The following is a 72089-nucleotide window of genomic DNA, read 5'->3' on the forward strand; positions in this document are numbered from 1 at the left end:
CCTAGTGCTAAGGAGATTGGGACAAACCTATCGCCCACCCATGCAGCAGCAGCAGCGAATGAGGAGTGTACTACCTACAAGTCCTCATCTTTGTGGATTATGTGGCAGTAACCATAAAACCGAAGAATGTAATACCTTTTCTCCTCTAGTCACAAACCAACCCACAAAGAAGTGGTGCCAGGCCTCTGCTTGGAATTATACCCACACCACACAACAGGAATGTACTCACATTGCAAGAATGAGACAAGAGCGTGAGCAGCAAAGGGGTGCAGTGGCTCCACAAATGCATCAACAGTATACTAATTTTGAACGTAAGCCACCGATGGCACAAGAGCAAGCACGACCTGTACTTGGAGCTCAACCTCCTGCTCCTGGGACTGCTCCTGTGAGGTTTGTTGACTACGACAATTCAAATATGTGTAGAGACTTGGTAAACCCAAGCTATGTGGAGGAGGAATATGCATCATATTCATCCAAGGAAAATCTCTTTGAAAGTCCCACATATCGAAGCCAAGCAGCACTGGAGCCGGGGGAACAAAATTCTTTGATGTTGCTAGGTGGCTACCAACCTAGGACTCCAGGCCCCTCAGGTCAATGTGGCAGCAAAGGAAAGTAGAAGCCAAACTAATGGACCCCTGTTGCCCATTGTCCACATCACCAAAGGCAAGCAGCTCGATCCAATACAACAGTACCACAGTTTCCACCAATTGAAAGATATTGTCTAGGGTGTTGTGTAGAACACTTTCCAAAGGATTGTTTGCTGAAACCACATGAGGAAGGTACCTCTCAACCAAAGGTCTCACTCAACTTTGTAGAGGCAGTTCCATCGCCACCTTCATCAGAGAATGAGGATGTCATGCCACTTAGAGTCATGACTAGATCACAGACACGAAATGCTGAAATGCAGACTGATGAGACACCTCGAACTAGGGATGCAAAGGCAAATCTAGTGGACAAGACCCTACATTCCAATAGAAAAAGGACCACTAGGAGGAAAAAGAACCGCAACAAGCAAACTAAGAGTGCATCCACTAGTTCTCAAGAAGTCTCTAAACAAAACATGAAGGATCAAGCTTTTACATCCCAAGAAATGCATGAGGAGCATCAACCTCAACCTGGGCCTAGTGCTAAACAAGATGAGGCTATTACAACTGAGGATAGTTCAGGGGGTTCTGTTTTTGTGAATAAGGTGAACGAGACTCTAGATGCCATCATTGATGGCAGATGCTCATAGAAGTCGCATTGCAGCTTTACCTGAGCTAACCAAGAAGCTTCAAGAATACCCAAACCCTCATGAGGAGAAGATCAATCTAGCTGTACATCAGCAACTCATTAGGGAAGCTCAATCAATACTTGAGGGTCGGGGCCCCACTTCTCTTAAGCTAGCATTAGAAACCATACCAAAAGTGTCATCAAGTTGGTAAAAATGAAAAGCGAGCTGATCTCACATAGCGAGAAGTCTGCACCAATTGACGCCCATTGAAAGATGGCATTCTGCCACCACCTAGTCTTGCCTTCCCATGCAATGATGAAGTTATTGATGCTAACGAGGACATGGCAAATGAGATGTGGGCAGCAGTTCATGAGAAAGTTAATGAGAATATGTCCTCTATTATTTCACCTCCATTCTCAGAAGTGGATTTTACCAGGGGATTTTACTAGGGGCACAGAAAACAACTTAAGATGCCCAAGCATCCAGGAGGAAGTTCAAACAATTGTTTCTCCTAGAAGTAAGCATACAATGAAAACCTTACCATCTTATTTGGGAGAATATGAGAGTTGTTCTCAAACCTTGAGGATACCCTCCATGCATAGAAGGTTGACAAAAGAGATGGATATGGGTATCGTGCAAGCTATTTTGTCAGCACCAGCGGCTTGTACCTTACCTTTGCTTGATTTGATAAAGCTTCGACCGGAGTTGTGGAATGATATTGCCACATGTTTGTCAGTGCAGGTATTGCTACAAAAGGGTCACCATCAATGTACTATACACCCTGAGACAAAGCATGTTATGCCAGTTCCTATCCAACAAAGTAGGAAAATTTTGTGAGGACGATCTGGGAAATGCTTCCCTCCCATTAGAAGTGCGAAAAGTAGCTTCAACTGCAATACTTGATAGTGGTGCAGGAGTGGGCATTGTGACAAGGTCCATTTGGGAAAAGTGGGGCAAACCAGCTAGGAGTACAAGGATGCGCTTGCAGCTAGCAGATGGAAGCTTAGAACATCCCATTAGGCTGTTAGAGAACATATTGGTCACCACATGTGGGATTGAATATGACCACACATTTGCAGTAGTGGATTTTGGAAAGTATCCAAACTATGAAGTGATATTGGGTAGATCATTCATGCGACAATTTCAAATGATTCAAGATTGGGGATACAATTATTTGTACCTTCGACATGATTCTGTCATCACAAGGGTCAACCTAAAGAATCACTCATATCGTGATGTAACGGGGTCTCCAATAGATGAGTTTGATTCGGCTTCATCTGAGGGCTCAAGAGTTACATTGTCAGATGGGCGAGAAGATCTGTGGATGTGTGGAGCCTCATTTAAGGATTTCAACACTGATAGACTTAAAAATCAAAGTGTATCAGATGAGGTATACATTCCACAACCCTTCCTTGAGCACTTAATTGATCCCCTAGAATGGAGTCATGTCCTTGCAACATTATCGACATGTGCTTTACCTAAGCCAATTCAATTTTGTGACTCAAATGGATATGACATTATTCCTATACGAATGGTACAACCACATGACCTTCTAGATGATTTGTACTATGGGGATGCATCCACAACAGCACTGCATGTAGAGGAAGTCTCAGTGGAGGATTTAACACTCAAATCTGCTAATGATGCTGATAAGGAAGATGGATGGGACTCTCATTTTGATGATGATGTGATAATCCCTGAGGAAGAGTTAGGAAAGGCACGTCTACTCTTGAGAGGAAGGGAGGTTCAAGTAGAGATCCCTCGAAGCCGACCTAAACGTAAATGATGTAAGAGCCATAAGAGAATCTGTAAACAAGATGAGAGGGAACGACGTGAGAGAATACAAAAAGAAAACGAGGAGTTTAAGAATGAACACTCTCGACCACCACCTCACTTCTCAGGAAAGAATGGATATCTATACTATGTCCAAGCACAAGATAGTATCAAAGACCAAGTAAAACAATCAGATGGATTCCAACCAGGAGAAAAGCTAAAAACTGTTAGCAAAAATTGCAAAAAAATAAAGAGACCAAAACAAAAACTCAAGTCTCAAACAGATTCAAAAGAGAGTGTCGGAAGTGCAAAGATAAAGGTTGAATGAAAAACTCTGATGCAAGATTGCAAAAGAGAGCTCAAAACCGCATGGTCTTCAATTAGTGATGACTCAAGTGGACAAGAACAAGGTCTCAATGTTCCCCCCAACTTCACACAGTACACTCTTCAAGATCGGAAGATTGTTCTTCAACAGCCCATGCAACAAAAGCCAAGCATGCTAGGGGTTTCATATGATGGTCCAGAAGATGCAAAAAAAATTGATATTGCTGAGCCAGGAAAAGAGCCTCGCTATGTGTGGATTGCCACAGACTTGTCCTTAGATGAGGAGAAGTTATTAATTCAAACAATAAAGGAGTATCGCTGCTTGGAGTTATAAATACCTCAAAGGAGTTGATCCAAACATATGTTAGCATACAATTCCATTGCGAGAGAACGCAAAGCCTTCCAAGCAATATCCTTATACTTACAATGAGAATTTTGCACGAAAGATAAAAGAAGAAATAGACAAGCTCTTAGAGGCAAAATTTATCTATGAGATTGAACACACTGAATGGGTCTCCCCTATTGTAGTGGTGCCCAAGAAAAATGGGAAAACTTCAAGTATGTGTAAACCTCAAGAAGGTAAATGCAGCTACTGTACGTGATCATTACCACTTCCAATCACGGATCATGTTTTGGAACGTATTGCAGGGAAAAAGGCATATAGTTTCTTGGATGGATTCTCCGGTTACAATCAAGTGTCAATTGATCCGAAGGATCAACACAAGACAGCCTTTGCTACTGAAGATGGCATCTTTGCCTATCGTGTTATGCCATTTGGTCTAACAAATGCACCTGCAACCTTTCAGCGGTTAATGAGTCATGTATTCAAGGAGTACCTTAGGCTATTTCTGGAGATCTTCATGGATGATTTATGTGTTCACTCACAAGATTGTGATGATCATATAAAACACCTCAGACTTGTGTTTCAAAAGTGTCAAGTTTATCGTATATGCTTGAATCCTGACAAGTGTAAATTCATGGTAAGACAAGGGAAGATTTTGGGCCATATTGTTTCTCGCAATGGTAACATATATGGATAAAATTGATGTCATTGTCTCATTACCTCGGCCTATCAACCCTGAAGGGGTACAAATATTCATGGGACATTGTGGCTATTATCGTCGATTCATCTACATGTACGCTATCCTAGCCAGACCATTATATGCTCTTCTTGTAAAGTTTAATTGGACTGATGAGTGTGAGGAATCCTTTGAAAAGTTGAAGCAAGCATTAGTGTCTGCACCCATCTTACGGGCACCAGATTGGAACCAAATCTTTCATGTCCATATTGATGCTTCAAACTTTGCAATTGGATGTATTTTGGCTCAATCGAGAGAACATAATAAGGATTTCCTAATCTCATATGCTAGTCGACAGTTGAACAATGCTGAGAAGAATTATACCACAACAGAAAGAGAAGGTTTGTCCATGATATATGCAGTGAAAAAGTTTCGCCATTACCTTTGGGCAAACAAATTTATAATTTTTGTGGACCATCAAGCACTGCTATATTTGGTGAATAAGCCTTGTGCAACTGGAAGGATTGTGAGGTTGTTTGTCATCCTTCTTGAGTTTGATTTTGAAGTGGCAGTCCGAAAAGGAACAACTCATCTTAGGGCAGATCATTTGTCTCGAATCACCTCTGGAGAAGCTCCTCTGGGTGTGGATGATGATATGTTAGATTCAATACTTTTCCTTGTAGAGACAGCTCCTAAATGGTCTGAACCCATCTTAGAAATTTTGACAAGTGGGTCCTAATGTGGACCTATGGCGACCATTCAAGTTAATCTCAAGGAGATTATATCGTCAGGGTAATGATGGAGTGTTGTGGCTTATACCTAACCCTGACCAATATGAGGAGATCTTGGAATGGGCACATGAGGGTATTGGTGGAATCCATGCATCAGCTACTACTTATGTGCGACGTATAACTCAGGATGGGAAATGGTGGCCTACCATGCATGCGGATGCTGAAAACTTTGTTCGTAACTATGCTTCATGTCATATTCAACAACCAATTCATAATGTCACATTATTCCAAATTTCAACTACACCAAGTTGGAGTAAGTATATTGTGGACTATCTTCAGCATGGTCATACTGATCGAACAATTCCTAAATATCAAAAGCATGCTATTGAAGTTGAAGCGGCCAACTATATGCTGATAGAGGGCCAACTCTACAAGAGGGGAAAGGATGGCAACTTGCACATGTGTGTATGTGAAGCTGACTACTTGAAAATCTTGACTCATGCACATGCAGGTGTTGGGGATGGACACTTTTCGGGCAATACCACAGCTAAGTTGATTAGGTGGTCTGGGCTTTGGTGGATAACCTTACAAATAGATGCCGAAGAATATGTAAAACGTTGTGACGATTGTCAAAGGGCCAAAGAATATCACAAAGGACAATATGCCATTGCGGCCTATGTTAAGCACACGTGCTTTTGCCAAATGGGGTATTGATTTTGTCGGTCCCATTAAACCTCCAGCTCGTCACACGCATGCCGAATATATTATAGTCGCAAACTGACTATTTGACCAAATGGGTAGTCTGAGGCAAAGGCTACATTCAAAAATGATGCCAAAACCACAGCCAGGTTCTTGTATGAGTACGTGTTTACACGTTATGGCTTACCTATTGAAATCGTTAGTGATCAAGGTGTGCACTTTGTGAATGAGGTCATAGAGTTTTTACTTCAAGAATTTATGGTAATTCACAAGCGTTCTGCACCCTATCATCCCCAGACCAATGGTCAAGCTGAGAGTACTAACAAGATTCTCTGCACAGCACTCACAAAGATTGTTGAGGGACATAGGACTGATTGGGAGCAAAAGCTGCACTCGGTTCTTTGGGCATATAGAACAGCCTATAAAACATCTGTGGTGGGCGCAACCCCATTTGAGCTTGCTTTTGGGCTAGATGCAATTCTTCCCATTGAATTTCTTGTACCTACCCTACGAGTTGCTAAACAATTGGACTGGACTGGTCATGAGCTTTCTCAACACATTGATGAATTGGAAAAGCTTGATGAGACCCGCTTATTGGCGGTAATGGGGATGTATGCCGAAGAGGAGACAAAAGCAATGGTATGATCGAAATGTAACAACTAGGTGGCCGACTCAAAAAAGGGGACCTTGTGCTCTTGTACACACTTAAGAAGCATAAGTGAAAGCTTAAGAAACGTGGCCTAGGACCGTTTGTGATTAATGAGCTTACTCCTAGTGGTGCAGTGCGTTTAGAGACACTAGAAATGCCTAACTTCATTAATGGAAGTCATCTCAAGAAATACAATGAACCATTAACTAAAGCCATGCTTCAACAAATGCATGCTGCCTACACATGGAAAGAAGCACATGACCTACTTAAACGTCAGGCTCAAGAAGAAGCTAAAGCTAGAGTTGCAAAAGCCAAGGAGCGTTGTAAGGCTTCTCTGTTGACCTTACAGTTGGCTACTGATGAACAATATGTCGATCCTTTCAATATTCACGTGTGTCTTCATCTTCATGAGACTATCTACTTTGTCTCTACCTTAATTGACTCTGGTGCAGATTATAATGTTCTCTCATTTGACACATGGGTAGCCTTGGGACAACCAACACTTGTGCACATTCCTATTGACTTACGAAGCTTCTCAGGTGAAGATAACCCTATAGAGAAAAAATGTGTCATTATGATGTCCATTCAGGATCACCAGATGTCAGTTCCCTTTTATGTGGCTAGTAAGTCCAAGGCAGTGGTAGAGGTTGTTCTTGGTCGATCATGGTTAAGTGCTACCAATTGTTCATTAGATTGGAAGAATAGACAATACAAATTGCAAATTGATTCTGATTGCATCTTGGGATCTACTGCTCCACGAGTTTTATCATGTCAAAAGGGTGGTAGTTCTACCTTACACAACCCACTTTCAACATCTACTCTTTAAGCTCCAAGACAAATGATGTGGATAATCGATGGGTCCTCAAGTGAGGGCCATGGCTGGCATGTTCCAACTACTCTAGTCACTACTCAAAGAAGGCCAGGCAAGAAGGAATTGTCAATTTGGTTACCCAAAGATGCGTACAAACTTGTACCATCTAGCCTAGTTACTAAACCTCCTAAAAAGCATATCTTTTCCAAGCCTAAGCCTCAGATTGTTACTCATTGGGTCCCAAAGCATGTTCTTAAAGCACAAGGCTATTATGAGGGTGCAACAGCACTTTGGCTTCCCAAATGCCATGGTTTACTAGAGCCAGAAGAGTGTATCAATAAGATTCCAAAAGCCACTCTTGGTTTTTAATTTCAGTGGGTGCAGAGGAAATCAACACAACCTCTTCAAGATAGGATAGGTGGTTGTAATAGCACCTACAAATCTACTTGTGTTGACCTTCCCCCAACATGTATTGAATCACCAGTTGTCCCAACTTCTCCTTGTTACACACTTCCACCATCAACTTGTGTACCTAAGACAAATCCAACTTTACATAAGTCTCCTTTGAGCATAGATTCTAGCACTTCACTGCCTAAATCCTCTTATCTTGCTCAAATTCCTCGACAATTGCTATCCTTCCCACCTCTTAAAGAAGGACATACCCAAAACCAAAGGTAATGCATTAACACTACAATTGAAGCTCTTTGCGAGATACATGTCCACCATGCATTGACCCTGATAGTACTCAACAACCTGAACATCATAGGGGTTACAGTGCTCCTCCTTTTCAAACTCATTCTAGATACATTTATGCTCCCTTAGGTGAAATTTGCTGTGGGCATCACTTTGTCACTTTATTCTATCAACAGCATCATCCATTTCCACATTGTCATTAATGTGCACGACTCGTATCAGGGGAAGCTTCACACATTTGTTGGCTATGCCGCTCTTACTTTCGACGATATGGCACGGGCTTAATGAAACAAATTGTGGGAATTACACCCCAACGCCATAACCTTCTTGATGTGAGAGTACCAGATCGAGGACCAAATCAACGTAGATTACCTGACCTGAGGAGGTTCAAGCACAACAATGGAGGGATACATGCATAACTGACTTGCAACCACCTATCTTGCAAGTCCTTCTTCCCCCAGCCTCAACATGTCAATTTTGGATCACTATGAGCACCTATATTGAGCAATTCCAAAATCGAAATTGTCTACTTAACCTTCCCATAGAACCAATGCCATATTTTAGCGAGAAAGCACTCCTTCCTCTACCACCTTCTCCAGAGGCCGGCTTTTGTACAGGGTTGTCCTTGCATCCTGAAGTGATTGATACCATCTTTCAAGTAGAAGTGGACACAGATCCACTGCCAGTGCAAGGGTAAGCTCATCAACTCCACAATAAGATCAACAAGCCACAGGGCACTTTTCTCACACTGGGTTTTTTCCCTCGGCTATATTCAGTGATTGGCACCAATAACAAATTTTATTCTTTTCTTTTCTTGTTTGTTAATAAGACATTTTGCAGAGATCTCAGAGCTAAACAAGAGCATACAAACACGCCCCAATAGTCCACCTACCGTGCACACAAATTAGGAAGGGGGAGACATGCAATGCCTACAAAGAGCAAAGAGAAGCAATCTGAACATCAGCAATGCATCAAGACAAACGCACAACATCAACGAGCACTACAACAGGTGTATTCAAATCATAATCTTTTGTTCTTTATGTGCTTTTCACTTTTGCATATATTGTTTGCATGTTCACACATAATTGGCTGGTTTAAGTTTTAAATTAGTTGTTACTATGTGATGAGTGATTTCTAGATTCTTAGAGGACTTAGTAGAAGGTATTTCTATTTGAAGACGGTGTAAGATATATGCCAACGGAGTATGCCAAGTTCTTATGCTCTCGAAGTATATTAGTTATCCCTAGTGGTAGCTACCTCTTAGGTATGGGCTAGGTGCTACGATTAATAAAAAATTTACGAAACACATGTCCTAAAAAATATATAGAAGTCACTTGAGACATGACGTGTCTACGGCCATGTGGAATGCTTGGTAGGACCTTGGGTTGTTTTAGCACCTTGGGGCCGATGCCTTGGTTTCATGGGGTGAACACTGACATCTAAAAGATTAAGAAGAAGACCTACAAGGACTCTATCGCCTTGATAGATGCTGGTAGGACTCTAGGGTACATTATGGGCCCTCCAGACCGATGCCCTCATCTTCATGGGGTACTCCTTATGTCAAAAAGAAAGAAAAGGGTTTGTCGCCCTTGAGATACTTAGCGGCCTTTAGATTCTCTTGGCAGAGGTCTCTTGGCCATTGCTTGGGTCTCATTGTGGGATGGAACCTTCTTCTTTATCAAGCTAAAAGTAATAATTCTCTTTAATCTTCTACTCTTTACAACCAAAAAAAAAACAACAACAAAAAACAAAGAAAGAAAGAAAGAAAGAAAGATCCAACCACCATGGCTTATATTTAGAAGTAGGGTTGCCACTTAGGAATAACTTAAACACTTGTAAGACATTGGGACTACGGTCATAACCTGCGGTGTACAAGCACACTTGCCTTTGCATAGCACTATCTACCACTTAGTCTCACTTTGACTAGTCTTTACTCGCTTCTTTTATCACTCTTTAAAACTCTAATCGGCCTTTCACTTGCATGCTCACGTGTGAGATAGTCATTGCTGTTTTTTTTCAATAAAAGACTTTACTTGTCTGCCATTGTTTTTTGCAGCTTTTGTTTCTACCGCACCCGAGGACGTGCGTGATTTAGGAAGGGGAGAATGTTCACTCACACAGGAACACGGATTATGGAAAGAGGCCGGAAGCAATTAATGCGAGAGAGCGGGATTGTAGCCATGGGTTCATAAAGACGCACATAATTTTTCCATATTTTTGTGCCGAAGTGCAATGTAAATCGTTTTAGGCCAATGTGGGTTCTAAATGAGAGTTCTAAGTGTATTAAGCAAGGCTCACTTATGGGGTTGTCCGCCCATGTGTGAAAGAGGTCTAGGGTTAGTGACATCTCTATAAAAGAGATGTTAGCTAAAGAAAGAGGATGTTTTTGGCCATTCTCATAAGCTATTGAGTGAAGCTCTTGAGCTCTCAAGCTATGGCAACTCTCTAACTCTCTCTATTGTACTCTAATGAGCATCCAGCTCCAATGAGTATAGCTCCACTTCTTTCTCTTAATCTGTTTTAGCATCATTGAAGTAGATTAATCTATGATTAGTTGAATGCTTCTTTCTTTCTCTTGTGTATGCATGCTTGTAGTGTGTGTGTATGTAGTCTCCATTGATGCAAGCTCTTGCCCACTTCATTGGCAATGAGTTATTCATGGATAGACTCTCTCTATGAGCTTGTGGGTTTGTGAATGTTACATTCTATGCTTGCTTAAGCTTGTGGGATAGTAGATGCACGCTTATGGGTTTGCTGGCATTAGGGAAAGCTAAGATTTAATCAATGTTTGAATGGGATTAAGAGACTGCCATGCATTGCTTGTTCTCTTGATTAGTGTAGTGGGTTTAAGGGATTGAGAGATTGATCGAGGTGTTGAATGGTTGAATGGTCAAGTGGTGGTTCATGTATGTGAACTCTCCCCGCAAGGGATAAGCCTTCATGCACTAATCGGGTCGAGTCCTCGGATTGACATTGTGTTTTTCAACACATTTGTTGATTGGTAGTACTCTATGAGCACTATATTGCACGGTAGAGAGAACCGCTCTTCACAAAACTTTGGACGTGCCTCGTAAGGTTCTGCGACATTTTCCCATAATCCCTCCTCGCATCCAACATATGTTCAAGTGCAAATCTATTGCAGAGCTCATGTCATGGCATTCCTCCCATCGATCAACCGATGGCAAGTGGAGAACTCCCGCAGACACTCTTGCATGGAAGCATATTGAAGACACATGGCCAAGCTTTAAGGAAGAACCTAGGAGCTTGAGACTTGGATTGGGTATGGACGGTGTGAACCCATTTGGTCTCAAAAGCACCTCTTACAGTGTATGGCCAATGATATTGGTGAATTATAATCTTCCACCCTCTATGGCGATTAAGAAAGGACATGTTATGTTATCCCTTCTAATTCCAGGGAAACATAAAGTCAAAAATCCTGATGTTTATTTGGAGCCTTTGATTGACGAGCTAGAGATACTTTGGAGAGGTATCGAGGTGCATGATGTGAGCAGGCCTCCCTCGTCATTGTCCCTTCAACTGCAAAGCAATCTTGATGTGGACGATGCATGACTTCCCAGGCTATGGTGGCGAGTGTTCAGGTAAGCATTGCACTTCTAATTATGAGTAGGCAAAGGATGTGGCACCCTAAACCCACCTTCAACTCTTAATTGTGTCTATTGTTCAGGTCTCACTACATCGGGTTACCATGCATGTCCTGTTTGTGGTCCTTCGCTTGTTGCCTCACGGGCAGACGCATTGAATAAGGTCATCTATGAGAATCACCATCGATTTCTCCCACCTGATCATCCTAGATATGTTGCCCCTTGGAATGAAGTCCTCCCACAATCACTCACAGCGGGAGATTCGATGAGAATTTGGGACGGTTCCACGACTCCTCCACCACTTGGCATAAGCCGGTAAGGGTTTGTAACTATTGTGTGCTATATTGGCTGGAAATAAAGATTGCCCGCTAACACTAGCTTTTGTTTAGATACTCCATCTTTTATCGTTTACCATATTGGTCCCACCTCAAGATCAATCACCTGCTTGATCCCATGCATATCTTCAAGAATGTGGCAACATTTGAATGGGACACGAGATTCCGTAGGCATAAGGGAGGATCTACGTACCACAAACAGGGAGGATGCATGAAGCTTGGCCACAAGAGAGACCAAATGGGTGTGTTTTTTTACCTCGTGCACCGTATATTATTAAGCTTGACTTTCGACGCTTCTTTGTGTATGTTTTGGATGTAAAGTGGTTTAAGGACGTGGTGAAAAGAGGCCCTAATGCAATAATCAAACGCCATGCAAGTGGCTTTGTAACTATTGACTCCACAAAGTTTTGGCAAAGTAAGAAGAACACATTAGTACTACAGCAACAATGTGAACAGGTATTGTACACACATATAAAAGTACTCACTTTTATATATTTGATACCTTCGATGCAAGGAAAATAACATGATTGTATTTGTGTTTGAATTAGGTTGTCTATCAACCAATGGTGGATAATAACAGATGGTGGCATGTCAAACCTATTATGCCACGTTCCAAAGTGATGTATAGTACATTTATGAATATGGAGCTGGAGGATGATCATGGCCATGGAGGTGATGATGACCGTGATACGAGAGAGGAGGATGATCATGAGATAGGAGATACAGATATTGAGGCCATTACCCATGAGGACGAGCCTGCCATTGGTGATGCTGATTTCGATGAGCACATGAGTAGCACAAGTAGTAGTGGGTTGAATGTATTTGTAGATCTAAACACTTGTTTGGATTTTGAAGTAGATAATTTGGCAAGGATTGATCTCATTGAGGATGAGATTGAACCATAGCTCATCATTGATATTGGCTAAACTATTTTACATATTGTCTCATTCTCCTCACCTCACTTATTTTTTGTATATGTGGGTTTGTAAAAAAGCATTGATGTTTTTGTTAAAATTATGTGCTTTGGTAATCATCATGGGTAATTTTTGGAAAGCAGTGATGTACATTTACCAGCCTACACCAAAATCTCACTTTTTGTACTCTCTGTTTTGCGTCTAAATACGCGTCTAATTCTCAGTGTAGACGCACTAATAGATGCCCTAATACACGCATAAATAGACACGCTAATACACACGTAAATAGACGCGCTATTAGATGTAGTGTTAGATTCTCAGTGTAGACGCCCTAATAGACGCGTCAATACACACGCAAATACACGCGCTATTAGACGCGCTGTTAGATGCGCCTATAATTTCTCTATTCAAGCAACGCCTATAGATGCGCCCGTTATTTTGCACGTCTATCAAGCGCGTCTATAGTTGCTTTATGTTGTTGTGAGCCACACAACTAAAAAACAAGAAACAAGAACTCGATAAAGTATACGAAGCAAGGAAACAAGGAAAATGGGCAGTCTACCGTACAGGTAGAGCTGTTATTTAGGACAACCAAACATGGTAGTAATGAAGAGTAGCTGCTAGAGAAATCCTTCATGTTATCTAGGATTCTCCTACGTTCATGTAGGGAATTTAAACTATTTTTAGTTTTATCTCTATTTTCATTTTGTTGCCCCCCCGAAGTGGAATGTAATCACATGGATGTATCTGATTAGTCCTATAGGTTAGATGTGGCCTCTAAAGGACGTTAATATAGTTTTCTTTCTTTCTTCTCTCTCTCTCTCTCTCTCTCTCTCTCTCTCTCTCTCTCTCTCTCTCTCTCTCTCTATATATATATATATATATATATATATATATATATACGAACGCTCTCTCTCTCTCTCTCTCTCTCTCTCTCTCTCTCTCTCTCTCTCTCTCTCTCTCTCTCTCTCTCTATATATATATATATATATATATATATATATATATATATAGAGAGAGAGAGAGAGACGCACGCTCTCAGTTGTACTACACACACACACATACATACATACAAACACACACATACATACATACCTCTCCGTGCTCTCTCGCCGCGCACAAATGCGTTCTCTCTCTCTTGTCGCACAGTCGAACAGAAATGAGATTCTCGGTGAGCGCGGGAGTATTAAAATGGGTGACGTCGCTTATGCGACACTAATCAATCTGCAAGCATCGCAACAGACGTCGTTCTAGAGCATCGCTTACGCGATAGCAAAAAAAAAAGCATCGCATAAGCGAGGGTTTTTTTTTTTAAATTATAACGTCGCTTATGCGACGCTAGTGAGTTTGCAAGCATCGTAACAAACGTCATTCAAGAGCATCGCTTACGCGATAGAAAAAAAGAGCATTGCTTATGCGACGCTAGTGAGTCTGCAAGCATCGCAACAAACGTCGTTCAAGAGCATCGCTTACGCGATAGAAAAAAAACATCGCATAAGCGATAAATTTTTTTTTAAAAAATTTAACTTCGCTTAAGCGACACATTCGTCATCGTTTAAGCGACGGTGTATATTTTTAACACCCTCGCTATAGCCCCCAATGGCTAGTAATGCATCCATTTCATATGGATTCAGCTATGGATTCAGCTAGTAGAGGTAAGCCCTCTTTGTTTATGCTTCTTCTATTTGTATTTTTGCACCCTTGGGTGCCGAGGATTAGGTTTAGGGTTTAGGTATACATAGGCCGTATGCCATATGCATAAGCCGTATGCATAGGCCTTATGCATATACGGCATATGGCTTATGCATAGGCCTTATTTATGCATACAGCATACGATCTATGCATAGAGCCTATTCATACAGCATAGGACCTATGCATATGGCCTATGCATACGGCCTATGCATAGGCCTTATGCATACGGCCTATTCATAGGCTTATACATACGGCCCATGCATACGGCTTATGCATACATCTTATGCATACGGCCTATGCATAGAGATATGGGGCATTGTTATATGCCATCTAGAATGTTGCTTATGTCAGATTAGGAGTGGTTATCTGCGAGTAGGTGGTTATAGTGGAGGGGGACCGCTCGATCTTCTCACTATCCTTCTCTTGCAAAAAAAAGGATTTGCCTTTAGCTGTAATAGTGGGAATCATGTGGAAAGTCCTCAAAATCTATCATCCGAAAGAGGCACTGTCCACCTTGCTTGTCTAAGCAATATTGTAGGAGGTCATAACAATGTCCTAATATCACAAGTTGTATTTTTTGTCTAAGCTTGTGTTATTGTTTTCTCTTGGTTGGCTTGACATATACGAGGTAAGTGGCCTTATTCATTCTCTTGGTTTAGGAAATGGACTTATGCATAGAGATATGGGACATTGTTATATGCCACCATCTAGAATGCTGCTTATGTTAGGTTAGGAGTGGTTATCCGTGAGTAGGTGATTATAGTGCAGGGGGAGCCCTCGATCTTCTCACTATCCTTCTCTTGCAAAAGAGGAGTTGCCTTTGGCTTTAATAGTGGGAAGCATGTGGAAAGTCCTCAAAAGCTATTATCTGAAAGGGGCACTATCCACCCTGCCTGTCTAAGCAGTATTGTAGGAGGTCTTAACAATGTTGTAATATCACATGTTGTATTCTTTGTCTAAGCTATAAATGAGCGATATGGGCAACAAGCTTGGTCTCAATTTACACATACACAGATATGCTAACCATCAAACCTTTTCACATATACAAAGTTAATCTTTTATGCATTCTATTTGTCTTATATTTTAATCTTATATGCAAGCGGGCCAGTCGATGCCATGGGGGGACAGACTACCCCACTTGGCCAGTCGACGCCGTAGGGGAGCAATCTATCCCACTTGCACAGTCGGGGCAGCAGACCACGCCTTTGATAGGCGCGGGGCCGAGTGGTGCAGACCCATCACGGTATGGGTGTGATGAGCCTACACCACCTTCCTCTACTAGAGCCACCCCTGCTCCCTCACGTCCGTCTTCACCACCACGAGACAACGACGTAGTAGGGATTCTGGGGGGGATAGTAGACGTGCTAGCGGGGGGGGAGCTGACAAAAGCAACACTAGGTCTCCCGATGCGTCTCCCCAAGAGGGGGGCTCATCATCTACACATTATGAGTCAGCCCAGGAGACCCATTCCACCGTTCGATCCATGCCTCCTACCATACACCGTGAATGCGGATGGTGCCCTCGTGATGGATGCATGAGGAAAGCAAGTCATGAATCATATGCATGTACTTGCGAACTTGGAGTTCGTGAACTCCTTCAAAAAGTGGAAAGTACAAGATGAAATTTCTAAGCAATATGTTATCGATGTGCTTAAGTCGGAGTTCCCCGTGCCACATGCGGGTCTATGCTTCTCCAAGGAGTGGATGAAGCGACGCATTAAGCTTTTTCTCTCTAATAGAAGAGCAACTATTAAGAGAGCAGCGAAAAATAATTTAGAGAAGCCTAGCGTGTGCACGACGGAGGAGTGAAGGCACGCACGTAATTTTGTGAGAAAGCACCTGGGTGCTTTTCAACAACAAGCGGCGGCGAGTGCTTCCTGACTAAGGAAGCGAGGGAAAATTCTCCTTTCTTTCTCATTTCGTATCATTTCTTCTCTATTTTCATTTTGTTTTGTACTAAATTGTTTTCTAGAAATAATTGTATATTTTCTTAATTGTTTTTTGTAGAGAGAGGTTGTTGGGCATGACCCAACAAAGGAGGAATATGATTATGGGTATAAAGCCCCCCTGTCCGCAATTGTGGGCGTGGATGCGTATCCGAGGTGTACACTTGGATGAGTCCATTTTGGGGACTCAAGCTGATGAGGTAATATGTTGCCTAAACCATTCTCTTTTCTACATCTAATTGTATTTCCATGCTTTCCTTACCTTAATTCTTGATGGCATGTATGCAGGATAAAGGGGAAGAAGAAGAGGAGGATCCAGATTATCAGCACGAAGCAAGTGAAGAGGACGAGGAATCGGATGATGAAGATCACTCAGAATCCAATGAGGATTCCAGTTAGACACCCACCTCTTCATACCTCTTTTGTAAAAACTTTATGTATATATGGCCAAAGGCCCAACCATTTTTGAAATACAATAACTTTTTGGGCTCAATTGCATTCTCCACAATGTATGTGTTTCTTTTATTTGTGTTTGTGTTACAAATCTAAATCTATGACTCTATTTTAATTTTTTTTTAAAGAGCTGCAGAGCAGAGCAGACTGGGGAGTCCTCTTCTACAGAGCGTTCGCTGCTCAGCAATATAAGTCACTGTTGAGCAACGAACCCGTTGAAGCGAAAATAGCAGTGTTTCTAGTAGTGAAAATGGCCCAACACCTAGTCGCGCTTTTAGTTATAAAAACACTACTATTTTGGCTGCTAGACCCTCATTCTATTGTAGTGAATGAAACCCTCTTATTAATTTGAGTCTCTTAAAAACGCCTTGCTAGGCCCTAGAGTGACAATAATCCTTTTCCTAATACTCACTATAACCCTTTATTGTAAGGGATATTAACCTACAAGACATACTATGAGGGTCGAATTTTTCGCTCCAAATTTTTAACTCATTTTTGAGAAGGCCTTGCAATGCACCCTCGCAACTACGATTGTAGTGTTGGAACGTGGTACTCTTAAATGAGCTAAAGGAGTTTTTTAGCTATGACCCTGAGATGAAAACCTTTTCCCAATACCATAGATGCCACCCATGTGATTGTAGAAACTCTTTTTCCCTATTGTAAATGCAAGTGACCAAATGGTCAAAGCCTACCAAAGCAAGCCTCGTGGATTATAACAAAAAACATGATGGACTCATCTAATGTTTTGAAGTTTTGTGTGAGTGAGTGTGTGTGTGTGTGTGTGTGTGTGTGTGAGAGAGAGAGAGAGAGAGAGAGAGAGAGAGAGAGAGAGGAGAGAGAGAGAGAGAGAGAGAGAACTTCAAAACTACTAATTTTGAGGAAGAAATCTATGGGAGAAGGTTGAGTCTAGACATGGAAACTTCTTTGTATAATAGGCGAGATCCCAAGCCTGAGGCAAGGAAACATGATGTAAAGGCTTCATCTTCGGATGTGAATGATTTTTGTAGGGCCAACTAAGATGATAATTAACTAATCACTAATATTGTGAGATGAACAAATGATGGAGAACGTGGGGGCGAGTGAGTCCGCCCATCATGCGCAATCACGTATTACCACGGCGTTGGCTTATGCTTTGCACGTCTCGATGTGGTGAGCGGTGAAAAATGCGGTGCATCAAAAGTAAACGATCGTGCAAACGTTCGTTGCTTTGCTCTTCCGGCCAATTCCGACAAAGCTGCAGCAGCTGCGGAGTCAAAGAGAAGCCGGATCCGGCACTCGACGACCATGGGCTCTGTATATAAATGCATGTGCGTGTAGCACTCTTATTAACGTCGTCATATCCCCCCTCTCGGCCCCTCTCTCTGTTCCTCTGTCTCTGCGCCTGCGCATCGAATGCCATAGTCTCTACTCAGAAGCTCCGGATGCTTCTTTGTTTTCAACTGGTTGGGATTGATCATCATCAATATCAGCAGCATGACATTAATCAGAAAGCAATTTGGTTATGCTTCTCCTAAACTTATCATTGTCGTAGTAGCGATTATTGGCATATTAGATGTAGTTCTTTCCGGCCAGCCTACTGCAGCTAGTCCTAAGCCAGAAAAGGTACAATCTCTCTCAAACACAGAGGTATAATTTGTGGGTAGCGCTATAAAGCACTTAATCCTTGCCATATAGCAGTCACCTGCTGTTAAGCACTCTGATAATTAGGTTTAGGGTTCAAAGGGCTTATGATAGATATCGGCAGGTACAGGTTGGTGGATGTTCAGTGGGCATTTGCTCAGAAATAATGGACAATTGTTCAGTAAATGTAGAGAATATCCTCTTTTTTCCCATTTAAATATAACATAATAAATAGTTTTGAGGCGCACCCTGATATTCTTTCAAAATATTGAAACTGGTAATTATTCCTGATTGTGCAGACAGCGTTGGACCCGTTGAAGCTGCATGCATGGCTGATGTATGCTTCCACCGGATTTCTGCTGCCCCTAGGGATCCTCATGGCGCGCTTTATGAAGAGCGCAAGGAAGCACCGCTCCTCTAAGACCCTGCAAGTGCTCTACTACCTGCACCTTGCTCTCCAGGTCCCATGCTTAATCCTATCTAATTACTGCAACTAACCTTTCGTCTGTCGACAGCTTATAATAATTAGTAGGCGGATCAATATACTCACGTTTTGATCGCAAAAGCTAGTGCAGACGGCCGGCGTCGCAGTGTTGACGGGAGGTGCCGTCTACTCCTTCAAGACCTTTGGGTATAATTTCGAGCACACACATCAAAAGCTGGGGATGAGCTTGTGGATCATCATGTGGGCTCAACCCATCATCGGATTCCTGAAACCAAACCAGTAAACGCGAATTAAAACCTGAGTATATAATGATTAAGCCATTAATTAATGACTTGGATCTGTCGACTGATCAATGCAATCTGTGTGTTGAATGATGAGCGCAGTGGCGTGAGGGCGAGGCCAGTATGGTACGCTGTGCACTGGCTGCTCGGGACGGGGTCGGCCATCCTATGCATTTTGAACTTGTACATTGGCATCAAGTTATGGGAGCTGATCACCATGGAGAGCATCCGGAGCCTCAACATCGCCTTCTCTGTGCAGGTGGCTCTCATGGCGCTGGTGTACCTGGCGCAGGACCGGTGGGGGTACCTGGTGGAGCAAGGCCGCGGACTCACCAAACCCATCGCCCCGCCGCCCTCCGCCACCCTCTCCCCCATCTCCTACTCCATGGTGCCCACCTCCATGGAGTACCAAATGCGCCATTACTTGCCCGCCTAACTGTGCTAAACTGTGTAGTAACCTTTGCCCTCTTAATTTCCTTTCAATAAGGATTAAGAAGGAGCAGCGCTCACGCTCATTTTTTTCTCTTGTATTTAAAAAAAATGTAACCAATAATCCTTTCCCTTTAACTTTTAAGGCCCGCATTGCCCAAAGAGCTCCCATTAGCGTCTACTCAACCTTTATATATGGATACTTCTGGTGTTTTATATGAAAGCTCCACTCTTGTAGCCACTATTGTATGTTGTGTAGATGCTCTAATAATGTATGTTGCCTAGAGAGTTAAAACAGATGCTCTAATGCTACAATAGCTTATAGTCTAGCTTGTGGTCACTATCATTGTATTAGCATTGCTTTAACATATGATTATTTACAGGTCCTTTATTGCTTTAACATATGATTATTTATAGGTCCCTTGTTTGGTACTCGTTTGGTATTAGCATTGCTTTAACATATGATTATTTATAGGTCCTTTGTTTGGTACTCGTTTGGTATTAGCATTGCTTTGACAAATGATTGTTTATACATGTGGTTGGTGCCTTATCTTGGCTTATCATGTGTTGGCCATGGGTTGATTCTTCTCAATCCCTCCTTTCTCCGATCAATCCCTCTTAGCATGTTTTTTTCCATCCCTCCTTCAATCTACTTCTCCCAAGTTAGTAGGGTTTTCATTATTCGACCATCAAACACCATATTAGATAAATTGGGAAAAATCCCATTCCCATTTGAAAAATGGGATCATGGTGAACCTATCCAAGCTTTTGTCAAAACCCCATCATGTGACATATCATTAGAAAGATCTTGAAGAGCAGGATCTAAATCTATAATGTCCGACAAATTTGGAGTTAATATGCTCAAGATATGGCCAAAACTATGTTTAAAAGGTAATTCCCAAAGTATGAGATTTTTCCCAAATTATCTAATATTGTCTTATCACATAATTGTGCACATTATTGCATGGAGATTCTCTCCTTGGTTTTTCTACTTCATTGTGGGTATTTCTCCCCTCATGTTGTTGAATGACCTCTACATCACTATTAACTTGGCCTTACTGGTGGGCAAACAAACATCCCTCTCACGGTTTATTGTCACTACATATATGAGTAGCTACACCCTTGTGATGGGGCTTGACAAGGCCTAAGGTGGCTTACTAGGTGCTGGGTGGTTGCAAGATCAGGGTGCTCAGTTTTGTCCACTCAGGCACCCTATAAATAGTAAAAAAACAGGCATTTGTTTACCTTTAGTGGCTAATCTCTCCTAGTAAATGAAGGAATTTCGTTTCAAGTTCTTTTGTTGGAACATCATATTCAAAGTTAGAAATATAGTTGCATAATTTGATTAAGCATTAGATAGTCAAAAGTCCTTATTTTCTTAGGTACAAAGTCAATGTATACACCCTGTCCCAAATTTGAACTGATTCCATAAAATGCTAATATCTTTTACATATAAACTCATATGAGATTCCCACTTTGTACCTTAGATCTTCACATAATATAGAGCTTAACTTGATTTTTCAAGAAAATTTTAAGATATTTGTCTATTTTTTTAAAAATATTTCAAGGTCTTTAAAGTGTTATAATATACGCCACTTTTTGTACCCACAATAACTACCACTTAAAATCCTCAATCTTGTAGATCAAAAGAGTGGGTAGATACTGAGACATTAGTAGAATGTGGTGGTTAGTAAAAATTACAAATCTAATGGTTGGATTTTTAATGATCTCTATTTCAAAATTCTTCCAGACTATCAGAAGGCCTGCAAATATTAATAATCTAATTAGTAAAATTATATTTTTGATGTGAATCATCTAAAACCTATAGGGACTAGTGTACTTGTAATGGTGCATCTATGGAAAAATAAATTGGATCACTCTAAGTGTGGAAAGATCATTTGTTTATCATTTCATCATATTTTTGACTAATTTTGATTAATTAGACTAATTTATATTAATTTAAGTTATATTGGTGGGTTAATTTAAGGGCAAGCGTATTTTCTATTAGTTGCTTGATTTCATTCTAAGTACCTTGTGCCCCAAAATTTACTCTCCAAGCATTGTCCCAGTCCAGCATAAACTGGATAAAACTAGACACCCTGATCTTGCAACAACCCTGCTAGGCCCACCTCTCCCTCGTTCTCGTGGATGTAACCTAGAAAAGCTAGCACTTGACTAGGGATGGGTTAGTGAGGAATGCCATGAAACTAAGTTTACTCCTCCTTCTACTTTTGCATGTGCTTTCACTCCTTCCCACCTACCTATTATATTTGCTCTATATTTGATGACCAATCCCTCCATGAAGTCTTTCTAACAAAGGCCACATACAAAGGTAAGGGTTAAAGCACACTAACAAAGGTCACATACAAAGGTAAGGGTTAAAGCACGCTAATAAAGCATGCTAAGGTGGGCTGAAAAGCATTATCATGGACATGTGTGCTTAATAGCACGCTAAGGTGGACTGAAAAGTTGGGCTAGAAACGAAATGGTGAGTCGAGGGAGCTTCCACACAAAGAGACTATGCAAGATGAAAGATATCCATCACACGTGTATATATATATATATATATATAGATATAGATATAGATAGATAGATAGATAGAGAGAGAGAGAGAGAGAGAGAGAGAGAGAGAGAGAACGAAGCTCAAGAGAGAGACAATGAAAGCATGACTCAATAAAGCTTGATTAGATGTTGTAAAGTAAGCTTACACCAAGTACATGCCTTTTGTAGTCTTAGAACCTTATCTTTTGACTAACTCCCACACACTAAAACAATGACACATGGCATTACTGCTTACTACATACACACAATATCTAGCCTTAAGAGGCTAGTATTCATATATACAAATACACTCACACCCATAAGAGTGTTCACACGTACATGTACATGGGCACATAAATTGGGGTTTACACACAAGGCGGACATGGACACATAAAGCTTCGAATACCCAAACAACCCCCCTTTGGAGCAAAGGTGGAGATGCTTTAAGATTATTTGCCTCTATGAAAAAAATTTCCTAAACCAAAAACTCATGAGACCTATGTGACAAGTATGATGCCAAGACTAACATACAGGTATGATGCCAAGACTAACATAAGCTCAAGTGACAAGTATGATGCCAAGACTAACATACAGGTATGATGCCAAGACTAACATAAGCTCATTACATATCTTTTTCGAGGGACTACCTTGGTACAAGGCCCTACTACTGAAACTCAAAATAAGAAATTGCAAATTTCAAAAAAATATCGGTGTAATCCCCCCTCGATGCCATGGTATCTCATTTTTTGGTGTCTCTTCCATGACTCCAAGACTTGGATCTCGTGCATGGGATTCAATGTTGATGAAGACTTGTTTGATGATGATGAATTTGTTTAATGATGATGACTCAATTGATGTCGATGAAGATTCCTTTGATGATGATGATAACTCGTGCGTGGGAGTCAATGTCGATGAAGATTCCTTTAATGATTATGACTCTATGTGATGAAGTAGTCGATGTGATCTTATGTGCTAATGGAGAAGGCATTAGTGATGCATGTCAATGCATATGTCAATTTAAAGGTACCAAACATTATTCCTATCAAAGCCATGTGAACCAGCTCTTAATGATTAATGTTTAAAGATTTAAAGGATTTTTAAAAGATACATTATCCCTTTTAACATTGTAGGCACTAGAGATGGCAAAGTTTCATGGATGCGCAGGGTGATGGAGTAGCATTGTGCAAGTGGCAGCACTCAAGGTCAAGAACTACCACAGTGTCTGGAGGAGTCATGAAGGAGATGGTTCAGGGCTATAGAATTCAAACCACTAGAGTAGCAATATGCATCAGAGATTATGGCATGCATAGAGTGTCAGGTTAGGAAACAACCTGCCTTAGTTTTATTGTTATTTTTGCCTCATCTTAGGGGTAGCTTAGGAATAAGATCTCAACAGGCATGTCAGGTGACACTTTGTTTCTTGATCCATATGGTTTTTTATGTGCATAAAGCGCTCATGTATAAGCATATACAGAAGAAGGAATACACAAAGTCACTTATAAATTTTTGTCTTGAAATTCTATATGTATAGTACAATGTTTTGTAATCTGTGTAATGATCATCTGAATGTTCTTTTATGTCGTAACTTATGCTTAATGTTAAATTCATAAATGCTATGTTGGTTAATCCACCAACACTTTCAATGATCTTGATGCAATCGATTCCTTGCACATGATTTAACTTTTTGCTTAATGTTAAATTCATAAATGCTATGTTGGTTGATCCACCAACACTTTCGATGATCCTGATGCAATCGATTCCCCGCACATGATTTAGCTTATGATATGAGGAGCATCATGCAAATTTTGCATGGATCTCACATTGGTGGATTTTATGCCCTTGCCCGTTAGGTTGTGGATCATTCATCGTTGTCTCTTAGGACATTCTTCAATTCATCTTTTTTGTTGTGTCACTCAGACTATGATGGCTTTCATCATTCCGTCTTACATATTGGTGTGTTCTCCTTATGTGTGTGAAGAGGTTATATCTATTCTGCATATCTCTATTTTGTTAACTTGTTTGTGGTGTATGGTTGATCAATCAGAGTGCTTATATTTCACAAGTATTTCTCTCTAGGTCTGTTAGAACATCTTCCATTTTCCACATTCCTCTCTAGGTCTGTTAGAACATCTTATCCTCTTTGAACTCTTCCCAAGTAGTGATGTTGCCCTCTTGGGATTGCAAATGCCTCCACCATGTATGTGCATTATTAGGCTATTATACATTACCGGATCATTCATTTATGATGGATTGAGATCGGCATTATGATGCTCTCGCCCCAGGAGTGTCGCCACCATGTGGCACTGGATAGTCTACGGGAAGATGCACCTATAGATGACAAATATGAGGCTGCTAAAGATGATGAGGTACACTTGCTAAAGAGGACGATGAGCCTGCAACACGTTAGGGTTGTGGAAGATAGTTATTGTGAGAATTTGGAGGACAGATGGACACAAAGATAATTACAACCCGGTTGACTCATCGGTACTTGTGTGCTAAGGGCGGCTCGAAACTTGTTGATTTTTGGACTACTGCCTGCTGTGCTGGATTAGGTGTGGATCTATCCTTGACACATTATCCAAAGGCTCCAACTCTAGATTCCCTTAGGGTAGTTCCCTAGCCCACTCAGTCTTGCACATGCATCATTACCTCCACCATTGCCCCTCATGGTTCAACAGGTATTCTCAAATATCCAAAGTTCCATGGCAAGAAGGAGGAGAATCCAAATTCACATGTGGCAAATTTTGAGAACACTTGGTTGGCCAATGGCATGCCACTTATAATTACAGCTGCTCAGACTCGCGTAATACATTCAATGGCACTTTTGGCTTCATGATGCATTTCCATCATATGAGGAACTACGTGATGTGTTTTGCACCAATTTCAGTAGGATAAGACATCCTCATAGGTGCTGGAGAAACTACACCATTTGGAGTAGGAAACCTTGCTAGTAGAAGATTATGTGGCTGAATTTTGCACTCTATGGAGTCGAGTGGACCTGATGGATCAGCCAACTAAGACGGTTATGGGAGAATGGGAGAATGGTTTGTTCGGGCTTTACAGAAGAAGTTAAAGCCTAGTGCTCGCCTAGTGTAACATCTGTTGATCTCTGCATCAACGGATGTGATGGGTTGGTGGAAGCTACTCAAAGATTAGAGTGTAGTTTAGGGGAAAGCTTTACTTCAAAGAAGGGGAAGAAAAAGCAGGAAGTAGATTCCTCAAAGGATGAGTAAGAGGACAACACAGATGGTGATTCGGGGATGTGGAGTCAAACTCAAGACCAAGTCACCAAGATGGTGTAGGAAGCACAAGGCGAGGTCCGAAATGATCAGCCGAACATGCCACATCATCACCAATTTGGGGACTTCTTGAATATTCAAAATTGCTTATCATGTTATATATCATTGGAAAGGTCTCGAAGAGTAGATTCCAAATGTCCAAACTCCGCTCACTTTTGAGTTGATTTGCAAAAAAATTCACCACCATGAGCTCATTTTTCTAGAGAGAGGAAGTGTGGAAATCCTTAAGGGGTAAAAATGAGAGTCCATATTTTGGTTAATGAAAGTTCCCTTGACAAGAACAATGGTAGCAGATAGTCTGAAGGCCATTCAATCACAAAAAGGAATTAGTTAAAAAGAACTAGAAAGGATCCAAGGTCCATTGTAGAGCCAGAAAGTTCCAAACACATCAAGATCAAGTAGCAATAAAGTATCTGACACAATAAAGTATAATGTTGAAGTTCAAAAGAAAGAAGAAAAGAACGCTATTGAAATTTAGAAGAAAGAAGGAAAGAACTCTGTTGAAGTTCACAAGAAAGGAGGAAACCAAAAAGTTAGCTCAATTAAAGATAGTGGAATTTAAGAGCAATTCTTGGCCAAGAGAAGAGCAAGGTTCTAAAGGTTGGATGGATATGCTTGGTCTCTCTCTTGTTTATCTACCTTCTACTAAAATCTTTATGAGCCACTTTTGTTTCCATTTATTCTTACTCTCATCTATTTAATTGCATTTGCCCAAATTATGGACACACTTTGAAAACCTCTACTTGGAGCAACTTATCTATCCTACTTTTTATTTTTGGCAATCTCCCTTATCAAACTTCATGTCATCCTCATTATTTCAAGTTGTGTTGTTCAAGGATCCATTCAAGCTAGAACATTAGACTTGTAAACTAAAGACACTCAAACTAGACAATCTTCAGCTCTACAATGGCCTTGCTCTTTGCCTAACAAATACTTTAAGGGTTTTCATGAACCTCTTAAGATAAACATCCATATTTAATGAACTATTTTAGCTTGAGCTACTTGATCAACTACCTGAATAATAACGAGCACTTTGGTGCTTAAATTACTAGTGAGAAGTGCTTCTCAAAAAAACACACCATTTTTTGGAATAAATGTTTTGTTTTCTAAAGAAAAATAAATGGTGTGTTTGCTTAAATAGGCCACATAATAAATTGGATGGTGTTGGGGGAATAATGTGTTCATAGTGAGCCCAAAAACCTATTCATGAATCTTAGTTGATGTCCTTATAACCAAAGGTTATCTGGTTTAGAGTCTCATCGATTGGGTCTCTAATCATGGGTGCTATTACATGTCCATCCAAAATGTTCCTTAGTGTGGCTCTTTAGCTATTAGAATTCATCTCCTATATGTACCATACTATACTATAGGGAGTGAGGGCATGTGATGTGGGTGTGCCCGCCCACGGGAGGAGTCCCCGATTATGTCCATTTTTCCCAGTTTTATAGGCGTGTTCTGGGGGGGCTGGTTTCTTTCTCTGGTCGGCGTGTAGGACGGCGATTGGCCATGTGGGCCTATTTATACAAGGCCCCTGTAGGGGCTGGTGGCATGTTTATACAAGGCCGACTGACTACCCCTTGTCCATATATATAGGGGCACCTTGCCCCCCACCCCCAATGTGTACATATCAGAGTTTCAGAGCACATCGCTTCTCTAGTACTTTTGCATATTCTACCCTCAGTTTTTAGTCTCATTTCCGTTGCACATTCCGACATGGTACCAGAGCTCAAGGTTGCTTGCAGCTTTGGAGATGGAAAGAGCTTGTGGGGCTGCTGTGTTTGGTGCTAATTGGAGAGTGTTTGGGCTGTACAAGACATGGAGAAGCGAGTAGAAGGTGGGCATCACTACCAGATAGCCACCTTGCAAGAAAGTGCAGCCTCTTCTTCAATTGTTTTTCCCACACACCCTCCCTTCACAAGACCACGTGAACCCCTACGATGGCAGATTTGCTCGAGATGGCGGCGGAGAAACCTGTGAAGATCCCCACCCTCCTGACGTTCCCGGTGGACCGACAATTGGATGGAAACAACTATGGCATTTGGAAGGTGATGATGGAGTCTGTTTTGGAATCTTATGATTTGGCTGAGTTCATCACAGTTGGAGTTCTGAGGCCAAATCTGGAGGAGGAGTAAATTTCACTGTCAGTCAAGAAAGAGCAGGAGGCCCAGGCACAATTGTGGGATCATGTCCATGCCCGTGTGTGCTCTTTCGTCTTCCTCAACTGCACACCCCAGGTGATCAATCATATCAAACACATGATGCTAGCTCGAGGGATTCGGCAACACCTGGCTTGTCTGTATAATTGAATCCTGCAAAGTCTTCGATGATGCAAGAGCACATCAACAAACTCCAAGCTCTTTAGAAGGAGGTTCTTCAGGCTGGAAAGGAGATATCATCCAAGGACATGGCCATCACCTTGTTTTCTCATCTGTCCTTTCAGTACTCAGCTTTCTATTCCTCTTTAATCACCAACAGGAGGCTTAGCACCATTACTTGGGAGGAGCTTGTGCCGATGGTCTTGGACCAGGAGGAGCAGTTTGTGAACCCTCCATAGGGCAAAGGTTCTGAGGCTTTGATTGGCCACAACGTTGAAAGACCGCAACAACAACAACAAGGGCAAAGGGAAGTCTTCACAGTTGATTCTTCTGAGAAGAAGCCCGACTTAGATCGTGATGCCTTGAAGGCCGAGCGGACCTGTAAACCATTGTGGCCAAAAGGGTCACTACTACTAAAGGAAATGTCCTCAGCGGGGCACTGAGAAAGGTGAAAATTCCTCAGCTTGCAACCATAGACTCCAGCTTTTGGGCACTTGGAGATTATGGACATTGGAGCTTCATCTTCTTCAAGTAGGGAGGCGATTAGTCTCATCGTTGGGGATACTCGGAGTGGATTATGGACAGCAGAGCTTCCAGGCACATGACTCCTTCTTGAGAGTTCTTATAGGACCTTTGGAGCCAAATAGGCCACATCTTTATCGGTGACAAGTCCACTATCCCGATTCACACTGAGGGGGCAGGTTGGAGATCGTTCCCAATGGCAGGAGGGAAGCATTCCTCCTGGGTTCTTTATGTCCCATCTCTTCGTTTTTTTTTTTCAGTGCATGAGGTTTGCAAGACTGGCATGCATGTGGAGTTTGATTAGCATTCAATTACAGGTACTCAGCTCGAGGATTTGTGGCATTCTCCTTTTGGCCACTTGAATGTGGACGCACTGCGACGGGCTTTCCGGGGACGAAATGGTGGATGGCTTACCAAATGTTGTGCGGTTTTGTGCAGAGAATGGCATCAAGTGGGAGCTAGCCAATACTGGGTCTCCTTCAGAGAATGGAGTGGTTGAGTGAAAGAACGGGACTGTGGTGGAGATGGTGAGGACGATTTTGGAGCATCGCGACCTTCCTCGTCCACTTTGGGGAGAGGCTATGGCTACGGATGTCCATATCCTCAACCGATCTCCGACAATTGCAGTTCCTAAGGTGACTCCATTTGCGGCTTATTTTGCCAAGAAACTAGATGTGTCCCATTTTCGTGTTTTTGGGGGTGATGCCTATGTTCACATTCCAAAGAAGCAGAGGGGGAAGCTTGAGTCCAAGTCCCAAAATCTTGTTTTTGTGGGATATAACTCTCTTTCCAAAGGCTACATGCTATATGACCTGGAGCATAATGAAGTTGTTGTTGTCAGCAGAGATGTCTTTGATAAGCATGTTCTAGATTCCACCGTTGAGGATCCACCGCTTCTTGGAGAGCTAGATGAGTATGAGGATGAGTCTCAGGCTATTGTTCCAGCTAGCCAACCTCAGCAGTCAGTAGGAGAGGTTGATCCCGAGGTTGGAGATTTGCCACAGCAGAGCAGCAGGCTCCGCATTCTGTTCAGGTACCAAAGTGGTTGTTGGATACCCTTCAGGAGTTTCGTGTGATGGAGTGCTCCTTTGAGTGGACCACGACAGATGGACCTCAAAGATCGCACAAAGTTCGTGGAAAAAGTCAGTCAAAGGAGCATTTACAGGTAGATTATGCCTTGATGTCTCATATCATTCAAGACAAAGAGCCTACTTCAGTTAAGGAAGCTCTTTTCCAAGAGACTTGGAGGAAAGCCATGCAAGTGGAACTTGAGGCCATAGAGAAGAATGGGACTTGGGTGTTGCCGTCGAAACGGTCAGTCATTGGTATCAAGTGGGTCTACAAAACCAAGTATACGTCTAATGGGTCCGTGGACAAGCACAAGGCCAAACTTGTGGCTAAGGACTATGCTCAACATGGCCAGGCATTGACTATGATGACACTTGCACCGACAGCTAGGATGGCCACGATTCTCGGATTGTTCTTGCCGTTGCCTCTCTTCAATAGTGGCTCGTGTATCAGATGGATGTTAAATCTATGTTCCTAACTAGTGAGTTGCAAGAGGATGTGTATGTTGAGCAACCTCCAGGCTTTGAGGTTCCGGGCTCCAAAGGTATGGTTTACAGGTTTGCAGAAGGCCTTGTATAGTCTTAAACAAGCTCCTAGGGCTTGGAACCAAAAGATTGATGCTTTCTTTCAAAGACAAGGTTTCCAAAGATCAATTTTGCAGATCCAAAATTGTATCTCTTTCAGGAACGTGGTATGGTCACATTGATTATTCTCTATGTGGATGATCTTATCCTCACTGACGATCATGTGGATCACATAGCCGTGAGATGAAGACTGCCTTGTCAAAGGAATTTGAGATGATAGATTTAGGCTTACTCCATTTCTTTTTGGGATTGGAGATTTGGCAGACCCAGGGGGGGTTCTTTGTTTCTCAGCAGCGGTATGTTCATGAGTTGCTGGAGGCCTTTGGGATGGAGAACTACAAGCCTATTTCATCTCCGATGGACCCGAATACCAAGCTTACTGTACATGATTCTTATGAGCGGTTGATGCCTCTTTATATCGAAAACTTGTCGGTTCGTTGATTTGGTTGTTGAATACCAGATTGGACTTGATTTTTCTAGTGGGACTATTCAGCTCATTTATGCAAACACGTTTGAAGACTCATTGGGACGCAAGATTGCTGATCTTACGGTATCTACAAGGTACAAAGAATCTTGGACTCTTTTATGAGACTCGAGGGGGATCAAAAGACCGAGTCAATCTCCGAGGCCAGAGTGACTCTAATTGGGAAAGAGATCCAGACACAAGGAGATCTTGGCTCAGGAACGATTTCTTGGAGCAACAAGAAGCAGGCAAATGTTGCCTTGTCTTCCACTAAGGCTGGGTATTGGGATACTTGTGCTGCTGCTTGCAAGGTGGTGTGGCTAAGAAGGTTACTTGGCGAGATCGGGGTTCCACAGAAGGAACCCACAATCATCCAATGCAACAACCAGAGTTATATAGCTTTTGCTCAAAACCCGATCTTCCATGCCCGAACCAAGCATATAGAGATACAATATCACTTTATTCGAGAGAAGATTTTGGATGGCGACATCTTGCTAGTCTTTTGTCCGACAGAGGACAATGCAGTGGACCTCTTCGCGAAGCCTCTTCCTCAGCAAATGCTCCATCAGCACTCCAGCTCTCACTGAGATTGGTTGCACATCTAAGGTGTGTTAGCATTCATCTCTTGTCTGTACCATATTGTATTGTAGGGAGTGTGGGCTTGTGATGTGGGTGCACCCACCCGCAAGGGGAGTTCCCGATTATGTCCTGGTTTCTTTCTCTAGCCGACCTGCAAGAGGCGGCTGGCCATGGGGGCCGCCTAGAGGCTGACCGACCAGGCCAACCCTGAACATGGACCAACCACCCAAGTTATGTTGGTCATGGGGCCCTTGTAGGGGGCTGTCGGCCTATTTATACAGGCAGACTGGTTGCCCCTTGTCCATATATATACCCCCCCCCCCCCCCCTATCGTACTAGATATAGTGTGTATATATCAAAGTTTCAGAGCACATCTCTTCTCTAGCACTTCTACATATTCTGCTCTCAATTTTCAGTCTCGTGTCCGCTGCTCATTCCAACATTAGCATCCCCTAAGCTTAGTTCTAAGGCAATTTCAGCGTCCCTTGAAATTGCATCTTCCCACCTGGTTTTCCCTCTCGAAAAGGATCCTCTGCAGTTGGGCTCATCCCCAAATAACTCATGGCTTCCTATATTAAGCTATTTGATGTTCTAGTATAGGTGAAGATGAAATTGTCAGATCTTTTGTTACTAAATGGGGATTTACATGTCAAATTTAGCATCTACAGTGCCATTGCTTTTCAATATTGCACTCATCAGTACACTTTCAAAGACTGTGCACCATTCATCTTCAGCTTCAACTAGTGCAAGTTTTTTTGCCACCAACATGATTCAACACACATGTACACCACATGTTCAAAATTCTACTACCAAAATGCTCGTTTTCACGCTGGTGTATAATAACTTATCTGTTTTATTTCATAAATACTTTGCACATGAGGCGTGCCTTGAGAAGACTATTTTGATTTTGCAACTTGTAGCCTTAGCCTTTTTGGCATTAAGGAAGATTAGTTCCTTTTGAGAAGGATTCTCCTCCAGATGGACAACTCACTACTTTTGAAGTGATTCATGATTGAGAACATTGGAGCATGAAATTAAATATTACACAGGACTGCTTGTCATGCCACCACCTATAGAGTCAATTTACTATCTTGAATATACCTCCCTTAAACTGCACATATATCTCCCATACATAGGACTGCTTGTCATGCCACCACCTATAGAGTCAATTTACTATCTTGAATATATCTCCCTTAAACTGCACATATGTATGAGACTATAAAAACCCTTCCTTTGACAGGAACAAAGAAATTGCTGCTTCCTTCAATCACAGAAAACTTTGCTATTTCTCATGGTGATGTGCCAGCCCACACCAAAACTCGATAAGGAGAAACTGTGCACAATGATCTGAGCCCGAGATAGATACCAAACACAAGCCTGGCTGCAAAAAGAATTTACAGAATCTAAAGGAAAAGAGGCGCCATAACTAGAGTTATGGTTGCCAACATCTTTATGAGCACGTGAATTGATGGTCCTGCAGTATCTTTGAATGGATCTCCCACCCTGCACAACGTACCAAAAACAGGTACTAGCAAGTCTGAGAATATACTTCAAAGAGCTTCCCAGGTATGTATGAATCATGATATGAAAACAACGTATCCAAAAAGCTTTCAAACGGAAAAACACTCACGTGTCTCCAGTGACTGCAGCTTTGTGAGCATCACTTCCTTTCCCACCAAGGGCACCACTTTCAATGTATTTTTTGGCATTGTCCCAAGCCCCACCGGCTGTATTGAGAAAAAGTGCCATCAAAATGCCTGAGACAGTGGCAAACATGAGCATTGCAGCAACTGCTTTGGCTCCTAGCAGAGGCTGCTCCGTGTATTGCCCGATTATTTTGAACACAATACCTGCAGCACGAATTTTTATCTGACCTTAGCAATAAACATATGGATAAAACAAAGAAACTACAAAACCATTCAATCAAAGAAAGAATTCTTTCACCACAAATCAGCATGGGTAGCATTGCTCTAGGATAATATTTCTAGGTCTTTTATCCACCATTTACACCAATCTTATGGATCCAGGTCGGACCAACTTTCTGCACATTCCAAAATTTGAACTGTCAAATTAGCACTGTGCAAGGGTATACTTAACCAATAACTATCGGAGATATGACGGCCAGGGCTCCAGGCTTGACCATCTCCCGCAGGGCTGAAGAAGCCACTATGGATACACATCTACCATAGTCAGGCTTGTCTTGATAAGTCTGCAGGTTTCTCCTCACAGAAAAGGACACATGAGAGGCATTTCTTTGAAAACAAAGCTATACTTCCAGCTTCCTCCAACTCAAAAAAGGGACTGCTGAGTTTTACCATGATACCCGGGCGCTCCATTAACTGTCTGCGGACTTCGTTTACAACCTCCTGTGCCGTTCGGCCAACAGCAACACATGCCCACGCGCTAAAAAGGTATATCAACATTGAGCCCAGTAGACCTCCAATAAAGACTTCAGGAATGGCAATATCAACCTGCACAATGGGTTTGAAAAGCTGAGTCTCATTCTAAGAGCAGAGGTTCAAAAAGGTATTTGAGAGCAACATTTTTACAAACAGATACTTCTCATTATGTATTCTGGCATAGATATGTAGGATGTGCCGCAGCCTGCAAGGGGTGACATGGATAATTGCAAATCCATCCCAGGATTTTGATGAAAATTGTAGACTTCGGAGGTTCGAAAAGGTATTTGAGAGCAACATTTTTACAAATAGGTACTTCTCATTATGTATTATGGCATAGATATGTTCTAGCAGCTGATAACCAAAGATATAAGGCCCCGCCTGCAGGATACTGAACGAAGCTCACAGGGTTGAACATACCAGTAAGTTGAAAAAATCAGGTACTATGCCACTCAAAGAAATTGAACCAAGGGGTATGTGCATGGTCAGCGCATCAAAGAGGGGTGAGAGTTCACACGGGATGTGCCCAGCCTGCAAGGGTTGACACATGGATAATTGCAGATCCATCCAAGGATTTTGCTGAAAATTGTTGACTTTGGAGCTCAAAATTTTGATTTTTTGTGCATCATAGCAAGGTGCATACAATATATAAAGTATTCTTTACTCTTCTGGTATCAAAAAGCCTCTCCTATACTTGCATCCAACAATGGGACTGGACCTTAGGAAGAAGAAAATGTTGGTACTTACAACGGCTCAAGGAAACAGCCAAGGGGTTCTCTTCACCCTGTCCGTTTGACCAGATCCAACCATGCATTCTGCATCCCTGTTCGACTAGACCATGCAGGGTTCACAACAAAGAAGTACCTTGAAGTTGCACAAGACAATTACCTGATTGAAGTTGACTCCAGCAAAGAGGGTCACCTCATCCATATAAGCACTGAAGAGTAAAAATGATGCCAAAGCAGCGGAACCAATGGCAAAACCCTTGGTGGTAGCTTTGGTTGTGTTGCCCACTGCATCAAGAAGATCGGTAATCTCCCTCACATTGTCTGGCTGTAGTGGCATGCAAAAGGTTCAAGTTTAGCACAAACAAGAGCACTTTATGTAAACAACTTGTCATGGAAGCTTTGCAAATTAGTACCTACCTGTTGACTCATCTCTGCAATGCCACCTGCATTATCAGCTATAGGACCAAACATGTCCATAGTAAGAACATATGCTGCTGTGCTCAGCATTCCCATGGTGGCGACAGCAGTCCCAAAAAGGCCGCCAGTTGGTAATCCATCTGAGTCAACCAAACCAGAGGTTTTGCCTAACCAAAACGTTGAGACTATGGCAACACTGATCACTAGAACGGGCATGGCTGTTGACTCGAGACCAAGGCCAACCCCTGCTATTACATTAGTTCCATGGCCAGTACAGCTTGCCAATGCTACTGCACGCACAGGTTCATATTTGTAATCGGTGTAGTATTGAGAGATCCATACAAAAATGTAAGCCGTTATGATTCCAACCAGCCCACACAAGGCAAAGTGCAACCAAGCTGCCGGTGCCTGCTCTGTGTATAGTAGCCACCTTGTTGACTGTCAAATCAAACAAAGTTTTAAGAGCTCATGCCAAACAAAGCTAAACTCCAACCACAATAAAAGATGAATGATTGAAGCCTGTATTTGATAGGTATACTAAGATACATGAGTTAAAATGTGAAACATCTTACTCCACAAAAAGCAAGAACTGCCAGGACGAGAGTCACTGAATAACCCTTCTGCAAGATGGCCATTGGATCTTCAACCATTGCTTTAGAACTTGGATCACGAGTACCTCTGATTGAAAGTATTCCAATTGCAGAGACCACCAGATCAAAAGAGTGTATGACCAGGGGGAAGAGGATAAAGCCCGAAGCATCTGCAAATGCATGCCAGTCTCATCGATGTCCCTCCAACCAGGATAAATTATCAATTTAATCTCTTGAAGCTTTTAACTACCTTCAAGTCTACAACGCTTTGCCATACTTCCACCAAGTATCATTGCACTTATGATTTCAGCAGCTATGCTTTCAAATAGATCTGCCCCACGTGCAGCACAATCACCGACATTATCACCAACCTAGAGAGAGAGAGCACCAACAACCACTGGCAATCAATTCATGTTCAAGTCCTAGTCTTTGAGAAGAAAAAAAACTTGTTATCTGATTGTGGAAAAATACGTGACATGGAGCAAAGAATGAAATCTCTTCATAATGCTTCAGCAGGAATTTACACACCAGGTCTGCAATTACTGCAGGATTTCTTGGATCATCTTCAGGAATTCCTTGCTCAACCTTCCCAACCAAGTCAGCACCAACGTCCGCTGCTTTTGTGTATATTCCACCACCAAGCTGAGCAAAAAGGGCCACAAATGATGCTCCAAAACCATAACCAACCAGTAGAAGAGGTACTGCATAGGCATCAAAAAAAAAAAGTTTACCAAGGTCTTTCACCTACTTAGAAAAAACAGTTTATGATGATCCAAAACCTTAACCAACCAGTAGAAGAGGTATTGCATCAACATCAGAAAAACAATTGCATTGCCCACCACATTTGCCCGATAAAATTTGATGACCAAGTCTATCACTGAGTTGTATTATTTGGCTCAAATAATTTATTTATGACAGAGATTTGGTAAAGTAAAAAGAATTTCACCACACTTCAACTCTAGAGGTGCACAATCAACAATACAACGTAACTGTGGACTAGAAAATCATGGACATCGAATAATCCTATATTGCAAAGAGAAAGGCTCATATTAGGGCTTACATTCAGTCATATGCATTGAATCATTGTCATCCACCTTCAGATAAACATAGAACGAAGCATACAACACAGCCACTCCCAGCACCGTCATGCCCACCACTATGAGAGCTGAAAGTCCACCGGCCCTTAATGCAACCTATGACACATGGTTTAGTGCCATTTAATCAGCATCATATGATATGTCGATAAGCTTGATGGGTTAAAGCAATACATATGATATGATGGCCTCAGATAAGATAGCCATCTTAAATATGCGCACAAAAGCTAGGCTGCTAGTGCTGTGGATGCCAAAAACGAGATATGTACAACAATTTCACCTGCAAAGACTCACGTGCTGAGCGTCGTGCTGCACTTGTTACCCTAACATTTGCTCGAACTGATACCCACATGCCAATATAACCAGCAATGCCTGAGCAGATGGCTCCGAACAAAAAGGCAAGTACAGTTACGTAGGCTGAAGTTGATCTGCAACATGGCACAAAAATTTAGCTATGGGGCTATAAGTTATACACAGAAAAAGCACCAAGGCTCTACTAACTAGCTAAGAAATGTCTGAGCTTTTGCAGTAGTTGGTCACAGAATATCTCAGTGCCTCTCTAAGCCAGAAGCCTCCTGTTGAGGACTGGAGTTGCGAATAAGATAAATCCCAAGGATTGCGAAGGCTAGTAGTACTGCCATTTTGGAGATTGTGCCATACTGTGTACGAAAAAACCCCTCTGCACCATCTCGAATTGCATCTGAGATCTGGAATACCACAAACATAATTTTAGGAGACTACACAGCAACACTAGTTGATTTGAAACTGACTATGCAACAGCTACTGATAGTCATTAGCAGTACATAATCTAAGACTCTGAAGTGGTTCTCTTCCTTAAGTAACAGGCAACTAATCAGAGCTGCCAAAATCATGCTTAAATGAAGTATGAAATGAAGAGATGCATGTAACATAGCAAATGTCAGAAATTTGGAGCGCTAGTGCATTTTGGCTAGGTGCTGGTCTGCTAAGAGTGCAACCTCACTCTGTCAAGACTCAAAACCATGGAGTTAGTAGTTACATAGGTGCTGAAAATCTGATCTCTCAAGGGTCTAAATGGTGAAACCTCCACATGCCCACTGAACGTATCGATGATCTAGTATTGACCCTTGGGTGCCTCCTATGTGCTCTCTATGATCTCCTCTACGTAGTGACTGGTTCCAAGAAATTCATCTGAGAGATGGTCCTCTATGGGTGGGCCTCCATTACAGCTCTTACTCGGCTAGTGTGATACCTGCACTATGAACTTTCCAATAGCCGGAAAGAAGAAAGTAAAAGGCATGTAACTGATGTCTCCCATCTGCAATTATGCAGCTATAGGAGTCTCTCTCTATACCTAACTAAAAAGCCACACATTTTGGGTCCTCTTTCTCATGACTTTGCACAGAGAACTGAGCCCCTCTCTGAACAGACAATAGTAGCACCCTAAAATCTCATGGTATACTGAAAGATGGTGTAAAGAATGTTCCTAAATCTCCACCTTTTATGTTGTTCTAAACTTATTTTACATGGCAAGCATACCCTGCACTTTGTTGTTAAATCCACAATTTGGTTTGTCTTTCTATGCAACTTGTGTGATAAGAACTTGTTACAAGAACGTTTTGTCATTTCATTGATTTGAAGGTTTCGTCTCATTTTGTTTTGTTATTTTAATGCCTCCAAGCTCAATGTGAAAAAGTGATCTCTACATATGCTATAGACTCATTCTACATAAAAGTTTGTCAGGTTGGACCCAGGCCCTATGGATGTAGAACTACCACCAGTCATCTCTAATAATTATGTTTTGCTCCTGTTTGGTCAATCCGATTGCCTTTAATCTTGCATATTAAAAAGGCAGTGATATCTCCACAGAAATCCCATGAAATGCTATGATCCATGCATGCCAACATCAGTATCTACTATCACGCTGATCAGCTAAAAGAACATAGAAGGAAAACCATGGTAGTTTCTGTCTTCCTCTCCCATGTGATGGACTCTCTGAATGTATGTTATGGATCTCATTATCTGCAGCCTCTCTATCTGGCTCTAGCTATACAACACGGCTGGGCCTACACGGGATTCCAAAAAGAAGGGTTAGAGAGAGAGAGAGAGAGAGAGAGAGACGACGTTTATGGAGTCGATTTAGCCACAAAATATAATGCCTTTGTAAGATGGATTTGCGCAACATCAACTACTTGCTACACAAAAAATGAACCATAAAAGTACCTGACTCATTTCTGGAGGACCCTCATCCTTGGCAAGAACCCAACTTGTGAGGTATGCTGCAAAGAGCATGCTGACTGTGCAGACTACCAGCACAAAGATGATGATCGGCGAAGTGCATAGGGCAACATAGAATATTGCTCCAAATATCAAAAGAGCAAGCAAGTAATAAACCCGCTTATCCAGACCACACAGCACTTTCACAAGCTGCATTCGATCAAAGAATAACAGCACTTCATGAGTTGAAATCCCAAACAAAAAATACTGCATTAGACACTTGTGGTCTCTGGAGATTAGTAAGACATTAGTAAACAATCTCTCTCTCTCTCTCTCTCTCTCTCTCTCTCTCTCTCTCTCTCTCTGCAGATCAGTCCCCATGATCGTTCCCAGGAGGTCTTGGCAGTCATCAGAGATAGGGCAACCTCCCTTTAGAGAGGCAGACATCCTTGCCCTCAGAGGTTTAGACCTTCCAGCCATCAACTCCAGATTCGAAACATCCTACGACACCGTAGGGATGTAGTCAACGTTAACAAAACCTCTCTCTCTCTCTCTCTCTCTCTCTCTCTCTCTCTCTCTCTCTCGTAGATGCCTGAGCTTGCAGTGTGCACTGCTCTGTCCTCCCGAGCTGCATGCACACAAGTAGCTCTCTTCACGGCACCCTAGCCCCATCCACCTGTGCCCAATCTAGCTCACAGGCCCTCCACCCGATGCTCAGCCTTGTCCCTGTCTGTGCATCCCCTAGCTCAGCTTCGCCATCTGTCCCAGCTAATAAGCTATGCACTGCACCACCTGTGCACAATCTACCCCACACTCGCCATTTCCCACACCTATATCAAAAGAATTATTATCTGCATAAACACCACCCCCCCCCCCAAAAAAAAAACACGCATTAATAGGAAAAATGGACTGTGGCAAGTTGAAAGGGCTCATACAGGGGTTGGAAAACCAAGTGGCAGAGAACCCAAAGCACATGTTGGCTCCAATTATGTAGGACAGCCTTATGGCAACCATAGACAAACAAGAAGAGGAAATTGCAGGTCTAAAAAGGACCTTTTAACGACAGGTGGAAGAAATTACAGAATCATGTAAGGCCGCATGGACACTGGAGCTAGGGAACCTCTGGAAAAAGTTTTCCATGCTGCGACGTGTGCAGACATAGTAAGAGAGAGATGATAAAGCTCAAGAGTGTTGCACGTCTCAATGATGATTAGATTAATGATGTGTAAATCCTTCACCAAGTACAGTGCTATTATAGGCTTAGACCCTTAACTTTTGACTAAGTCTCACACACATAGGCAATGACACATGGCATGGGTTATGACATCATTGCTTACATACATACACATAGATTCTAGCCTTAAGAGGCTGTTCACACACAAGCACACTTACACACTAACACACACACACGGCTGTTTCATACACATTCCCATCACATTCAAGACTTCACCACCCCTCCAATTCAACCATGACCTAGATGATGTGTATCATGATAACACCTACAGCCAACTCTGTGAACTTGATCCCTCAATCCCACTCCCTACACTCACATCCCAGCTCACCACCATCCTGCACAACTCTGCCACAATCTAAGCCCTAGCACAAAACGCTCCCTTGCTAAACCCTCACGTGCCTCAAAACAGTTGGTATGACAACGAATGTCAAGCCATCCATTTTCACCTCTTGCAAGAGCAAGTGACCATGCAGATCACAAAGTGTGAAGTGCAACGGATTTTTCGGCGCCTTGCTCAATGCAAGAAGCGAGCCTTTCTAGTTAGATGCATGAATGAACTATACAAACTGCAATATGCACGGAGGCTCTGTGTCTTCTTTCAGCCCTAAACACCTTTCATAGGAACATCTTGATGCAAAACGCAAAGAAGAGATGGAGAGAAGAGAGAGAGAGCTGTATTTTCAGTATATTCATATAGTACAAAAAGGTACATGTTCTTGGCAGCCATAGGCATGCCCAAAAAGGTATTCTTGACTCCAAAAAGTCCTAGTCTATAATCCAATCCCAACAAGGAATGAGATGAATCAAAGGTTCTTGGTAAGCCTTTATATAGGCCCATGAGGAATTTCCCAACTGGCCGACCTGCTGTCTGCCCAACAGAAAAACATACCAAAAATATCCAGACACAGTCGACAACCCTTGTAGCCCTTTGAGTATCCTACCGACTTGTTCTTGCATCCACAGGACGCCTTCTGAGATCCTCCTATGCCCTGCTCATGCCCTAAGTCGTCTGTTTATCTGTTGCCTTTCAGAGATTAGCCCTGGGATGAACATGTCCATGTGCATGCACATGCCATCCCCTTCTACTAAACTTGATGACGGGATTCCAACTTCTGACCCTGGATGATTGTCATCATCCCTTGTCTCCACATATAGTCTCCCATACCTGGCAACCTTTTCACTAAAAAGTTAAAACCTTGCCTTGTCTCCAATTCCACTCCAAATCAAATGAAGATCTATGCATCTGTTCCACTTGTCCTTTGACCCTTTATGCCCTATCCTTGAACACTTTCTTTCGTCTTCTTTTCCTAAGTATTGAGTCTGGCATCCTCACTCCACCCCTTGGATGATGATCATCCCTTGGAACCATTTTCCTAAAAGCCTTTCTTGGTATGTGTAACACGCGGAAGCTCTGGGGGTCTTCTTTCAGCCCTAAACACTACTGGAAACATGCTAATGCAAAATGCAGACATAAAGAGAGAGTAGAGAGAGAGAGATATGCTAGAAAATCAGTATATTCATATAGTACAAAAAGGTACTCCTAATCTACAGCCCTTGGCTGCCTTCATAAAAGGGTGAACATCACCAAAATCTGGTCCTACAGCTGGACCCTAAGGACCCAACTCCTAGAGAGTTGAATGACTAACACAATGAGCATCTTGTGCTATTTATAGGCTCTTGACTAAAGGAGGAGCTGGCCGACTGTTGTCAGACCAGCCGACTCAAAACACTGGTCGGGCTGCGCCTCTCCATGGACTGAAGCGCCTGCTGTGCAGCCGACCTCATCTGGTACAACCGACTAAAGGAGGAGCTGGCCGACTGCTGTCGGACCAGCCAACTTGGCCTAAATTCAACAAAACACTGGTCGGCGGGCTGCGCCTCTCCATGGACTGAAGCGCCTGCTCTGCAGCCGACCTCATCTGGTACAGCCGATTCCATATTCCTTGTAGCCGCCGACTGAGCCCTCTAAGTCCTCCAAGTCCTGCTCCAAGTCCATCCTACTGCCTCATCTGCACCTTGTGCTCCAAATCCTAGCTTTAACCTGTTTTCCTTGGCTGCCCCTTCTGGATGAGCCCTAGGAATATACATGAGCATGTCAGGCACATGACATCCCCCTCTGCTAAACTTTATGACGGGAATCCAACCTGTTCTTAGATGACTATCATCATCACAATCTTTTTCCTAAAGTCCCTGTATCATCCATCCATCCCTGACAACCCTTTTCTCTGAAATCCCGGTCCGGTCTCAAAAACCACTCCGTCACAGAATAAGATGTATGCATTTGTTCCATCTAGTCCACAATCCATACCTTCCCTAACTCTGAACACTGTCTTGGTCTTCATTCCTGAGAAATGAGTCTGGCACTCTCACATCACCCCTCGGAGGATAATCCTCCCTTCGGACCCTTGCCCGAGAACCTATCTGGCTCACAAGACTGCCATCCCCTCTGGCTTTGTGGAACACCACCAACAAACCTCCTTGGAGCTCTTCCCGATTTTGTGTTCCTTGCCTTGGGCTTCGTATCCGTGTACTTTCTTGTACCTTGGACCTGTACACCATCATATGGGACTCAATCAGTGTTTAGCTTTGCTGAGCCAGATGCTCTAATACCAATGTAACATGCGGAAGCTCTGGGGGTCTTCTTTCAGCCCTAAACACTACTAGAAACATGCTAATGCAAAACGCAGACATGAAGAGAGAGTAGAGAGAGAGAAATGCTGGAAAATCAGTATATTCATATAGTACAAAAAGATACTCCTAATCTACAGCCCTTGGCTGCCTTCATAAAAGGTGAACATCACCAAAATCTCGTCCTAAAGCTGGAACCTAAGGACCCAACTCCTAGAGAGTTGAATGGCTAACACAATGAGCATCTTGTGCTATTTATAGGCTCTTGACTAAAGGAGGAGCTGGCCGACTGCTGTCGGACCAGCCGACTTGGCCTGAGTTCAACAAAACACTGGTCGGGCTACGCCTCTCCATGGACTAAAGTGCCTGCTGCAGCCGACATCATCTGGTACAGCCGACTCCATATTCCTTGTAACTGACTGAGCACTCTATGTCCTCCAAGTCTATCCTACTTCCTCATCTGCACCTTGTGCTCCAAATCCTAGCTTTAACCTGTTTTTCTTGGCTACCCTTTCTGGATTAGCCTTGGGATTATACATGAGCATGTCATGCACATGACATCCCCCTCTGCTAAACTTGATGACAGGAATCCAACCTGTTCTTGGATGACTATCATCATCCCAATCTTTTTCCCGAAGTCCCTCTGTCATCCATCCATCCCTGGCAACCCTTTTCTCTGAAATCCCGGCCCGGTCTCCAAAACCACTCCGTCACAGAATAAGATCTATGCATCTGTTCCATCTAGTCCACAATCCATTCCTGCCTTGACTCTGAACACTGTCTTGGTCTTCATTCTTGAGAAATGAGTCTGGCACTCACATCACCCCTTGGAGGATAATCCTCCCTTGGGACCGTTGCCCGAGAACCTATCTGGCTCACAGGACTGCCATCCCCTCTGGCTTTGTGGAACACCACCAACAAACCTCCTGGGAGCTCTTCCCGATTTCGTGTTCCTTGCCTTGGGCTTCGTATCCGTGTACTTTCCTGTACCTTGGACCTGTACACCATCATATGGGACTGAATCAGTGTCTAGCTTTGCTGAGCCTGATGCTCTAATACCAATGTAACACGCGGAAGCTCTAGGGGCGCAGACATGAAGAGAGAGTAGAGAGAGAGAGATGCTGGAAAATCAGTATATTCATATAGTACAAAAAGGTACCCCTAATCTACAGCCCTTGGCTGCCTTCATAAAAGGTGAACATCACCAAAATCTGGTCCTCAAGCTGGACCCTAAGGACCCAACTCCTAGAGAGTTGAATGGCTAACACAATGAGCATCTTGTGCTATTTAAAGGCTCTTGATTAAAGGAGGAGCTGGCCTGAATTCAACAAAACACTGGTCGGGCTGCGCCTCTCCTGGACTGAAGCGCCTGCTACAGCCGACCTCATCTGGTACTGTCATGTGCACACCATTCAGGTGTACAATGACATGGCATCATTTTGGCATCATCTACATCATCACGAGTTATCAGGCATTTTACAGGCATTAAAAGCATTTAATTCAGCTTGTACATCATTGTATGGGGCTGGAATGGCACCTGCAACAGTGTACACCTCATCTGCATCACATGATATATTTATGCAATTTTTAGGCTCATTTATGGGGCAGCCGACCAGCAGTCGTGGACATTGCATCTGGCCGACAGCAGTTATGCTGGCCGACCAGCAGCATTCCTACATATATATACAGGCGCCTCTCCATTCAGCACTCCAAGTCCATTTTCAGCATTCAGCCAAGTGTTCCTTCAGCGTTTCTACTCCAGGAAGGCTGAGAACAGCAGCGCATCCATCATCATCAGCATACAGTCCATTAACGCATCCAGTTCAGCCAACGCTTCTGTCTCCTCAGCGTTTCCTTCCCAGGTAACAGGAGTACATCTGCGTTTCAGCATCCCATCAGCATCGCATCTGTTCCAAAGCATCCCTTCAGCGTTTCCTTCCCAGGAGACAAGGGAAAGATAGTGGGACAATAGTATTTTCAGCATATCAGCATATTTAGCAGCATAGATCCATTTGGATCTCATTGTAACCGCATTCATCATCTAATATAGCTGCATTGCATTGACACATATTTGTCTATCTCTTAAACATCATTAAGTACAGTTTAGTTAGACTAAGGTTGTGATTACTACGGTCCAAGACCCCTCACATGTCACATTGGTATCAGAGCGTTACAGGGTAACCAGCCTTAGAGCATGTTCATTCCATCAGTCATTCCGTCAGACATCATGTTAATCGCTTCCGCATAGTTAAACCCAGTTCTCAAAATCTTGCAGGCCACCCTTAGGGATTTTCCCTTAGGTATGCATCAGTAACCCATCCATCTGCATTCCTGCACAGCATATAGGGTTGCACATGGCTTGCATAGTAGTCATCTTAGCAGTCAGACTTGCATCTGCAAGGCATACATGTTGCCCATGAACTCTCTGGGGAAGAATGACATCCATCATCAAAGGAGGACATAAGTTTTGGGCTTCAACTGGCAGCAGCAGGGGGTTTCTCTTCCACAGAAGACGGAAGTTTGCTCCAACATCGCCTCAGGAGGTTCAGAGCTTCAGGAACGACGGAGATGGTAGGTGAAAGGTTTCCACAGGCAGGTCAGGGGTGACTCAGGTATTTGCCGTTCAGTTCCCGCAGTACATAGAGTCTTGGCTCAAAGGATTTCACTCCTGCAGACGGCCTCAGTCCCGGCAGCAGAAGACAGAAGGGGGCAGTGGTTCGGAGGAGAAGGATCACAGAGGAGTCGAAGGTTGCCAGGTATACCACCCAGCAACAGTTTAGCAGCGGGGAATGTCACGTGCACACCATTCAGGTGTACAGTGACAAGGCATCATTTTGGCATCATCTACATCATCAGGAGTTATCAGGCATTTTACAGGCATTAAAAGCATTTAATTCAGCTTGTACATCATTGTATGGGGCTGGAATGGCACCTGCAACAGTGTACACCTCATCTGCATCACATGATATATTTATGCAATTTTTAGGCTCATTTATGGGGCAGCCGACCAGCAGTCATGGACATTGCATCTGGCCGACAGCAGTTATGCTGGCCGACCAGCAGCATTCCTTATATATATATACAGGCGCCTCTCCATTCAGCACTCCAAGTCCATTTTCAGCATTCAGCCAAGTGTTCCTTCAGCGTTTCTACTCTAGGAAGGCTGAGAACAACAGCGCATCCATCATCATCAGCATACAGTCCATTAACGCATCCAGTTCAGCCAACGCTTCTGTCTCCTCAGCGTTTCCTTCCCAGGTAAGAGGAGTACATCTGCGTTTCAGCATCTCTTCAGCATCGCATCTGTTCCAAAGCATCCCTTCAGCGTTTCCTTCCCAGGAGACAAGGGAAAGATAGTGGGACAATAGTATTTTCAGCATATCAGCATATTTAGCAGCATAGATCCATTTGGATCTCATTGTAACCACATTCATCATCTAATATAGCTGCATTGCATTGACACATATTTGTCTATCTCTTAAACATCATTAAGTACAGTTTAGTTAGACTAAGGTTGTGATTACTACGGTCCAAGACCCCTCACATGTCACGGGTACAGCCGACTCCATATTCCTTGTAGCCGACTGAGCCCTCTAAGTCCTCCAAGTCCATCCTACTGCCTCATCTGCACCTTGTGCTCCAAATCCTAGCTTTAACCTGTTTTTCTTGGCTGCCCCTTCTGGATTAGCCCTGGGAATATACATGAGCATGTCATGCACATGACAGTATGCCCCAAGTAGCATCCGAGTCACAAGGCTGCCATTCCCCTTGGGTCTTGTGGAACACCACCAACCAACCTCTTGGGAACTTCTTTCCTCTCTTGTGTTATCTGCCTGCTGGTCACCTTTCGGAACTGATCATGCCTGTTGCTAGGCCTTGGAATTGATCTAAGAGCTTAATGATGTACTAGTTCTGCGTACATACCCTCAAGGAATGGTTCCTCTGGCTTCGCCTGTTGGCAAACCACTCCATCTGCTACCCTGCTACATCCTTTCTGTTGGAACTCTGCACCTTCCTTGGGACAATGCTTAGTGGGCTGAGCGTGAATGCTCTGATACCAATGTTGCATGAGCGGAAGCCTCGCTATACCGATCCACAGCCCTAAGCTTGATTAAGAACAAGATGCTGATTTAAACACATGATAAAGACAGAGGAGAGAAGATGAGAGAGATTCGTAAAGGGTGAAGGCCAAAAACATGCTGAGAAGCAATGTGAATGGGGAGGCAGCAAAGCAAGGGCATGAAAGGAAGGCCAAGGGAGGAGCTCACAGGAGGAGGCAACAGAGGCAGGAGAGGAAGGGCAGCAGGAGGAAGAGGCAGGTGGTAAGGAGGCGGTGAGGGCACACCAGTGGCAGAGGGGGGGCAGATGAGCAGAAAACGGGGGCAGGCAAGGATGAAGGCGAGGCCGCACAGAAGGCAGGGCGGGCAGGAGGCGGAATGCTCGGCCGCAGGGAAGGGGGGGCGGGGGGGCAGGAGAGGGCAAAGGCAGGCTCAAGAGGTGGGAGGTGGGGGCAGCACGAAGGAGGGGGAAGAGAGGCGAAGGGCAGGAGCGCAGGTGAGGGGATGCTCCAACTGACCTCCAACAAACCTCTAAGTCTGTCTTTTTGCTGGGTCTTGATACCAATGTTATGACAACATACCTCGAAACCCTGTAAGGGTTAAGAATAACCCACATCGAATCTGGATCGATGATTGTGATAGATTATGGCTGGCAACCATAGTATCAAACAAACATGTTTCATCATTTCGAAACCTACGAAATGTTTCTCTCAACCATGGGTGTTTCTCCCAATTTTGGGATTTTTTTTCTTTTTCTTTTTGGGTTTTTTTGTTTCTTTGTGCCCATGTATTTTGCCTGTTTTGGAGCCACCCATCCAGTTGTTGCAACCTTCAATTGAGTTGTTAAAGCACATCATTTGCAGCCGTTGGCCCTTTGTGAGCGCTCGGCCCATTAACTCTCTGTGTCCACACTGTAACGGCCAGCCCTTTTGCAACCACTCAAGCCCCAACAACACTGAAAACTCCTCAAGTCCTTCCTCTTATCTCTTATCCTTGCTTTCTTCTTCCCTTTTATGACACACATATTCGGACAGAAACATACACATGCACATGCCACATTGTAACGGCCAGCCCTTTGAGAGCACTCAAGCCTTGACAGCCCTGAAACCTCCTCAAGACCTTCCTCTTCACTTTTATCCTTGCTCTGACACACATACGAACAGAGACATACATACATGTGTGTATGTGAGTGTATGCGTATATACAAACAGAGACGTACATACATACATGTGTGTGTAAATGTGGATATGTATGTATATATACAAATATAGAGATATACATACATACACGTGTGTGTGAATCTGTGTATACATATACACACGTGACACATGCACACTCACACATGTACGCATGTAGAAAAAATAATGAATTTTCAAAAACTTAGTTTTTTAGCGAGGTCGAAACCTTTTGAAACAAAACTTTAAAAACCTCGAAACGTCCCTTCAGATGACAGAAACCCACCCAAGCCTGAGGTTAGATTGCCGTGATTCACCCAGGCCCTAACAACGCATCCTAGCATCCCATACCACCAGTTCACTTGCCTGCCTGCAGCTACTCTGGCTTAGAGGTCCTACACGCCTAGGTAGACCTCCCCACGTGGATAGCTCATAATGATCATAAGTGAGCCCAAACTCACTTATATAACAATAACCAGGCTATATTTGGCCCACTGCATTTATTATTACTGAGCCCTTAGCCATGATTAGTCTCTAACTAGCTTTTTATCAACTCTAGGCCAATCTAGACCTCATCCTTGCTAGCCCTTAGCCGCAGGTCTTATCAGCCCCTACATCCGGTTAAGCCCTGACCCTAACCCTAGGTTATCACATCCACTTAACTCAAGGTGCCCATATCCCCTTAACCCTAGGTTACCACATCCCCTAAACTGCAGGTTATCCTAACCCCAAATTAACATTGGCCCAAGGCCCAGTTAGGGATGTAACAAATGTTAGACCCAAATGCCCTTGGCCAAATGCTGCCCGACCGCACCTTGCTGCTGGCTGCCTACGTGTACCCTGAAGACTCTAAGGGATGTCACACAAGCACTTTCATATCTGTGCAGCAATGTAGCTTGGACCACTTGAAGAACTATGATGGAAAATGGGCACATCTCCCTTTTGACATCACAGAACATAATAATGTTGGGCCTATACAAGGTGTTGGTCCCCAAGCAACCAACCAGGCCTTGCATCACTAGAAGCATATAGCTAGATTGTAGGAGCTACAGCATGCTGAGGTTTAAAAGCTATCCTGTACAGCATGCCATACTGTCTAGCAAAGGACTAGTTCACTAGCGAAGCGCTTTCATATCTTGGCAGCTATGTAGCTTGGGCCACTTGAGAACTAGTGAGGGAGATTGGGCACATCTAACTAATCAGATAAAGTGAATGCAATTGATTTTTATAAGCAAGGCTCTGAACCAGGCAGAGTGGGATCAGGGCTGGATTGCAAATAGAGGTGCTGGACAAGGGGCTGGGGCTGTATATAAGGAACTTAAGGGCAACACTAGGCAGCAGAGAGTGCATGAGGGATGGTGAAGTGGGCCACATACGTCTCCCAAGGGTGCAAGCAGAGCTGGCCAAGCAGCATGGTCACTGCAAACCGCCCTAAAAAGCACAGGGCTGCTGTCCATTCCAACCATCCAAGAGCAACAAAGCCTTGTTTCACTTGCAATCTTACACAGTTTCGTGGTTGAAACAAAACTATATGCAGCTTGAATGACTGCTGACAATAGATCCCCCTTGCCCATGGCCTCTAAGGTTGCACAGCAGCAGAAAACATGTGCAAGGAAAGAGTGGTCAGCCACTTTCAATCCATTCATGTGTAACACACTTGTTTGCAACAAAAAGGAATGCTTTGTCTCTTCAATCCCTATTTTCCATGCAGGATCACACATGCACAGAGGAATTTAGTGCATTTAGAAGGCATACCAAACAATGTTTTCAATGAGTGACTGAGATACTGCATTGCTTACCCATGGTAATAGAGATTTATTGCGTACATCTGGGAACATCTTTGTTTTTTGCCCTACCTCCACATCCCCACGGCTGGGATCCATCATATTTGATATAGCTCTTCGGGCAACAATAGGGTTAAGGGTATGATCCAAGTCCGTACCAGATCCAAGCCGCTGAATCTTTACAGAACAGAAATTGAGAAGAATGCGACACAACAAGTGCCGCACTCCCCTCTGCCTTTCTCTCTATTGGCGGCTCTCCTGCAAAGCTGGGTAAACAAGGCTATGCCTGCAATGCCTCTGTTTCTGTAAAATAATGCGAGCTTTCCTGCAAAGCAAGCTACCCAAAACGTGATCCTTGCACAGATCTTAAGTACCTGCTTGGCGATCTCAGTGGCGACCAAGTTCCCAAGTAAAGGATGATGACACTATCCTCTTAATATTATTATAATATTAACGCCTTCTTCTCCTTTTTTGGGCAACATGAATTAATTTGACATGATTAAGCTAACTAAATAGATGCTATCACTCTAATCTACTCAAATACAACCAAAAAAAAAACTCATTGCAAGCTCAAAAATTAGCATCTATGAAAAAAATTAGCATCTAAAGTCTATGTCCTAATTTCTTTTTCTAAGCTCATATTAACCCAATAACCAACTAAAATCTCTAATTTTTTGGGTTTTTCACTCTTTTTTTTCTAATCACTTTTTAATGCAAAAAAACAATGGAATTAGTGAAATTTGTGAAAATTGAGTGTTTTTTATGGTTTTGTGGGATTTTTTAACGATTAAGCTAACTAAAATAGATGCTAACACGCTAATCTACTCAAATACAACAAAAAACTCATTGGAAATACAAAAATTACCATTTAAAGTCAATGTAAAAAATATAAAAGAGAATAAAATTTTCATTAAAATACTTCCGAATGCTTAATATAATGCAAATAATGCATTCTAAGGTTAGATTAGCTTATGTGGATGCTAAATGAATCATTTAAATCAATCTAAATACAACAAAAACAACAAATTAAGCTAAACACATTCTTTTCACAACCCCCCCCCCAAAAAAAACAAAACAAAAAGAACAAAAGTAACCAAAATCATCACAATTTTTTTTTTGTGGGAATCTGCTACTAGAGAGTATGGGAAATGGGTTATTCATAGATATAGAGAGCAAACAACGGAAAAACCCAAAAGATTGTTTTCCAGAGCCAAAAATGTTATTGCTCACTTCGGTCTTTCTTAAAAACACACATTCACAAGAGATTACTTTAGCAAGCTACAACCGTTTCTTTATAACGGCCAAGCTCGAACACACTGCATCAAGAGCACCACACCTCCTTGGTGGATAGCCGTTTTCGTCATCGTCTCTCGCAAGCATTGTCACATCGTCATGTTGGAGTATGTATCCTCGTCCCTCCTCTCACCTCACACCACTCACACACTCAGTAGCATGCATTAGAGAAGAAGATTAGAGAGAGGGTTAGCAAGAGCAAGGCTCAATTGCACAATGGGAAAGTATGTTACATTATGAGAGAAAATGACTTATATACAGGGCCATAAGTATTTATATACACGACGTAAACTATGGTCGATTAGGTATCCAAGGCTCATAAGTGGTCTATTGCTTATACAATGCTTAATTTTATAATACATGTATGAAATACATTTACAAGGAATCCATCTACCTTATTGCCACACCTTCTTGGAACAAGAATCACCATAAAAGCTCCATCGACGTGAGCGCCCATCCAAGTTATAGATTTGGATACTATTGCTTAATAGATTGATCCTGTATGCTTTTTGTGAAAAGATGCAGGGGGGAAGAGAGCTTGAGCTCTTGCAAGCACACACACACTCACAAAACCCTAATAGAGAACACACAAGGTGAGAGGCTAAAAATCTTCTTCTACTTCACTCAACACACCATATACAAAGGTGAGAGGCTAAAAATCTTCTTCTACTTCACTCAACACACAAGGTGAGAGGCTAAAAATCTTCTTCTACTTCACTCAACACTCAACACACCATATACAAAGATAAGAGTACACATAATATGAAAGGTACTCAACCAATACATACACGGGTTCTCTATAGTGTGAACCCAGCTAAATGAGCTGGCGCTATAACTATTCCAGTCTCTAGAATGGCTGTCACACAACCTGTCATCCCACTGGCCGCATATCACCCATGATCTCACCAACCATGCCAGTGGTGGTGTAAGTGTGGGGCCTATCCCCCAGGCGGGTCATCAGTGTCCACCGCCTCACTAGACGAGCTCGATATCTCAACACTCCCCCTCGAGCTCAACTCCATCTCATGTACACCACAAGCGAAGCCCTGAATCTGCGGAGCTTCTCTGTACCCAATGCTTTGGTGAAGATGTCAGCTACCTGATCCTCTGTGCTGACATAAACAAGGTCAAGGTCTCCTGCCAAGACCTTCTCTCTGACGAAGTGGTAGTGGACCTCTATATGCTTCGTACAAGCATGAAAGACTGGGTTCCTGGCCAACTGTATACTGCTAATGTTGTCACAGAAAATGACAACTTGTCTATCCACTGATAGACCCAAATCTGCAAGTAGCTTTCTCAACCAAGCTACCTCACATGCTGCCATAGCAGCTCCTCTGTACTCGGCCTCTGTACTGGATAGAGCAACCGTAGGCTGCTTCTTACTGCTCCAAGTCACAGCAGCACTCCCCAAAGAAAACATGAATCCACTAATAGATCTCCTATCTGAGATACTACCAGCCCAATCAGCATCTGTGTACCCATGTACACAGATCTCTGTCCCAGTCTCATAGAATAGTCCACAATGCAAAGTAGACCTCACATACCTCAGTATGCGTCTCAATGCATCCAAATGCGGTTTCCGTGGAACCTGCATAAACTGACTCACCAACCCAACAGCATAGCTCAATTCTGGTCTGGTGATCGTCATATAGATCAAGCTTCCTACTATGTGCCTATACATAGTAGGATCCTCCAAGATCTCTCCTGAATCTGCACTCAACTTGCCATTCTGATCCAATGGCATGGAAATAGGCTTACAGCCTGTCATACCATACTTGGACAACATGTCCAAGCCATACTGTCTCTGCAGTAATCCAATACCATGTGGTGACCTAATCACCTCAATGCCCAAGAAATATCTGAGCTCCCCCAGATCCTTCATCTCAAACTTCTGTCTAAGCAAGATCTTTACATCAAAGATCTCTGCATCATGGTCCCCCGTAATGATCAAGTCATCTACATAAATGACAACAAGCACAACCCCTCTATCACCATGTCTCACATACAGCGAGAAATCTGCATTGGCTACATAAAAGCCAATAGTGACAAGATATTCAGAAATCTTGTCAGACCATGCTCTTGGTGCTTGCTTTAAGCCATACAAGGCTTTCTTCAACCTGCAAACATGCTCGGGGTGACTCACATCCTCATAACCAGGTGGCTGCAACATATACACCTCTTCTTGCAAATCCCCATGCAAGAATGCATTCTTTATATCCATCTGATGTAAAGACCATTGCTTTGACGCAGCCACTGCTATCACAACTCTCACTGTTGCCATCTTGGCAACTGGGCTAAAAGTTTTCTCATAATCAATGCCATATGTCTGCGCATATCCTTTGGCTACCAACCTAGCCTTGTACCTGTTTATGCTTCCATCACTGTTATGTTTTACTTTGTACACCCACTTGCATCCAATGGCTTTCTTGCCTTTAGGCAATTGTACTAAGTCCCAAGTTTCATTTCCATATAGTGCATTCATCTCCTCATCCATAGCTTTCTCCCAATACACATTTCCAACAGCCTCATCAATGCATGTGGGCTCTACAACCTGCACAACTTTTGCCATATATGCATAGTGATGTGCCACATAACCATCATAGGTAAATCTCTGCACAGGATTTTTCACTCTCCCAGATCTTCCCAGCTTTTCATTCATGGCTTCCATAGCCTTCTTTACACCAGGTGTTCTCATAGCTGGGATCCCAAGCTCCTCATCAAGGCTCATATCTGAGCCACTTAACTGTCCATCAACATGAGAATGCCCTGCAGAAATGTCAGGCATACCAAGGGGCTCAACCACTTTCTCTTTTCCTTTACGTGATGTACTAATCACATTTGCAGGACTGGTATTATGACGCAGCCTGCCACTCCATGGTCTATCAACAGACCCACTAGATGAGGACTCTCCTGGTTCACTCAAAGATTGTGATTGCTGACCTGCATTATGTGCAACCACACTTACACTCACATCAGCCCCAACAGCTTCTTTTTTAGCAGCATACCACAGCTGCTCATCTCATCAAAGACAACATCCCTGCTTACCCTCAACTCACGTGTAGCAGGGTTATAACACCTGTATCCCTTTTGCTCAAGGGAATATCCAATAAACACACATTTTTCAGCTTTCGGATCCAGCTTAGTTCTCAGCTCATCTGGCACATGCACATATGCAATGCATCCAAAGACTTTCAGATGAGACAAATCTAGTTTTCTGCCAGTAAACCTCTCCTCTGGAGTTACATCATGTATGGCTGCAGTTGGAGTCATGTTCATGATGTATACTGCTGTGTAGAAACTGCCTCAGCCCAATAGCTATGCGGCATATTCTTCTCTTCCATCAATGCTCGCGCAATCTCAGCAATGTGCCTGTTTTTCCGCTCAGCAACTCCATTTTGCTGCGGAGTGTATCTGCATGTAAACTGTCTCCGAATACCATTATTCTTCAAAAATTCAGAGAACTCATTGGAGAAGTACTCTCCCCCTCCATCTGACCTTAGGCACTTTACATATTTCCCTGTTTGCTTTTCAACCAAAACTCTGAAATTCTGAAAGTGAGTGAACACCTCACTCTTCTCCTTCATGAAATATACCCACACTTTCCTTGTGTGGTCATCAATGAAAGTCACATAATACCTGTAGCCTCCCATAGATATGGTCTTTGTAGGACCCCATACATCTGAATGCACAACATCTAGTGCATTTCTGCTCACATATCTGTTACGTGGAAACACATGCTTTGTTTGCTTCCCAAATTGGCATGCTTCACATATTTTCTACATACCTTCCACTTTAAATTTTGGCAGCCCTGTCACAATTCCCTTAGTCTACATAGACTTCAATCTCTGCACATTCACATGTCCAATCCTTTTATGCCAAATGTCTGTGTCTGCAACAATTCCTGAACCATTTGCAAACATCGCAGCACTCATTTCAGGCATGTCTACATTCAACGTAAACATTTTGCCCACTCTGTTGCCTTTTGCAACCAACCTGCACTTGTCTTTAAAGTCTTCAACATAACAACCATCAGGGTTAAACCGAACCTGCAAACCCTGCTCAATCATCTCGCCAACTGAAACCAGATTTTTTGTTATGTTCGGTACATGAAGTACATCTGCAAGGTACTTCACTTTGCCATCCTACATAGACAATGGCACATCTCCAACATGGGCAATTGGATGAGCAGTGTCATCCCCTGTTCCACAAAACCTGGTCTTTCCGAGTTTTTTATCTCCTTGAACCACTCCCCATGACTTGTCATGTGGTTCGAAGCACCTGAATCCACATACCACACATCATCTTTTTGTGCTGCTTCAACATTTTTAGACATGGCATTCACGACATGCTGCATAACAAACAACCTTTCATTGTCCTCATTATTTCTGCTTGAGGATGCATAGTTGTTTTGCTGCACTTTCCCATTTTGCATGTCAGCCTACTTCTTATAACATTCTGCTTGCACATGTCCAGGCTTACCACAATAATAGCATTCACGTGCATCATTATATTGCCTTTGCCAATTTCCACGGCCTCTTTGACTCCCCCTGCCTCTGAATTTGCCTCTTCCACCTGCGTGTTGTTGTTGTTGTTGTTGTGTATTCTGGGACTGTTGTTGTTGCTGCTGCTGGCCATAATTCTGATTACCTGTTCGGCCACCTCCTTGACCGCGTCCATGGCCTCCTCTACCTCATCCTCTTCCTGAACTTGTGTAGAAGGCCTGTTGCTCCGAACTGTTTTTGGTTTGTGAAGACTGTTGGTCTTCACCCAAGCTCTTCTCTTCTATAATCAGCATAGACACCAAATCTGTAAAGTTGGGAATGTTTTCCCGAGTCTGAATAGACATCTTGAACGCCTTGTATTGTGGCTCGAGACCACGTAGATAGACTTCCACCTTGTCATCATCATCTACTGACACACCAATAGATGCAAGGGATTCCACAATACCCTTTATCTTCAGCGCATAGTCATTCACAGACATGCTCTTTTTCTCCACAGTATGAAGTTCATTCTTCAACTATATCTTACGTGCCTTGGTATTTGTTTCATAGAGCTTTACCAAGGTGTCCGACGCCTCCTTGGGGGACTTGGCATCCAATCATGATGTCCTGTATACTAATGGAAAGCCAATACATAACTTTCCTGGCTCCTTGGTTCCAGTCTTTAAACTCTTTCACATCTGCAACAGTCGGATTTATGTCCGGTATCTCTGCCTCTTCATGCTCACCTTCTATGTAGTCCCAATAGCCCTTTCCCATCAGGAAATTCGTCAACTTGAACCTCCAAGCATGGAAGTTATTGTTATCAAGCTTCTCAGCCACAATTTGGGTTATCCCATCATTTGACATCTTGCCAAACACACAATTTTACCAGAAATAGCACTCAGGTTTGTCCTGCACAAACTGTTGTATTTTTTGCAGCGGTACTGTAGTACTCTCAAATATCACAACCAGTGACTTCAATGTGCATACATACACCCAATGGCAACTGTTGACCTCTTTGCAGCACCCACAGTGTTTGCACAGTCAATCTGTCTTCCTGTAGTTCTTAAAACAGAGTTCTGCAGAGAATCGATGACTTACCCGCAGTGCTCGAAATCGCTTGCTTTCTAAAAAAACGGAGGTCTAGACGCGTCCGAAACGCGTTTTCAGCCTAAAAAATGTCGTCTGATAGGACAGAATAGTTGCCCTATAGCTTTACTCCCGCGAAGAAAGCTCCTCAATCAGAGATCGTTTGCCGGTGCCTCTCGTAGAGCTCCCGACAAGGGTGTAGTCACAAATAGGGAAGAGTAGTTGAAGCTCTTACCCTCGTAGCGCTTCCTGTGGTTCTCTTACTTGCAGCTCAGCCCTTAGCGAAAAGATGTAGGGGAGAAGAGAGCTTGAGCTCTTGCAAGCACACACACACTCACAAAACCCTAATAGAGAACACACAAGGTGAGAGGCTGAAAATCTTCTTCTACTTCACTCAACACTCAACACACCATATACAAAGATAAGAGTACACATAATATGAAAGGTACTCAACCAATACATACACGGGTTCTCTATAGTGTGAACCCAGCTAAATGAGCTGGTGCTATAACTATGCCAGTCTCTAGAATGGCTGTCACACAGCCTGTCATCCCACTGGCCGCATATCACCCATGATCTCACCAACCATGCCAGTGGTGTAAGTGTGGGGCCTATCCCCCAGGCGGGTCATTAGTGTCCACCGCCTCACTAGACGAGCTCGATATCTCAACATTTTGGTGTCTTCGTCTCTCTTATTTGATGTAGAATTATAGTGGCAACTTCTGTTAACCCCAACATGTTAACAATTTAATCTACTCAAATATAGTAAAATACTAATTGGAAGTAAAAAATTAGTATCTAAGGTTTTCTTTTTTAGACAAAAGAGAGCAAAACTTTTGCTAAAATGCTTCCTAATGTTTAATGTGATACAAACATTGTATTATAAGCATAGAATAACTTATGTGGATACTAGATGAACCATTAAAATTAATCTAAAAACAAAAAGCAAGAAATTAAGCTAAATCATACTGTTTTTCAAAACAAAAAAGAGAGCAAAATCACCACAAATCTCCATTAAACCAACTCATTTTTGTGAAAATCTACTACTAGAGAGTATGGGAATGGATTATGCGTAGATTTATAGAAAATTTGAAAAAAAGCCAAGGGATTGTTCCTCAGTAGAGCAGCACCAAAAATGTTATGGCTTGTTTCAATCGCTCCTAGAAACACATTCACAAGCTATAATCGTTTGTTGTTATAGATCTTTCCAATGGTTGAACTCGAGCACACCACTTCAAGAGCTCCACACCTCCCGTGAGTATTATTACACAACCACGTTGGATTACGGGTCCTTGTCCCTCTCACCTCAAACCACTCATACACACTCTAATTAGCATCCATTATTTAGGGAAGGTAATTAGAGGATTGGCAAGACCAAGACTCCATTGCACAATGAGAGAGATTGTTGCATTATGAGAGAAAGTGACTTATATACAAGGCCATAAGTGTTCATACACACTTAAACTTTGGTTGAGAGGTGCCCAAGGCTTCTAAGTGGTCTATTGCTTATACAATGCTTAATCTTGCAATACATGCGTGAAGTACATTCACATAGAATCCATTCTAGCTTATTGCTACACGTTCTTAAGTATTCTATCAGACCATTTTCGAGCGTCGATCCAAATTGTAGATTTGGACACCGTTGCTTCATAGTTTGATCATACATGCTTTTGATGTCTCCATCTTTGCTATCTGATGTAGAATTATAGTGGCAACTCATGTTAATCCCAAAATAGGTTTAACACCTCCTTTTTGTAGTGCACATATAGAATTAAGAAACATCAAGAGAGAGGGCTTCAGCTCCATGTTTGTTCACTCACTGACGAGAGAGAGAGAGAGAGAGAGAGAGAGAGAGAGAGAGAGAGAGAGAGAGAGAGAGAGAGAGAGAGATCATCATGGCCTTTGGTGAGAAAAGTGTAAAGAAATTAATCGAGAGAAGGCATGCACAGAGGAAAAATGCCTCATGTATAGCTTGCAAAAAATAGCAGATTTGTTTTGATACTTGAAACCGGACTTGTTAAAACCTTAAAAATCCACTTCTCTTTGTAAAGTAAATCCTGAATAACCATAAAAAACTCTTAATTCTGACTGATTGGATTTTTTTTTGCATTAAAAAAGTGATTAGTAAAGAGAGAGTGAAAAAACCGTTAAAAAATAAAGGTTTTAGTGGTTATTGTGTTAATGTGAGCTTAGAGAAAGAGATTAGGAGTGCATTAATACACCAAATCAACACACAAAACTCGCAAACTTAAAGATTCTAGCTCTCTTTTGTATAAGAGAAGAGTATTATTAGGAGCTTCATTAATCTTTATTTATTTATTAATTCACAAGACAATGCACATGCCTTAGAATTCAATGCTCAATCCAATGATATAGTGCTTTTAACACAAGCTTAGACAAATTCTTCCTATCTAAACCACTAAAGGAGAATTACATAAAGAATCCAAGGGCTAATTCACGTGCAACAAAAATCAATAAGTCCACACTCAAGTACATCAAAAGTGGGCGGCCAACAACAATACAAAATCTCATATAGATACTACGGCTAAAATACCAAAAATGAGAATCGTCCCGATAATAGCTCACGCCATATCACCACCATCACGTCCCATCCATTATAGCTTACGAGCACAAAGCTCGTCAATCTCACCGACCTAACAGGTTGTCCATTTAAACACATTACAAATTAGCAACATGCTAAAAGTACACAACAACACATAAGTATTAAATCCAACACTTAGTTCTAGCCATCCCTAATTTCATATGTCCTACACATAGAATATTTGGAATCACCCAAGTGCTATGCTACGAACATAGTGGGAATTAAGCATCCCCAATTAGGATGGATGAGCAAACCGTAAGATACCTCCTACCTGGGATAGAAACTATCCTTAGTTGCGTCATATCAATTGGCCTGTGTTTGAAAGTAAGATTAAGTGAGTTTGGGATAGGCACAAAAAACCGCTCGGGCATCCATTTAGCATTTTCGTGGGGATGATTTTTAAAGGTCAAAAAATATCTATTATACATTATACCTAAGTGGTAATGGTATCATGGTTAATAATAGCCTTACGTTGAAATTCTTCTACCTGGTCAATAAGACTAGGTGCTTCCTCATATATAGGATGTGTAGGGAGTGGTCCCCTATAAGGTCTCAAAAGATTGATATGGAAAGAATTATGAATTCTTCAATGAGAAGGAAGTGAAAGCCTATATACTAGGTCATTAATCTTATGGAGTAATTTGAAAACTACCATAAAAATGAGGAGCTAACTTAACAACAGGGTTAGTCTCAACACTTTTAAGACGTCTCTTTTCAATACGAAGCAAAACATATTGACCTACTTGAAAAACCATGTGCTTTCTTTTCTTATTAGCATGTTTAGTGTATTGCTCTTGTGCTTTAGAAATAGCATTACTAACATGATCATGAATGGAAGTAAAATCAATAATTGCACGCCCAAGCACATCAAAAGTGGGCGGCCAACAACGATACAAAATCTTGTAGTAGATACTACGGCCAAAACCAAAAATAAGAACCATCCTGGTAATAGCTCATGCCAAATCACCGCCATCACATCCTAGCCATTTCGGCTTACGAGCACAAAGCTTTTCAATCTCACCAACCTACATAGGTTTTCCATTCAAGCACATTACAAATTAGCAACACATGCTAAAAGTACACAACAACACATAAACATTAAAATCCAACACTTAGTTCCAATCACTGCCATCACATCCCAGCCATCCCGGCTTATAAGCACAAAGCTCGTCAATCTCACCACCCTACACACACAGGTTGTCTATTCAAACAAATTACAAATTAGTAACACATGCTAAAAGTACACAGTAGCACATAAGCATTAAATCCAATACTTAGTTCCAGCCATCCCTAATTTCATATGACCCACACATGGAATATTCAGAATCACCCAAGTGCCATGTTACGAACATAGTGGTAATTAGGCATCCCTAATTAACCACAGAAGGATGGAAGGACAAATCGTAACAAGAATCCACTTTTGGGATTTATTTATGACGTGTAAGAGGGGTGTCATAAAGTGTTGACAACTTTTGCCTCTCACTTGCCTTCTTGGGAAAAAACCTCTTATATCTCCTAATTTGAATTCCAACACCACCCCACCACATAAATCAAATTCCAAAAACCATCATAAAAACTTGGATTTTTTAAAATTAAAAAATCATGCTTTGTCTACAAGATCATGACCAAAAATTATAATCGATGGTTAGAAAAATCTGATCACGCCCAAAAAATTCTGATCATGGCTATAAAATTTTGTCGGAGAAATCCGATCACACCTAAAAAAAATCAAGCCAGAAAATCACAATCACAATTGCATAATCACGCGTGAAAATCACCATCATGATTATGCTTGAGAATCATGGTCATGATTGCATCATGCCTACATAATCATGCCAAAAAAAGCAGAGCATAATCATGACCTACATAATCATGTGTGAAAAATTCAAGGGGTAGGAAAAAAGAGAGTATAAAAAGTAATCGTCTTCGCAGGCTTATATCTCCCAAACTACGAGGCCAATGAACGAGTTCTAGTGCTCATCTTCAATATCTTTCCAGGGTCTTTAAATCTTTCCTTAAGCAGACCAAACCAATTTTCACCATTTTGACCTTCGACCAACTAATATCACTGATATCCATGCATATTCATAGATGAATATGTACATGGAGTAATCAGAATATTTCTTTAAGATGCAAAAATGGTGGGAATTACTCTTTTGGAATAACATAAAAACAAACTTTCTTTTCCGTAAAATTTTGGAAAATTTTGCCATAACCTCCTTTTTATTGGCTGACCATTTCTCATTTTTATCATTCTTTATTTAACTTAAATTAACCCAAATTAGATTTATAGAACTCTAATCTACACAATTTTCTAAATTCAAGAGAGTAAACAATAAGAAGAGTTTAATTAATCCCTTAGTTTGACTTTCTAGGATTAAGAAAGGCTAGAATGTAAAGAAGAGAAGGGGGTGGCCTTTTCCTCAAAGGCATAGCATTTGAATTTAATTCAATGAACTGCAAAACATAAAAAATCAAGAAAACCATAGATTTAAAATTCATAAATAAGTAAGAAAATTAGCTTACATAGAGCTTGTAAGCTCTCCTTTGGCTTGAGGGATTGAGGGATTGAGGGTTCTACTCTTGTTTGAAGCAAGAGTGGCCACCAATTCACTTTGGAGAGGATTAGGCCAAAAACAATTGAATTATTAAAAAATTCAATGTAGATGGCTCAAGACAGGAGCAAAGTAACATTGCATAAACACCATTAAGCTTGTACAAAGGGGGAGGCTTCTATTTATAGGAAAAAGTGAGCCTCGAACCAAGCAAACTGATTCTAAAATTTTCTAGATTAGTTTGGTCAATTTTTGACCGTTTTTAGGTCAGCTCAGCTTACTTTTTGGATCTAGTTGAAACAGGAGAGAGTAGAGATGAAAATATCTCATTTTATTGATTAAAAATTGGGGGTAATGATGAGAAAAAGGTGCCTACTTCATGAGGGGAGATCCCCACACTGAGGTGTCAAAATTTAATTTTTTAATTGTTTTCTTTGGTCCTTAGTCCACTCTTCATCTTATGTGAGCATTTACTCATTTTTGGGGGGTTTTTCTTTTATTCTTCAATTTATCTCCTCCCTACGTTTGGATTAATCTTATTGGTCCATAGGAGCCTTAATTGGACCATAATCCAATTTTTTTTGAAAATCTGGACCCTTAGGCTAAGGTCCTTTATACCTATTTTTAATTAATTCCAATTGCACATTGGAAAGTTCTTTTTGAATTTTTGTTTCAGGGGAAACCATTTTTGACACTAGGAGGATTTTTATATCCAAAAATATCTCAAATTTGAATTACCTCCCTCTAGACATTTTCTCTCTCTCCAGGCCAAAACAGGGTAAAACAGGATCTTTTTTTTATTTCAGAGAGAGGAATAATTATAAGATCAGAAGGGGAGGTTCTTACACCTGCACACCTGCACACCTCAAAAGTTGGAGGGAGGAATCTTACATCCTACCCCACTTAAAAAACGCGAGATGTCCTCATCTCGCAAACTAGAGGACAACTCTTTCCCTTAAGATCCAATTGATTCTAGGGTTCCTTATAGGCTGGTGAACCCAACAGAATCCTGGGATAAAGATCCCTTATATAAAACTCATCATCAGATAACAATTCATTCAGATCATATCATTCATATCCTTAACACAATAATGGTCCATTAGATCGAAATTTCCATCTGAACATTCCTCCATGGGAATTTCAATTATACAGGTTTTTAATTTGTCATCCCTTAACTTGATCCACTGGGTCAAGTGTTAACAGTAGCAATCTATCAGCACAATCCACTAATCTCATAGTGATTTGCTGAAGTCATTATCGTCATTCCAGTTACGAACATCATCACAGAGACTTGTCCCATTCATTCTCATTATGGTTTTGCTCAGCTTATCGCTTTTCAACCAAAATTCAGGATTCATCATTTTTTCAATCAGAATCCAATTCAACTCATCAGTTCTCAACCAGAATTTTAAAATCATATCAACCACATTCGAATTCATCATCTGGATAGCATTTTTGCTTATAATTTCAAGGTCTTAGATTTACTCGTATATCCTACCAGTAAAGAGCTGTAGTTATACCCTTGTTGGTATATACGGGTAGTCACGGTCCTTGGAATTTTAAGGTAAATACCATCATGTCTAGGCCTCAAGTAAGTCAGGGATTCCATGCAATTGCGATACTTCCATCTGAAGACCTATTTACTAAATTATGAATTTCAGTCTGAATATCAATTTGTATGAATTTCATCACACAATTACAACCTTTTACTGCTACTTCATAAATTTTTGACATTTTTGGCTTCTCGGTTGATCCACTTTAGCCAATTCGCTCTAATACCAACTGAAAGATCCCTGTCCCCACCGCACAACAAATTCTGGGGTGCTAGCAGCGGAAGTAGCACTTCTTGTGCGGGGCAGGGTCCCTCACTCGGGGCCTCACCCACGTATATCCGGACAAGAGACTAATCCCTCGGTTCTTCCAAAATCGAACCCGGAAAAACTTCCCTCAGCGGAAAGCATGTGCGATTCCTCCAGGATAATTTTACTCTAACGTAGTCAAGAGCCTTAACTAACTGAACTGATGTGACCGAACCCGTAAGTCCCATAGTCAGATCAAGGAGGAAAAAACTTGCACTTGAATCATAGAGATCAACGCTTTTTTCCTCATTGAGAGGCACAACCGTTGATTCTTTTCCATAGAACAAATTTTTATCCGGGATTTACTTCATCTATTATACCATAACAGAATTGAGTCTCTTTTTAGGAATCCATCAGTCCAGCCTAACCCCATCCAGTCCCGTGGGTTAGCCAACCGCCAAACCACTGTAGTGATGGGATCCATTTAAGAATTTGGTTAGGTTTTGTCCCGGGTACCAGGGAAAAGAGTTCCCAGGTCCCCTAGCCGGATATTCATGCAAACTTAAAACTAGTCACACCACTTACACACCCAATATGAAATTGCCTTTTTCATAGATTCAGCTGTGAAAAACTAGTCACACCACTTACACACCCAATATGAAATTGCCTTTTTCACAGATTCAGCTGTCTTTAAAACAATCTTTTAATGAAACTATAGTATCACTGATCATAATCCTCCTAAATATCCGGTTGAATCCTAATTTCTAATTTTTCCTTCATCGGTGTACCTATGGCATCATTGGCAACCAGAACGCTCACCACCTGTCCACTCAGGGGTCTTTTCGATAGTTCCTAGTAAACCGGCAATATTTTCACTTATAAAAATCAAAATGAAATCTCCGTTGAAGATCAGCAAGATCAACCAACAGATCCATATAAAAGAGCCTTAGACTCATCCGTTGGAGGACCAGCAAGGTCAATCAACCAGATCCATGCCCGAATTCAGAAAACAACACTTACTCCTTGTTCCAATATCTTCCATGACGCACGTGTGGGTATCTTCGGCGACTCAGAGCCCAAGCACCGTATGGTCAGCACCCTCTAGGATCCTTCACAGGTCACCTAGTGCTTCACTCATAGGCCGCTTTCTTAGTCCCTCATCCACCGTACCGGAAGCTCACCATTTAAATCGAACCGAGGTTGGTCAAGACCTCGACCGACCTTGCTACGCGAGACGTCCTCCGTTGACTCTCCATCAGCTATTGCAACTTTAGCAAATAGGTCTCCACGACCTCATTCTCACAAGACGGTCAAAATGCTTCCCCAGCATTTTTGACATAAAACAGTCATTTGAAAACAGGTCATAAATACAGTTCCTATAATAACGAACTCTCGTCTTTCCACATCAATCCACACTATTCAATCCACATCCATTTCATATATATTACCATCCACATCCATTTCATATGTATTACCATTCTCATCCAATCCACCATTTCATCTCATCACATCTTTCCTCATTTAACCGCATCAGATCTCATTCACTCGTATCTACCCATATCCACATCTCATCCACTCGTATCTACCCATATCCACATCTCATCACATCATATTCATTCACATCACATATCATCCATTCACATCTATCCCAATTTACATCACATCACATCTATTCACGTCCATCACATTCATTTACATCACATCCATTTACATCCATCACATCACACTTATTCATATCCATCACATTCATTCATTCATATCCACCACATTCATTCTCATAACCATCCCATCACATCTCATTCTGTCCACATCACTTCTATCCACATCATATCTCATTCATACACATCTCATCTCATTCATCCACATCCATCCAATCGTTCACATGTACGACTACTCACATCTATCCATACTACTCACATCTATCCATACATTCATATCTATCACTTCACATCCACATATATTCATGTCACATCACATCTCTTTACATCACATCACATTCTTTCACATACACATCCACATCCATTCTTTCACATACTCATTCACATCCATTCTTCACATACACATTCACATCCATTCTTCACATACACATCCATATCCATTCTTCACATACACATTCACATCCATTCTTCACATACACATCCATATCCATTCTTCACATACACATTCACATCCATTCTTCACATACACATCCATATCCATTTTCACATACACATTCACATCCCATATCATTCATTTACATCTCGATACCCATGACATCACATCTCATTCATTCACATCCCGATTCACATCACATTACATCTCATCCATTCATTCATATCTATCTGATTCACATCGCATCTCATCACATCTATTCACATCACATATTATCACATCTATTCACATCACATCTCATTTCTATGCAAGTTTTTAGTTTGATTTTCTTTTGAATACAAGGAGTATTTCTTGAATCAGTATCCCCAAAACTTCTTGATCGGAATTCTGAATTTCATACCAAAATTTCTCGAATTCTATAACCTTGATCCACAGATCAATTTGAAGGGTCTCAAACTTAGTCTCAAATTTGGCGGGAGTTTTGAGTGTATTTTTCTAAACTGGTCACACCTTCTTTCCTCAAAACTGACGAAAGAGTTTGGTCTTGGTCATAGTTTGATTCAAGGTTCAAGTCGAATAAGATTTTTCTTGATCTATCTTTCTCGAAAAGGTTTGATAATTCAGTTACTATTTTACTGAATTTCTTTCTTTGAATATTCACTTAACTGATTTCTAAATTAGTTACGAATTCCAATGAGGAATAGATTAATCATTTATTTGAATATTTCGATCTCGATAGATTTCCTGAATTCTCTTTTTACAATCCGTGTGAATATAAAACGATAGAAATTTCTCTCTTAGAGTATTTAATTATTCATTTATCAAATACTCATAGAATTTAAACATAGAATTTAAGAGAATTCTAATTTTGATATAAAAATTCTTTCATCTATTTATGCATAAAAATCAACTTCAATGGGAATAACTCTTTTATAAAAAAAATCCTTTTATGCATCTATTTATGCATAAAATCAAATTTAATAGGAATAACACTTTTAAAATAAAAAGAATTTCTTTATGCATCTGTTTATATATAAAAATCAATTTTTATAAGAAAAACACTTTTATAATAAAAAAATTTCTTTATGCATCTTTCAATATAAAAAAATCAAATTTAATAAGAATAACACTTTTGTAATAAAAAAATTCCTTTATGCATCTTTCTATGCATAAAAATAAATTTAATGAGAATAACACTTTTGTAATAAAAAAATTCCTTTATGCATCTTTCTATGCATAAAAATCAAATTTAATGAGAATAACACTTTTGTAATTAAAAAATTCCTTTATGCATCTTTCTATGCATAAAAATCAAATTTAATGAGAATAACACTTTTGTAGTAAAAAAAAATTCTTTATGCATCTTTCTATGCATAGAAATCAAATTTAATAATTAATATCAGTGATACCCATGCATATTCATAGATGAATATGTACATGGAGTAATCAGAATATTTCTTTTAGATGCAAAAATGGTGGGAATTACTCTTTTGGAATAACATAAAAACAAACTTTCTTTTCCATAAAATTCTGGAAAATTTTGCCATAACCTCCTTTGTATGGCTGACCATTTCTCATTTTTATCATTCTTTATTTAACTTAAATTAACCCAAATTAGATTTATAGAACTGTAATCTACATAATTTTCTAAATTCAAGAGAGTAAATAATAAGAAGAGTTTAATTAATCCCTTAGTTAAACTTTCTAGGATTAAGAAAGGCTGGAATGTAAAGAAGAGAAGGGGGTGGCCTTTTCCTCAAAGGCATAGCATTTGAATTTAATTCAATCAACTGCAAAACATAAAAATCAAGAAAACCATAGATTTAAAATTTATAAATAAGTAAGAAAATTAGCTTACATAGAGCTTGTAAGCTCTCCTTTGGCTTTAGGGATTGAGGGTTCTACTCTTGTTTGAAGCAAGAGTAGCCACCAATTCACTTTGTAGAGGATTAGGCCAAAAACAATTGAATTATTAAAAAATTCAATGTAGATGGCTCAGGACAGAGGCAGAGTAACAGTGCATAAATACCATTAAGCTTTTACAAAGGGGGAGGCTTCTATTTATAGGAAAAAGTGAGCCTCTAACCAAGCAAACTGATTCTAGAATTTTCCAGATCAGTTTGGTCAATTTTTGACCATTTTTTTGTCAGCTCAGCTTACTTTTTGGATCTAGTTGAAATAAGAGAGAGGAGAGATAAAAATATCTCATTTTATTGATTAAAAATTGGGGATAATGATGAGAAAAAGGCGCCTACTTCATGAGGGGAGATCCCCACACTGAAGTGTCAAAATTCAGTTTTTTAATTATTTTCTTTGGTCCTTAGTCCACTCTTCATCTTATGTGAGCATTTACTCATTTTTTGGAGATTTTTCTTTTATTCTTCAATTTATCTCCTCCCTACGTTTGGATTAATCTTATTGGTCCATAGGAACCTTAATTGGACCATAATCTAAAATTTTTTGAAAATCTGGACCCTTAGGCTAAGGTCCTTTATACCTATTTTTATTTAATTCCAATTGCACATTGGAACTTCTTTTTTAATTTCTATTTTAGGGAAAACCATTTTTGACAATAGGAGGATTTTTATATCCAAAAATATCTCAAATTTGAATTACCTCCCTCTAGACATTTTCTCTCTCTCTAGGCCAAAATAGGGTAAAACATGATCTTTCTTTTATTTCAGAGAGGGGAATAATTATAAGATCAGAAGGGGAGGTTCTTACACCTGCACACCTCAAAAGCTGGAGGGAGGAATCTTACAATCATTGACACTATGTACTCGATGTATACGGATGTTACTACAAGCACTCAAAAGAAAATTTGCTCTAGCTATATGGGAGAAAGAACAATAGGAACCTGCTATTGATCCAAGAAATATCATATGAAAAAATGAGATCTAGCACCTCATTTAGTGCAATTAAAAGTCAAATCAAAGCACTAAGACCTAAACCACCACCCTAAGATGAGAACAAGCGGCTTAGCAAACAATAGTCTCAAGAAACTATGCTTAAACTAGTTGAAGTGTTAACTAGGTTACCAGTTGACATTAAACCACAACTTGTTAAACCTAAGAGGATTCCCCAAAACCATCTAGAAGAGAAGTACCACTTTTCTTTTCAAGAGGAAGAGTGATCTACCAAAACTGATCCATTAAACCATGATACCATGAGAACCTTCAAGGACTTCAGAAGCTTCTAAATAAATCTCAGTAAACACAATAAACATAATAAACACAATAAAGGGTCCTTTAGTGGTGCCATTGTTCATGCTGAGCACCAAATTGGTACTTTTCATAATGATGAAAATAAAAATGAGGAAAACTATCCTTTAGACCTAGGAATGAAGATTCAGTGCCTCTATCTCGTAGGGTGAATGGGAAATTGAAATTGAAACTAAAAGTGAAATCTCAGTAAACACAATAAAGGGTCCTTTAGTGGTGCCATTGTTCATGCTGAGCACCACATTGGTACTTTTCATAATGATGAAAATAAAAATGAGGAAAACTATCCTTTAGACCTAGGAATGAAGATTTAGCGCCTCTATCTCGTAGAGTGAATGGGAAATTGAAATTGAAACTAAAAGTGAAATTGAGACATCCATGATCCCATTTGAGGAGCCTATCAAAGTTTGGCTAGATTTCCCTATGGGAAAGAATGTTGAATGAATGAAAAAGAGGAGTGATTTCCTAAAGTTAGTCTACAACATCATATCGAGGGAAACTTGGGTATCCTTGGGAAAACTTGCACCTCACCCCTAGAAACATTTATGTGATAGATGCCTATAGGGAATACATGGTCATTCTTCCCATTCAAGGGGTTGACATATCATGTGAGTTGCAGATTACTCTTAACGACCTTGAAGAAATCATCGTGGGAGGCTCTTAGATTAATAGTTCTATGTACTCTATTGACAACTCATCTTCTCCATTAGAAGCCCATCTCAGAAAAGTCTTAACATCTAAAGAGATATTAGTCAAAGATGAAGCTTCCAAAACAAAGTCAAAGGAACATTTAATGGCTCAATTCAAACTATTTGCCAACCAACTTTGGGAGTCATTGCCAGAGGAAATCCTTCTAGATCATTACATAAGCCTATAGATCACTTAAATGCAATGTAACGACCCAAAAAAAGAAAAAAAGAAAATAAAAGGAAAAGAAAAGGAAGGGAAAAAAATAGAGGAGATTAAAAAAATTTGGGATCACTCCCACTAATCATGCTTCATTCATATCTTCAGATCACATTATAGATAATTAAATAAGTTACATGGTTGTAATACTTGGTGCAAAAGCACATGTTTTCGTTAATAGCCAATCACATTACATCAATGGGTAAGCTCATTGGCTTACCATTATTCTTTCAATTGTAATTCAAGATCATTTGTTGACAAAGTCCACTTCACATTTAACAAAGTCCTACAAAAAGAATGTAGGGTTAGGTCCACTTCAAGATCATTTGACAATGTCCTGCAAAACAGGGGAAATAACAACCAAGAAGCTACATTTGCATATCTCTTCAAAATGAGAAACTGAGATTTACTCTCTCACTCCAATGATTATGTCAATGCTTCTTTGGACCCCCCCATCTCTTCTCCTCCATTGTTAACAAGCGTTTGAATCACCGTTAACTTCAAATAAATAATGTAAACTTGCTTGGGATTCCAAAAAGAGAAAAAAATGCAATCACTTGCAAAAATCCCCACCGTGTACTACATTCATCATTCATTATCTAGCCTTCCCCATTCCTTCTAGAGAAATGATGATCATTGAACATTCATGCAACATCATAAACACCTTTGTATCACTGTTAACTTCAAATGAATAATGTAAACTTGCTTGGGATTCTAAAAAGGAAAAAAAATGCAATCACTCACAAAAATCCCCACCCCGTACTAACTTCATCATTCATTATCTAGCCTTCCCCATTCCGTTTAGAGGAATAATGATCATTGAACATTCATGTAACATCATAAATGCCAACAATAGCTTCTCAAATCTTAACAAAGTCTTTTGCTCGATCACAAGGATGCGATCGCTATCAGGAAGGGGGAATGTTAACCTATTTTGGGGATAACATCAATTGTCACTATAATTCTACATCAAATTGTAAAGATGGAGACACCAAAAGCATGTAGGATCAATCTATGAAGAAACGACGTCTAAATTTATAGCTTGGGTGGATAGAAATGGTTTGACAGAGTGTTTATGGCGATTCCCACTTCATGAGCATGTGGCAACAAACTAGAATGGATTCCTTGTGAATGTATTTCATGCATACGTTATGAGATTGAGCATTGTATAAGCAATAGGTGAATTATGAGCATTGGGCACTCAGCCGTCGCCAACCATAATTTAAGTGTGTGTGAACACTTATGGCCTTGTATATGTCATTTTCTCTCATAATGCAACACTCTCCCATTGTGTAATTGAGTCTTGCTCTTGCTAGATCATCTCTCTAATCTTCTTCTCTAATGCATGCTAATGAGTGTGTGTGTGTGAGTGGTGTGAGGTGAGAGGAGGGACGAGGACACATAGTCCAATACGATGGTGTGATGTCCAATGCTAGTGAGAGATGGTGTGATAGAGATGGGCATCCAAGGAAGTGTGGAGATCTTGAAGCAATGTGCTCAAGATTAGCCATTGCAAGGATCCCCACAACATCTTGCTAAGGTAATCTCTTGTGAATGTGTTTCAGGCCAGAGCAGGAAATAACAAACTTGTTTCTAAATTCTTTTTGTAGCACATTCAAAGAAGGGCTACAAAAACTAAGTTATTTAAATAACATTTTTCAAGAAAATATTGCATGAGTTGACAATGATGAAAAACATGTTTTGAGACCTTCTCTACCATATGGGAAACCGCTGCCATGTGCACATTAAAAAAAAATATTTCTTAGAAGGTGTTCACATGCCCTAGCATGCTCAAGAGAAAATTCATTCAAATAGACCCTAATGTAGACCCTTGTTTGAGGTATAAGGGGATAGACCCTAATAGACCCTTGTTTGAGGTATAAGGGGATAGACCAAGTATATAAAGAATGTTCTGAGCTACAAGGGAAAAAAAAACTAGTGGACATAATGGCTAACCTAGGAGGGTTAAGCATGCCAATATCAAAACTTAATCCCAATAACTGAAACCTACCAACCCTTGATGCCCATGCCTCAAGCACAAACCCCAATCACATCTACCATACATTGGACCAATCTTGTGCCTCCAATTGTGCCATCGACTTCTTGGTAACTCTGATTCACATAGTGACCAGTCTTATGCCGAATACAATAACTAGTCCTACCTTCTTGGAAATGCTCGGAGTTGGTGCCCCATAAACCTTGCAACCCCTAGATGCTCAACCTTTAGCAATATTAAACAATCTAGGAAGGTGGGTTGCACAAGGATTGCATGGTGCTATAATTAAAGAAGAACCTGCACAAGGATTGCATGGTGCTATAATTAAAGAAGAACCTGCACAAGGATTTCATGGTGCTATAATTAAAGAAGAACCTGCATATGACCGAAAGAATCATCTAGAATCGTGTGTATAGAAATTTCTAGTTCATGGGCAAATATGATAGAACTACCGATCTTATCCAATTTATGAAAATATTGGAGCAGTGATGATGTGAGGTATTTGGAAATCTTAATTGTCCCACCAAGATATGTGCATTGAATCTATGCTTAGTGGGAAAGGCTAGTAGACGGTTCATCACATTGATACCAAGATTAAGAAAAAATTCAAACTTTAAAGACTACCTTTATCTATAGATTCTCGGGAGACAAGGCCCTAGGTGTAGTGCTACAAAAATAAAACTCTATGGGATAGTGCAGAGACGAGAAAACCATACTAGATTATGTCTTACGCATGAAAACCTTGAACTCACAA

At 41.4% G+C, this 72089-nt stretch overlaps 2 protein-coding genes across 2 annotated transcripts; one reads left to right on the forward strand and one right to left on the reverse strand.

The window, feature by feature from the left end:
* Window positions 1-18159: 18159 nt before the first annotated feature.
* LOC147615772 (cytochrome b561 domain-containing protein At2g30890-like) lies at window positions 18160-19987 on the forward strand. The gene is made up of 4 exons (XM_086777968.1): window positions 18160-18455; window positions 18773-18934; window positions 19049-19197; window positions 19302-19987. The coding sequence occupies exons 1-4, from the start codon at window positions 18327-18329 to the stop codon at window positions 19633-19635; spliced, it is 774 nt and encodes a 257-aa protein (XP_086634094.1). The 5' UTR covers window positions 18160-18326; the 3' UTR covers window positions 19636-19987.
* Window positions 19988-31990: 12003 nt separating this feature from the next.
* On the reverse strand, window positions 31991-49867 carry LOC147615773 (pyrophosphate-energized membrane proton pump 3-like). The gene is made up of 14 exons (XM_086778374.1): window positions 49318-49867; window positions 38430-38633; window positions 36783-36934; window positions 36508-36655; window positions 36194-36326; window positions 35662-35834; window positions 35384-35504; window positions 35116-35303; window positions 34544-34981; window positions 34287-34451; window positions 33315-33470; window positions 33097-33208; window positions 32630-32849; window positions 31991-32502 (listed from the first exon to the last, which is right to left on the reverse strand). The coding sequence occupies exons 1-14, from the start codon at window positions 49402-49404 to the stop codon at window positions 32403-32405; spliced, it is 2397 nt and encodes a 798-aa protein (XP_086634500.1). The 5' UTR covers window positions 49405-49867; the 3' UTR covers window positions 31991-32402.
* Between the last annotated feature and the right edge of the window lie 22222 nt (window positions 49868-72089).

Source organism: Cibotium barometz, chromosome 39, assembly GCF_041138505.1.
Source record: "Cibotium barometz isolate CiBa-2024 chromosome 39, ASM4113850v1, whole genome shotgun sequence".
NCBI classification, from domain to species: domain Eukaryota; kingdom Viridiplantae; phylum Streptophyta; class Polypodiopsida; order Cyatheales; family Cibotiaceae; genus Cibotium; species Cibotium barometz.

Coding starts and splice junctions, on each gene's coding strand:
- LOC147615772 (XM_086777968.1), top strand. CDS start 18,327: ATGACATTAATCAGAAAGCAATTTGGTTATGCTTCTCCTAAACTTATC. Junction 18,456..18,772: donor CTAGTCCTAAGCCAGAAAAG/GTACAATCTCTC, acceptor CTGATTGTGCAG/ACAGCGTTGGACCCGTTGAA. Junction 19,198..19,301: donor GGATTCCTGAAACCAAACCA/GTAAACGCGAAT, acceptor TGATGAGCGCAG/TGGCGTGAGGGCGAGGCCAG.
- LOC147615773 (XM_086778374.1), bottom strand. CDS start 49,404: ATGATGGATCCCAGCCGTGGGGATGTGGAGGTAGGGCAAAAAACAAAG. Junction 38,634..49,317: donor ATAAATCTCTATTACCATGG/GTAAGCAATGCA, acceptor GATCGAATGCAG/CTTGTGAAAGTGCTGTGTGG. Junction 36,935..38,429: donor GTCCTCCAGAAATGAGTCAG/GTACTTTTATGG, acceptor GTGGTATTCCAG/ATCTCAGATGCAATTCGAGA.